Raw genomic sequence first — 72,089 nt, 5'->3', positions numbered from 1 at the left:
CACCACCCTTGGACGGCTCACACGATCTAACGACGTCGAACGTGGAATGGAATCACAGCCTTGGGAAAACACACACGATTGAACGACGTCAAGCATGGAATGACATCACCGCCTTTGAACCGCACACACAGTCGAATGTCGTCGGGCGTGACATGACATCACCGCCCTTGGACTACACGCACGGTCAGACGACATCGGGAGTGACATGACATTGACGCCCTAAGACAGCACACACGGTCGGCAACGTCGGCGTGGCATTACATCACCGCCATTGGACAACACACATGGCTGGCAACGTCAGTCGTGACATGACATCATCACCCTTGGACAGCACACACGGTCGGACGACGTCGAGCGTGGCATGCCATCATCGCCTTTGGGCAGCACACACGATCGAACGATGTCAGGTGTGGAATGACATTACCGCCTTTGGACAACACACACGATCGAACGACGTCGGGCGTGGAATGACATCACCGCCTTTGGACAGCACACACGGTCGAATGACGTCGGGCGTGGCATGCCATTATCGCCTTTGGAAAACACACAGGGTCAACAACGTCCGGCATGGCATGACATCACCGCCCTTGGACTTCAAGCACGGTACGAAGACGTCGAGCGTGGCATGACATCACCTTCCTTGGACAGCACACACGGTCGGCAACGTCGGGCGTGGCTTGACATCACCGCCCTTAGACAGCACACACGGTCGGCAACATCGGGTGTCGCATTGACATAACCGCCCTTGGGCAGCACACACGGTATGACTCCGTCAGGCGTGACATGCCATCACCGCCTTTGGACAGCACACACGATCGAACGACGTCGGGCGGGACATGCCATCATCACCTTTGGGCATCAGACATAGTTGAATGATGTCGGGCGTGGCATGCCATCATAGCCTTTGGGCAGCAAAAACGGTCGAACGACGTAGGGCGTGGCATGACATCACCGCCCTTAGACTACACGCACGGTTGGACTCGTAGAGCGTGGCATGACATCACCGCCCTTGGACAACACACACGGTCGGCGACGTCAGGTGTGGCTTGACATCACCGCCTTTGGACAGCACACACGGTTTGCAACGTCGGGCGTGGCATGACATAACCGCCCTTGGACAGCACACATGGTATGATGACATTGGGCGTGGCATTACATCACCACCCTTGGATAGCACACAAGGTCGGCAACGTCCGGTGTTGCTAGACATAACCGCCCTTGGACAGTACATACGGTTAGACTACGTCGGGCGTGGCATGACATCACCGCCCTTGGACAGCACACACGGTTGGACAATGTCGGGCTTGGCATAACATCATCGCCCTTGAAAAGGACACACGGTAGGACAACGTAGGGCGTGGCATGCCATCATCGCCTTTGGGCAGCACACACGATCGAACTACATCAGGCGTGACATGCTATCATCGCCTTTGGACAGCTCACACGGTCGAACCACGTCGGGCGTGGCATGCCAGCATCCTGTTTGAGCAGCACACACTGTCGAACGACGTTGGGCGTGGCATGCCATCATCACCTTTGGGAAGCACAAACGGTCGAATGATGTCGAGCGTTGCATGACATCACTGCCCTTGGACTACACGCACAGTAAGACAACATCGGGCGTGGCATGACATCACCACCCTTGGACAGCACACACGGTCGAACGATGTCGGGCGTGGCATGCCATCATCACCATTTGGTAGCACAAACGGTCGAACGATGTCGGGCGTGGCATGACATCACCGCCCTTAAACAGCACACACGGTCGGCAATGTCGGGTATGGCATGACATAACCGCCCTTGGACCGCACACATGGTCGGACGACGTCGGGCGTGGCATGACATCACTACCTTTGGACAGCACAAACGAACAAACTACGTCACGCGCTGCATGCCATCATAGCTATTGGGTAGCACATACGTTCGAATGACGTCGAGCATGGCTTGCCATCATAGGCCTTAGATGGCAAACACGATCGAACAACGTCAGGCCTAACATGCCATCACCACCTTTGGACATCACACATGGTCGAACGACGTCGGGTGTGGCATGCCATCATCACTTTTGGGCAGCACACATGATCGAACGCCGTCGGGCGTGGCATGTAATAATCACCTTTAGGCAACACAAACGGTCGAACAACGTCGGGCGTGGCATGACATCACCGCCCTTGGACTACATGCACAGTCAGACGACGTCGGGAGTGGCATGACATCACCGCCCTTGGACAACACACACGGTCGAACAACGTCGGGTGTGGCATTATATCACCGCACATGGACTACAGACATGGGCAGACGACGTCAGGCGTGGCATGACATTACCGCCCTTGGAAGCACACACGATCGGTAACATCGGCGTGGGATGACATCACCGCCCTTTGACAGCACGCACTGTCGGCAATGTTCGGCGTGGCATGCCATCACCGCCCTTGGACTAGATGACACAGTTGGACGGCCTCACGCGTGGTATGTCACCATCGCCCTTGGACGGCAAAAACGATCGAACAACGTCGGGCGTGAAAGTCCATCACTGCATTTGGACTTCACATTCGGTCGAACGACGTCGGGCGTGGAATGCCATCATCGCCTTAAGGCAGCACAAATAGTCGAACGACGTCGGGTGAGGCATGACCTCACCGCCCTTGGACGGCATGCACGGTCGGACGACGTCGGGCGTGGCATGACATCACAGACCTTGGACAACACACATGGTCGGCAACGTGGGGCGTGACATGACATCACCGCCCTTGGATAACACACATTGTCGGCATCGTCGGGCGTGGCATGCCATCACCACCCTTGGACAGCACACATGATCGGACGACGTCGGGCGTGGTATGACATCACCGCCCGTGGACTACACGCACGGTTGAACGCCGTCGGGCGTGGCATGTAGTCATCACCTTTAGGCAACACAAACGGTCGAACAACGTCGGGCGTGGCATGACATCACCGCCCTTGGACTACATGCACAGTCAGACGACGTCGGGAGTGGCATGACATCACCGCCCTTGGACAGCACACACGGTCGAACAACGTCGGGTGTGGCATTATATCACCGCACATGGACTACACGCATGGGCAGACGACGTCAGTCGTGGCATAACATCACCGCCCTTGGACTACACGCACGGTCGAATGACGTCGGGCGTGGCATGACATCACTGCCCTTGGACTACAATTATGGTCAGACATGGCATGACATCATCGCCCTTGTACAGCACACACGGTCGAACAACGTCAGGCGTGGCATGACATCCCCGCCCTTGGACTACACACATGATCGAACGACGTCGGGCGTGGCATGTCATCACTGCCTTTGGAAAGCACACACGGTTGAACGACGCGGGTATGGCATGCCATCATCACCTTTGGGCAGCACAAAGGGTTGAACGACATCGGGTATGGCATGACATCACCGCCCTTTGACAGCACACACGATCAAATAACGTCGGGCGGTGCATGACATCACCGCCCTTGGACTACACGCACGGTTGAACAATGTCGGGCGTGGCATGACAACACCGCCCTTGGACTACACTTACGGTCAGACGTGGCATGAAATCATCGCCCTTGGACAGCACACATGATCAAACGATGTCAGGCGTGGCATGACATCACCGCCCTTCGACTACACGCATGATCGGACGACGTCGGGTGTGGCATGTCATCACAGCCTTAGGAAAGCACACACGGTCGAACGACGTCGGGTGTGGCATGCAATCATTACCTTTGGGCAGCACAAAGGATCGAACGACGTTGGGCGTGTAATGACATCACTGCCCTTGGACTGCGCGCACGGTCGGACGACATCCAGCGTGACATGAAATCACCACCCTTGGACAGCACACACGGTCGGAAGACGTCTGGCATGGCATGACATCACGGCACTTGGACAGTACACGGTCGAACGACTTCAGAAGTGGCATGCAATCATCGCCTTTGGGCAGCACACATGATCGAATGACGTCGGCCGTGGCATGACGTCAACGCCCTTGGATAGCAAACATGATCGAACGACGTCGGGCGTTGCATGACATCGCCGCCCTTGGAAAGCTAACACGGTCGAATAACGTCCAGCTTGGCATTCCATCATCGCGTTTGGGCAGCACACGCGGTTGAACGACCTCGGGCGTGGCATGAAATCAATGCCTTCAGGCAGCACAAAAGGTCGAATGACGTCGGCCGTGGCATGACATCACCGCCCTTGGACTGCACGCACGGTCGAACGACGTCGGGCGTGGCATGACATCACCGACCTTGGACAACACACATGCTAGACAACGACAAGCGTCACATGACATCACTGCCCTTGGACAGCACACATGGTCGGCATCGTTGGACGTGGCATGCCATCACCGCCCTTGGACAGCACATATGATCGGATGACGTTGGGCGTGGCATGACATCTTTGCCCTTGAACAGCACACGGTCGGCATCGTCGGGCGTGGCATGCCATCACCGCCCTTGGATAGCACACATGATCGGACGACGTCGGGCGTGGCATGACATCACCGCCCTTGGACAGCACACACAGTTGAACGACATTGGGCATGGCATGACATTACCGCCCTTGGATTGCAAGCACGGTCAGACGACGTCGGGCATGGCATGACATCACCGCCCTTGGACTACACGCACAGTCAGACGACGTCGGGCGTGGCATGACATCACCGCTATTTTACTACACGCACTGTCAGACGTGGCATGACATCATCTCCCTTGGACACCACACACGGTCGAACGACGTCGGGCTTGGCATGACATCATCTCCCTTGGACAACACACACGGTCGAACGACGTCGGGCGTGGCATGACATCACCTCCCTTAGACTTCACGCACGGTCAGACGACGTCGGGCGTGGCATGTCATCGCTGCCTCTGGAAAGCACACACTATCGAATGACATAGGGTGTGACATGTCATCACCACCTTTGGACAGCATACACGGTCGAATCACGTCGGGCATGACATGTCATCATCGCGTTTGGGCAGCACACACGGCCGAATGACGTCAGTCGTGGCATGCAATCATCGCCTTTGGGCAGCACAAAAGCACGAATGACGTCGACCATTGCATGAAATCACCGCCCTTGGACTGCACACATGGTCGAATGACGTCAGGTGTGGCATGACATCACCGTCCTTGCACAGCACACACGGTCGGATGACATCGGGCGTGGCATGACATCACCATCTTTGGACTGCACGCACAGTCGAACGACGTCGGGCTTGGCATGCCATCATCACCATTTGGTAGCACAAACGGTCGAACGATGTCGGGCGTGGCATGACATCACCGCCCTTGGACAGCACACACGGTCGGCAATGTCGGGTATGGCATGACATAACCGCCCTTGGACCGCACACATGGTCGGACGAAGTCGGGCGTGGCATGACATCACTACCTTTGGATAGCACAAACGAACAAACTACGTCACGCGCTGCATGCCATCATAGCTATTGGGTAGCACATACGTTCGAATGACGTCGAGCGTGGCTTGCCATCATAGGCCTTAGATGGCAAACACGGTGGAACAACGTCAGGCCTAACATGCCATCACCACCTTTGGACATCACACATGGTCGAACGACGTCGGGTGTGGCATGCCATCATCACTTTTGGGCAGCACACATGATCGAACGCCGTCGGGCGTGGCATGTAATCATCACCTTTAGGCAACACAAACGGTCGAACAACGTCGGGCGTGGCATGACATCACTGCCCTTGGACTACATGCACAGTCAGACGACGTCGGGAGTGGCATGACATCACCGCCCTTGGACAGCACACACGGTCGAACAACGTCGGGTGTAGCATTATATCACCGCACATGGACTACACGCATGGGCAGACGACGTCAGGCGTGGCATGACATTACCGCCCTTGGAAGCACACACGATCGGTAACATCGGCGCGGGATGACATCACCGCCCTTTGACAGCACGCACTGTCGGCAATGTTCGGCGTGGCATGCCATCACCTCCCTTGGACTAGATGACACAGTTGGACGGCCTCACGCGTGGTATGTCACCATCGCCCTTGGACGGCAAAAACGATCGAACAACGTCGGGCGTGAAATGCCATCACCGCATTTGGACTTCACATTCGGTCGAACGATGTCGGGCGTGGAATGCCATCATCGCCTTAAGGCAGCACAAATAGTCGAACGACGTCGGGCGAGGCATGACCTCACCGCCCTTGGACGGCATGCACGGTCGGACGACGTCGGGCGTGGCATGACATCACAGACCTTGGACAGCACACATGGTCGGCAACGTGGGGCATGACATGACATCACCGCCCTTGGATAACACACATGGTCGGCATCGTCGGGCGTGGCATGCCATCACCACCCTTGGATAGCACACATGATCGGACGACGTCGGGCGTGGCATGACATCACCGCCCTTGGACAGCACACACAGTCGAACGACGTCGGACGTGGCATGACATCACCGCCCTTGGACTGCAAGCACGGTCAGACGACGTCGGGCGTGGCATGATACCACCGCCATTGGACAGCCCACACGGTCGAACGACATCGGGCGTGGCATAACATCACCGCCCTTGCACAGCACGCATGGTCGGACGACATTAGGCGTGGCATGACATCACCGCCTTTGGACTACACACACGATTGGACGACTTCGGGCATGGCATTACATCAATGCCCTTGGACAGCACACACAGTCGAACGACGTCGGGTGTGGCATGACATCACCTCTCTTGGACTGCACGCACGGTCGGACGACGTCGATCGTGGCATGACATCACCGCCCTTGGACTACACGCACCTTCAAACATGGCATGACATCATCGCCCTTTGACAGCACACATAGTCAAACAATGTCGGGCGTGGCAATAAACCACCTCCCTTGGACTACACGCACGGTCGAACGACATTGGGCGTGGCATGTCATCACCGCCTTTGGACAACACACATGGTCGAACGACATCAGGCAAGACATGCCATCACCGCCTTTGGACAGCGCACATGGTCGAACCACGTCAGGCATGGCATGCCATCATCGCGTTTGGGCAGCACAAACGGTCAAACTACGTCGGGCGTGGCATGAAATCACAGCCATTGGACTGCACAGACGGTCGGACGACGTTGGGTGTGGCATGACATCACCTCCCTTCGACAGACACACAGTTGAACGACTTCGGGCGTGGCATGACATCACTGCCCTTGGACAGCACACACGATCGAACGACGTCGGGTGTGGCATGACATCACCGCCCTTGCAAAGCACGCACAGTCGAATGACATCAGGTGTGGCATGACATCATGGCCCTTGCACAACAAGCACGGTCGGACGACATTGGGCGTGGCATGACATCACTGGCTTTGGATCGCACACACGGTCAAAATACATCGGGCATGGCATTCCATCATCGCCTTTGGACAGCAAACATGGTCGAATGACGTCGTGCGTGGCAAGCCATCATTGCCTTTGGGCAGCACAAACGGTCAAACGACGTCGGGCGTGGCATGCCATCATCGCCTTTGGGCAGCACAAATTGTTGAACAACATCAGGCGTGACATGACATCACCGCCTTTGGACAGCTCACACAATTAAACGACATCGGGCGTTGCATGCCATCATAGCCCTTGAACAGCAAACACGGTCGAACGACGTCAGGCGAGGCATGCCATCACAGCCTTGGATAGCACACACAGTCGAATGACATCGGGCATGACATGCCATCATCGCCTTTAGTCTGCACACACGGTCGAACGCTATCGGGCGTGGCATGCCGTAATCGCCTTTGGACTAGCTAACACAGTCAGATGGCGTCGGGCGTGGTATGCCATCATCGACCTTGGACGACAATCACGGTCGAACGATGTTGGGTGTGGCATGCGATCACCGCCTTTAAATGGCATACACGGTCGGACGACGTGGGGCGTGGTAGGGCATTATCGCGTTTGGGTAGTATAGACAATGGATGACGTCGGGCGTGGCGAGCCATCATCGCCCTTGGACAGTACACACGATCTGACGACGTCGGGCGTGGCATGCAATCACCGCCCTTGGACAGCACACATGGTCGAATGACATTAGGAGTGGAATGACATCACCGCCCTTGGAGAACACACATGGTCGAACAACGTCAGGCGTGGAATGATATCACCGCCCTTGGACTGCCCGCTCGGTCGGATCATGTCGGGCGTGGCATGACATAACTGCCCTTGGAAAGCACACACGGTCGGCAACGTCGGGCGTGGCATGCCATCACTGTCCTTGGACAGCACACACGGTCGGACGACGTCGGGCATGACATGCCATCACCGCCTTTGGACAGCACACACAATCGAATGGCGTCATGCGTGGCATGCCATCATCGCATTTGGGAAACACACACGATCGAACGACGTCTAGCGTGGCATGCGGTAAATGCCTTTGGGCAGCACGCACGATCAGACGACGTCGGGCGAGTCATGACATCACTGCCCTTGGTCTACATGCACGATCGGACGACGTCAGGCGTGGCATAACATCACCGCCCTTGGTCTGCACGCACGATCGGAAGACGTCGGGCGTGGCATGATGTCACCGCTCTTGGACAGCACACATGGTCGAACAACGTCGGGCGTGGCATGACATCACCGCCCTTGGACAGCACACATGGTAGAACGACGTCTGGCGTGGCATGATTTCACCGCCCTTGGACTTCACGCACGGTCGGACGACGTCAAGTGTGGCATGACATCATCGCCCTTGGAAAGCACACACGGTCGGCAACGTCGGGCGTGACATGCCATCACTGTCCTTGGACACTACACACGGTCGGAGGACGTTAGGCGTGACATGCCATCAATGCCTTTGGAAAGCAGACACAGTCGAACGACGTCGGGCGTGGCATGCCATCATCGCCTTTTGGTAGCACACACGGTCGAACGATAATGGGCGTGGCATGCTGTCATCGCCATTGGGAAACACGCACGGTCAGACGACGTCGGGCGCAGCATGACATCACCGCCCTTGGACATCACACACGGTCGAACGATGTGGGCATGGCATGACATCACCGCCCTTGGTCTACACGCACGGTAGGCAACTTCGGGCATGACATCAACGCCCTTGGACAACACACAAGGTAGGCAACGTCGGGCGTGGCATGGCATCACTTCCCTTGGATAGAACACACGGTCAGCAACGTCGTGCGTGGCATGCCATCACCACCCTTGGACAGCACACACGGTCGAAGAACGTCTGGCGTGGCATGCCACCGTCGCATGTGGGCAACACACATCATCGAACAACGTCAGGCGTGGAATGACATCATCGCCTTTGGACAGCACACACGTTCGAACGACGTCAGGCGTGAAAGGCCATCACCGCCTTTTGACGGCACACTCAGTCGAATGACGTCGGGCGTGGCATGTCATCATCGCCTTAGGGCAGCACACACGGTCAAACGACATCGGGCTTGGCATGCCATCATCGCCTTTGGGAGGCACAAACATTCGAACAATGTCAGGAGTGGCATGACATCACCGCCCTTGGACTGCACGCAAAGTCGGACGATGTCAGGCGTGGCATGCCATCATCGCGTTTTGGCAGCACTCACGATCGAACGACGTCAGATGTGGCATGAAATCATCGCCTTTGGGCAGCAGAAAAGCTCGAATGACGTCGGCCATGGCATGATATCACCGCCCTTGGACTGCACGGTCGGACGGACGACATCGGGCGTGGCATGACAACACCTCCCTTGGACTACACATGGTCGGCATCATCGGCTAGGCATGCCATTACCTCCCTTGGACAGCTCACACGATCCGATGACTTCAGCCATGGCATGACATCACCGCCATTGGACAGCACACAAAGTCAAACGACGTTCGGCGTGGCATGATATCACCTCCCTTGGACTGCACGCACGGTCGTACGACGTCGAGCGTGGCATGACATCACCGCCCTTGGACTACACGCACCTTCAGACATGGCATGACATCATCGCCCTTTGGCAGCACACACGGTCAAACAATGTCAGGCGTGGCATGAAACCATCTCTCTAGGACTACACGCACGACCGAACAACGTTGGACGTGGCATGTCATCACCGCCTTTGGACAACACACATGGTCGAATGACATCAGGCGAGACATGCCATCATCGCCTTTGGACAGCGCACACGGTCAAACCACGTCGGGCATGGAATGCCATTATCGCGTTTGTGCAGCACTCATGGTCCAACGACGTGGGGCGTGGCATGCCATCATCTCCTTTGGGCCGCACAAAGGGTTGAACGATGTCGGGTGTGGCATGACATTATCGCCCTTGGACTGCATGCACAGTCGGACGACGTCGGGCGTGGCATGACATTACCACCCTTGGACAGCACACACGGTCAGACAATGTCGGGCGTGGCATGCCATCATCGCGTTTGGGAAGCACACACGGTCGAACAACATCGGGCGTGGCATGCCATCATCAACTTTGGGCAGCACAAATGGTCAAACGACGTAAGGCGTAACATGAAATCAGCGCCCTTGGACTGCATAGACGGTCGGACAACGTCGGGTGTGGCATGACATCACCTCCTTTAGACAACACACACGGTCGAACGACGTCGGGCATAGCATGACATCACCGCCTTTGGACAGCACACACAGTCGAAGGACGTCTGGCATGGCATGCCATCATCACCTGTGGGCAGCACACACAATCGAACCAAGTCAGGTGTGGAATGACATCACCGCCTTTGGACAGCACATACGATCGAACGACGTCGGGCGTGAAAGGCCATCACCGCCTTTGGACGGCACACTCTGTCAAATTACGTCGGGCGTGGCATGTCATCATCGCCTTAGGGCAGCACACACGGTCAAACGACGTTGGGCTTGACATGCCATCATCTCCTTTGGGCAGCATAAACATTTGAACGATGTCGGTGTGGCATGACATCACCGCCCTTGGACTGCACGCACAGTCGAACGACATTAGGCGTTGAATGCCATCATCGCGTTTGGGCAGCACACACGGTTGAACTACGTCGGGCGTGGCATGCAGTCATCGCCTTTGGGCAGCACAAAAGGTTGAATGACGTCGGCCGTGGCATGAAATCACCACCCTTGGACTGCACGGTCGGTCAGACGACGGGGGGTGTGGCATGACATCACCGACCTTGGACAGCACACACGGTCAGCAACGTCGGGCGTGTCATGATGTCACCGCCCTTTGACAACACACATGGTCGACATCGTCGGTTGGGCATGCCATTACTGCCCTTGGACTGCACACACGATCGGACGACTTCAGGCGTGGCATGACATCATCGGCCTTGCACAGCACACACACTCGAATGACGTCGGGCGTGGCATGACATCACCTCTCTCGGACTGCACGCACGGTCGGACGATGTCGAGTGTGGCATGACATCACCGCCCTTGGACTACATGCACCATCAGACATGGCATGACATCATCGCCCTTTAACAGCACACAAGGTCAAACAATGTCAGGCGTGGCATGAAACCACCTCCCTTGGACTACACGCACGGTCGGACGACGTTGGGCGTGGCATGTCATCACTGCCTTTGGACAACACACATGGTCCGACGACATCAGGCGAGACATGCCATCATCGCCTTTGGACAACGCACACGGTCGAATCACGTCAGGCATGGCATGCCATCATCGCGTTTGGGAAGCACACACAGTCCAACAACGTCGGGCGTGGCATGCCATCATCACCTTTGGGCAGCACAAACGGTCGAACGACGTCGGGCATGGTATGACATGATCGCCCTTGGACTGCACGTTGAACGACGTCGGGCGTGGCATGCCGTCATCATCTTTGGGCAGCACAAACGGTTAAACGACGTTGGGCGTGGCATGAAATCACCGCCCTTGGACTGCACACACGGTCAGACGACGTCGGGCGTGGAATGCCATCATCACCTTTGGACAGCACAAACGATCGAACGACGTTGGGCGTGGCATGAAATAACCGCCCTTGGTCTGCATAGACGGTCGGACGACGTCGGGTGTGACATGACATCACCGCCCTTAGACAGCACACACGGTCAAACGACGTTGGGCGTGGCATGATATCACCGCCCTTAGACTGCACACACAGTCGAAGGACGTCTGGCGTGGCATGCCATCATCGCCTTTGGGCAGCACACACGATCGAACGATGTCAGACGGGGAATGACATCACCGCCTTTGGACAGCACATATGGTCGAACGATGTCGGGCGAGAAAGGCCATCACCGCCTTTGGACGGCACACTCGGTCGAATGACGTTGGGCATGGCATGTTGTCATCGCCTTAGGACAGAACACACGGTCAAACGACGTAGGGCTTGGCATGCCATCATCGCCTTTGGGCAGCACAAACATTCGAACGATGTCGGGTGTGGCATGACATCACCGCCCTTGGACTGCACGCACAGTCGGACGACGTCAGGCGTGGCATTCAATCATCGCGTTTGGGCAGCACACACGATCGAACGACGTCGGGCGTGGCATGAAATCATCACCTTTGGGTAGTACAAAAGGTCGAATGACGTCGGCCGTGGCATGAAATCACCGCTCTTGGACTGCACGCTCGGTCGGACGACGTTGGGCGTGGCATGACATCACTGACCTTGGACTGCACACACAGTCACCAACGTCGGGCGTGTCATGACATCACCGCCCTTGGACAGCACACATGGTCGACATCGTCGGTTGGGCTTGCCATTACCGCTCTTAGACTACACACACGATCGGACAACTTCCGGCGTGACATGACATCACCGCCCTTGGACAGCACACACGATCGGCAACGTCGAGCAAGACATGCCATCACCGTCCTTGGACAGCACTCAAAGTCGAACGACGTCGGGCGCGACATGCCATCATCGCCTTTGGGCAGCACACACGGCCGAACGACGTCGGGCGTGGCATGACATCACCACTTTAGACAGAATACATGGTCGAACGACGACAGGCGTGGCATGCCATCATCGCATTTGGGCAGCACACACGGTCGAGCGACGTTGGGCGTGGCATGCCATCATCAACTTTGGGCAGCACAAACGATCGAACGACGTCAGGCGTGGCATGAAATCAGCGCCCTTGGACTGCACAGACGGTCGGACGACGTCGGGTGTTGCATGACATCACTGCCCTTGGACAGCACACACGATCGAACGACGTCGGGTGGTTCATGACATCACTACTCTTTGACAGCACACACAGTCGAACGACGTCGTGCGTGGCATGACATCACCGTCCTTGCATAGCACGCACGGTCGGACGACATCGGGTGTGACATGACATCACCGCCTTTGGACTGCACACATGGTCGAATGACGTTGGGCTTGGCATGCCATCATCACCTTTTTGCAGCACAAACGGTTGAACGATGTCAGGCGTGGTATGACATCACCGCCCTTGGACAGCACACACAGTCGGCAACGTCAGGTGTGGCATGACATAATCGCCCTTGGACCGCACACATGGTCAAACGACGTCGGGCGTGGCATGACATCACTGCCTTTGGACACCACACACGGACGAACGACGTCAGGCGTGGAATTCCATCATAGCCATTGGGTAGCACATACGGTCGAACGACGTCGAGCGTGGCATGCCATCATAGCCCTTGGATGGCAAACATGGTCGAACAACGTCAGGCGTGACATGCCATCACCGCCTTTCGACAGCACACACGGTCGAACGACATCGGGCGTGGCATGCCATCATTACCTTTGGGAAGCACACATGATCGAACGACGCCGGGCGTGGCATGCCATCATCGCCTTTGGGCAGCACAAATGGTTGAACGACGTCGGGCGTGGAATGACCTCACCGCCCTTGGACTACATGCACGGTCAGACGAAATCGGGCGTGGCTTGACATCACCACCCTTGCACAGCACACACGGTCGAATGACGTCGGGTGTGGCATTACATCACCACACTTGGACTACACGCACGGGCATACGACATCGGGCGTGGCATGACATCACCTCCCTTGGACAACACACACGGTCGGCAACGTCGGGCGTGGCATGACATCACCGCTTTTTGACTGCACGCACGGTCGGCAATGTTGGGCGTGGCATGCCATCACCGCCCTTGGACTAGATGACACTGTCGGACGGGCTTACGCGTGGTATGCCATCATCGCCCTTGGACGGCAAAAATGGTCAAACAAGGTCGGGCGTGGCATCCCATCACCTCCTTTGGACAGCAAACACGGTCGAGCAACGTCAGGCGTGAAATGCCATCACCGCTTTTGGACTTCACATTCGGTCAAACAACGTCGGGTGTGGAATGCCATCATCGCTTTAAGGCAGCACAAACGGTCGAACGACGTCGGGCGAGGCATGACCTCACCGCCCTTGGACTGCACGCACGGTCGAACAACATTAGGCGTGGAATGATGTCACCGCCCTTTGAAAGCACACACGGTCGAACAACGTCGGGCGTGGCATGCCATCAACGCGTTTGGACAGCACACACGGTCGAACGATGTCGGGCGTGGCATGGAATCATGGCCTTTGGGCAGCACAAAAGGTCGAATGATGTCAGGCGTGGCATGAAATCACCACCCTTGGACTGCATGCACGGTCGGACAATGTCAGACATGGCATGACATGACCGACCTTTGACAGCTCCCACGATCAGCAACGTCAGGCGTGTCATGCCATCACCGCCCTTGGACAGCACACATGGTCGGCATCGTTGGTTGGGCATTCCATTACCGCCCTTGGACTACACACACGATCGGACGACTTCGGGCGTGGAATGACATCACAGACCTTAGACAGCACACACAGTCGAACGACGTCGGGCGTGGAATGACATCACCTCCCTTGGACTGCACGCACGGTCGGACGACTTCGAGCGTGGCATTACATCACCGCCCTTGGACTACACGCACCTTAAAACATGGCATGACATCATCGCCCTTTGACAGCACACATGGTCAAACAATGTCGGGCGTGGCATGAAGCCACCTCCCTTGGACTACATGCACGGTCGGACGACGTTGGGCGTGGAATGTCATCACCACCTTTGGACAACACACATGGTCGAACGACAACAGGCGAGACATTCCGTCACTGCCTTTGGACAGCGCAAACGGTCAAACCACGTCGGGCATGGCATGCCATCATCACATTTCGGCAGCTCACACGGTCCAACGACGTCTGGCGTAGCATGCCATCATCACCTTTGGGCAGCACAAACGGTTGAACGCCGTCGGGCGTGGCATGACATCATCGCCCTTGGACTGCACGCACGGTCGGAGGACGTTAGGCGTGCCATGACATCACCTCCCTTGCACAACACTCGAGGTCGGCAACGTTGGGCGTGGCATGACATCACTACCCTTGGACAGCACACACAGAAGGCAATGTCGTGCGAGACATTCCATCACCGCCCTTGGACATCACACACGATCGAACGACGTCGGGCTTGGCATGACATCACCATTATTGGACAGCACACATGGTCGAACAACGTCGAGCGTGGCATGCCATCATCGCGTTTGGCCAACACACACGGTCGAACGACGTCGGGCGTGGCATGCCATCATCACCTTTGGGCATCACAAGCGGTTGAACGACGTCAGGCGTGGCATGAAATCACCGCCCTTGGACTGCACAGATGGTCGGACGACGTCGGGTGTGGCATGACATCAGTGCCCTTGGAGAGCACACACGGTCAAACGACATTGGATGTGTCATGACATCACCGCCCTTGGACATCACACACGGTCGTACGACGTCGGCCATGGCATAACATCACCGCCCTTGCAGAGCACGCACGGTCGGACGACATCAGGTGTGGAATGACATCACCGCCTTTGGACTGCAAACACGAATGGACGACTTCGGCCGTGGCATGACATCACTGCCCTTGGACACCACACACAGTCGAACGACGTCGGGCGTGGCATAACATCACATCCCTTGGACTGCATGCACGGTCGGATGACGTCGAGCGTGGAATGACATCACCGCCCTTGGACTACACGCACCTTCAGACATGGCAGGACATCATCGCTCTTTGACAGCACACATGGTCAAACAATGTCGGGCGTGGCATGAAACCACCTCCCTTGGACTACACGCACGGTCGAACGACGTTGGGCGTGGCATGTCATTACCGCCTTTGGACACAACACATATGGTTGAACGACATCAGGCGAGACATGCCATCACCTTTGGACAGCGCACACGGTAGAACCACCTCGGGCATGGCATGCCATCATCGCGTTTGGGCAGCACAAACGATTAAATGGCATCGGGCAAGGCATGCGATCATCAGCTTTGGGCAGCACAAACAGTCGAACTACGTCGGGAATGGCATGAAATCACCGCCCTTGGACTGCACAGACGGTTTGACGACGTCGGGTGTGGCATGACATCACTGCCCTTCGATAGACACACGGTTGAACAACTTCGGGCGTGGCATGACATCATCGCGCTTGGACAGCACACACGATAGAACGTCATCGGGCGTGGCATGACATCACTGCCCTTGCACAACATGCACGGTCGGATGACATCATGTGTGGCATGACATCACCGCCCTTGCACAGCATGCACGGTCGGACGACATCGGGCGTGGCATGACATCACCGGCTTTGGACCGCACACACGGTAAAATGACGTCGGGCGTGGCATTCCATCATCGCCTTTGGCCAGAAAACATGGTAGAACGATGTCGTATGTGTCATGCCATCATTTCCTTTGGGCAACACAAACGGTCAAACGACGTTGGGCGTGACATGCCTTCATCGCCTTTAGGCAGCACAAATTGTCGAACAACGATGGGCGTGACATGACATCACCGCCTTTGGACAGCGCACACGGTCGAACGACGTCGGGCGTGGCATGCCATCATAGCCCTTGGACCGCAAACATGGTCGAACAACGTCGGGCGTGGCATGCCATCACAGCCTTTGGATAGCAAACATAGTCTAATGACGTTAGGCGTGACATGCCATCATCGCCTTTGGACTGCACACGCGGTTGAACGCTGTCGGGCTTGGCATGCCATAATAGCCTTTGGACTAGCAAAAACAGTCAGACGGCGTCGGGCGTGGTATGCCATCATCGCCCTTGGACGACAAACATGGACGAACGACGTTTGGCGTGGCATGCCATCACCGCCTTTAAATGGCACAATTGGTCGGACGACGTCGGGCGTGGCAGGCCATCATTGCATTTGGGCTGCATAGACATCGGACGACGTCGAGCGTGGCATTCCATCACCGCCCTTGGACAGTACACACGATCGGACGACGTAAGGCGTGGCATGCAATCACCGCCCTTGGACAGCACACACGGTCGGATGACATTGGGCGTGGAATGACATCACCGCCCTTGGACAGCACACATGGTCGAACAACGTCAGGCGTGGCATGATATCACCGCTCTTGGACTGCACGCATGATCGGATGATGTCGGGCGTGGCATGACATGACCGCCCTTGGAAAGCACACACGGTCGGCTACGTCAGGCGTGGCATGCCATCACTGTCCTTGGAAAGCACACACGGTCGAACGACATCGGGCATGACATGCCATCACCGCCTTTGGACAGCACACACAGTTGAACGATGTCGGGCGTGGCATGCCATCATCGCCTTTGGGAAGCACACACGGTTGAACGACGGCAGGCATGGCATGCGGTCAACGCCTTTAGGCATCATGCACAATCAAACGACGTCGGGCGCGGCATGACATCACAGCCCTTGGTCTGCACGCACGATCCGATGATGTCATGCGTGGCATGACATCACCTCCCTTGGTCTGCACGCACAATCGGACGACGTCAGGCGTGGCATGATGTCACCGCTCTTGGACAGCACACATGGTCGAACGACGTCGGGCGTGGCATGACATCACCGCCCTTGGACAGCACACATGGTCGCACGATGTCAGGCGTGGCATCATATCACCGCCCTTGGACTGCACGCACGGTGAGACGACGTCGGGCATGGCATGACATCACCGCCCTTGAAAATCACACACGGTCGACAATGTCGGGTGTGGCATGCCATCACTGTCCTTGGACAGCATACACGGTCGGACGATATCGGGCGTGACATGCCATCAATGCCTTTGGAAAGCACACACAATCAAACGACGTTGGGTGTGGCATGCCATCATCGCCTTTGGGTAGCACACACAGTCAAACGACGTCGGGTGTGGCATGCCGTCATCGCATTTGGGCAGCACGCACGGTCATATGACATCGGGCGCAGCATGACATCACCGCCCTTGGACAGCACACACGGTCGAACGACGTGGGAGTGGAATGACATCACCGCCCTTGGTCTGCACGCACGGTCGGACGACGATAGGCGTGGTTTGACGTCGCTGCTCTTTGACAACACACATGGTAAGACTACGTCGGGCGTGGGATAACATCACTATCTTTTGACATCACACACGGTCGAACAACATCGAGCGTGGCAAGCCTTCATCGCCTTTGGGTAGCACATACGGTCGAACGACGTTAGGCGTGGCATGCCATCATAGCCCTTGGACAGTAAACACGGTCGAACGATGTTAGGCGTGACATGCCATCACCATCTTTGGACAGCACACACGGTCAAACAACGTCATGCGTGGCATGACATCATCGCATTTGGGCAGCACACACGATCGATAACGTCAGACGTGGCATGACATCACCGCCCTTGGACTACATGCACGGTCGGACGAAATCGGGCATCGCATTACATCACCACCCTTGGACAGCACATACGGTCGAATGACGTTGGGCGTTGCATTACATCACTACACTTGGATTTCATGCACGAGCGAACGACGTCTAGCGTGGCATGACATCACCGCCCTTGGACAGCACACACAGTTGGCAACGTCGGGTGTGGCATGACAACACCGCCCTTGGACAGCACGCACTGTCGATAATGTCGGGCGTGGCATGACACAATTGCCCTTGGACAGCACACATGGTATGACGACGTCGGGCGTGGCATATAATACCCGCCCTTGGGCAGCATACACGGTAAACCTACGTTGAGCATGGCATTACATCATTGCTTTTGGACAGCACACACGGTCAAAAGACGTCAGGCGTGGCATGTTATCATCGCCTTTGGGCAGCATACCAGTCGAACGACATTGGGCGTGGCATGAAATCACCGCCCTTTGACAGCACGAACGGTCGCAATGTTGGCGTGGCATGCCATCACCGCCGTTAGAATAGCTGACACAGTCGGACGGCGTTAGGCGTGGTATGCCATCATCGCCCTTGGACGGCAAACACGGTCGAACGACGTCGGGCTTGGCAAGCCATCAACGCCTTTGGATAGAAAACACGATCGAACGACGTCGAGCTTGAAATGCCATCACCGCCTTTGGACTGCACACTCGGTCGAACGACGTCGGGCGCGGCATACCATCATCACCTTTGAGCAGCACAAACAGTCGAGCGACGTAAGGCGTGGCATGACATCACCACCCTTAGACAGCACGCTCGATTGGATGACGTCTAGCGTGGCATGACATCACCGCCCTTGGACAACACTCAAGGTCGGCAACGTCGGGCGTGGAATGACATCACTCCCCTTGGACAGCACACACAGAATGCAACGTCGTGCGTGGCATTCCATCACCGCCCTTCGACAGCACACACGGTCGGACGACGTGGAGCTTGGCATGACATCACGGCACTTGGATAGCACACACGGTCGAAAGACGTCAAACGTGGCATGACATCACCGCCTTTTGACCGCACACACGGTTGAACGACGTCGGGCTTGGCACTCCATTATCACCTTTTGGCAGCACAAACGAACGAACGATGTTGGGCGTGGCATGACTTCACCGCCCTTGGACAGCACACACGGCCGGCAACGTCGGGTGTGGCATGACATAACCGCCCTTGGACCGCACACATGGTCGAACGACGTCGGGCTTGGCATGCCATAATCGCCATTGGGCTGAACACGCAGCCGAAAGACGTCGGGTGTGGGATGACATCACCGCCCTTGGACTACACGCATGGTCAGACGACGTCGGGCGTGGCATGACATCACCGCCCTTGGACACCACACATGGTCGGCAATGTCGGACGTGGCATGACATCAACGCCCTTGGACAACACACACGGTAGGCAACGTCGGGCGTGGCACGACATCACTTCCCTTATACAGCACACACGGTCAGCAACGTCGTGCGTGGCATGCCATCACTGCCCTTGGACAGCACACATGGTCGACATCGTCGGTTGGGCTTGCCATTACCGCTCTTGGACTGCACACACGATCAGACGACTTCGGGCATGGCATGACATCACCGCCCTTTGACTACACGAACGGTCAGAGGACGTCAGGCATGGCATGACATCACCATCCTTGGACAGCACTCACGGTCGAACGACGTCGGGCGCGGCATGGCATCATCGCCTTTGGGAAATACACACGGTCGAATGACATCTGTCGTGGCATGCCATTGTCGCATGTGGGAAACACACGCGATCGAACGACATCAGGCGTGGAATGACATCACCGCCTTTGGACAGCACACACATTCGAACGACGTCGGGCGTGAAAGGCCATCACCGCCTTTTGACGGCACACTAGGACGAATGACGTCGGGCGTGGCATGCCATCATCCCCTTAGGGCAGCACAAATATTAGAACAATGTCGGGTGTGGCATGACATCACCGCCCTTGGATTTCACGCATAGTCGGACGATGTCAGGCGTGGCATGCCATCATTGCGTTTGGTCAACACACACGGTCGAACGACGTCGGGCGTGGCATGCAATCATAACCTTTGGGCAGTAGAAAAGCTCGAATGATGTCGGCCGTGGCATGAAATCACTGCCCTTGGATTGCACAGTCAGCAAGACGACGTCGGGCGTAGCATGACATCACCGCCCTTGGACTGCACATGTCCGGCATAGTAGGCAAGGCATGCCATTACCGCCCTTGGACTGCACACACGATCGGACGACTTCAGGCGTGGCATGACATCACCGCCATTGAACTGCACACACAGTCGAACGACGTCGGGCGTGGCATGACATCACCTCCCTTGGCCTGCATGCACATTCAGACGACGTCGAGCGTGGAATGACATCACCGCGTTTGGACTACACGCACCTTCAAACATGGCATGACATCATCTCCCTTTGATGGCACACACGGTCAAACAATGTCGGGCGTGGCATGAAACCACCTCCTTTGGACTACACGCACGATCGGACGACGTTGGGTGTGGCATGTCATCACCGCCTTTGGACAACACACATGGTCGAATGACATCAGGAGAGACATGCCATCATCACCTTTGGACAGCGCACAGGGTCGAACCACGTCGGGCATGCCACGCCATCATCGTGTTTGGGCAGCACACACGGTCCAACGACGTCGGGCGTGGCATGCCATCATCACTTTTGGGCAGCACAAACGGTCGAACGACGTCGGGCGTGGCATGACATCATCGCTCTTGGACTGCACGTACAGTCGGACGACGTCGGGCATGGCAAGACATCACCACCCTTAGACATCACACACGGTCGAACAACGTCGGGCGTGGCATGCCATCATCGCATTTGGGAAGCACACACGGTCGAACGACGTCGGGCGTGGCATGCCATCATCACCTTTAGGCAGCACAAACTGTCGAACGACGTTGGGCGTGGCATGAAATCACCGCCCTTGGAATGCATAGACGGTCGGACGACGTCGGGTATGGCATGACAACACCGCCCTTAGAAAGTACACACGGTCGAACGACGTCAGGCGTGGCATGACATCACCGCCCTTGGACAACACACACGGTCGAAGGACGTCTGACGTGGCATGCCATCATCGCCTGTGGGAAGCACACACGATCGAACGAGGTCAGGCGTGGAATGACATCACCGCCTTTGGACAGCACATACGGTCGAACGACGTCAGGCGTGAAAGGCCATCAACGCCATTGGACGGCACACTCGATTGAATAACGTCGAGCGTGGCATGTCATCATCGCCTTAGGGAAGCACACACGGTCAAACGACGTTGGGCTTGACATGCCATCATCGCCTTTGTGCAGCACAAACATTTGAACGATGTCGGGTGTGGAATGGCATCACCGCCCTTGGACTGCACGCACAGTCGAACGACATCAGGCGTTGAATGCCATCATCGCGTTTGGGTAGCACACATGGTCGAACGACGTCGGGCGTGGCATTCAATCATCGCCTTTGGGCAGCACAAAAGGTCGAATGACGTCGGCCGTGGCATGAAATCAACGCCGTTGGACTGCACGCTCGGTCAGACGACGTGGGACGTGGCATGACATCACCGACCTTGGACAGCACAGACGGTCAGCAACATCGGGTGTGGCATGACATCACCGCCCTTAAACAGCACACATGGTCGGCATCGTCAGTTGGGCATGCCATTACCGCCCTTGGACTCAACAAATGATCAGATGACTTCAGGCATGGCATGACATCATCGCCTTTGGACAGCACACACAGTCGAACGACATCGGGCGTGGCATGACATCACCTCCCTTGGACTGCATGCACGGTCGGACGACGTCGAGCGTGGCATGACATCAGCGCCCTTGGACTGTATGCACCTTCGGACATGGCATGACATCATAACGCTTTAACAGCACACACGGTCAAACAATGTCGGGCAATGCATGAAACCACCTCCCTTGGACAACACACATGGTCGAACGACATCAGGCATGGCATGCCATCATCACGTTTGGGCAGCACAAACAGTCCAACGACGTCGGGCGTGGCATGCCATCATTACCTTTGGGCAGCACAAATGGTCGAACGACGCCGGACGTGGTATGACATGATCGCCCTTGGACTGCACGCACGGTCGAACAACGTCGGGTGTTGCATGACATCACCACCCTTGGACAACACAAACGGTCGAACAACGTCGTGCGTGGAATACCATCATCGCATTTGGGCAGCACACACGATCGAATAACGTCAGGCGTGGCATGTTGTCATCACCTTTGGGCAGCACAAACGGTCGAACGACGTTGGGCGTGGCATGAAATCACCGCCCTTGGACAACACACACGCTCAGACGACGTCGGGCGTGGCATGACATCACCGCCCTTGGACAGCACACACGGTCGAAGGACGTCTGGCGTGGCATGCCATCATCGCCTGTGGGCAGCACACACATGATCGAACGACGTCAGGAGTGGAATGACATCACTGCCTTTGGACAGCACATACGGTCAAACGACGTCAGGAGTGAATGGCCATCACCGCCTTTTGATGGCACACTCGGGCGAATAACGTCGGGCTTGGCATGTCATCATCGCCTTAGGGCAGCACACACGGTCAAACGACGTTGGGCTTGACATGCCATCATCGCCTTTGGGCAGCACAAACAATTGAACGATGTTGGGTGTGGCATGACATCACCGCCCTTGGACTGCACGCACAGTCGAACGACATCAGTCGTTGAATGCCATCATCGCGTTTGGGCAACACACACGGTCGAACGACGTCGAGCGTGGCATGCAATCAACGCCTTTGGGCAGCACAAAAGGTCGAATGATGTCGGCCGTGGCATTCAATCACCGCCCTTGGACTGCACGCTCGGTCGGACGATGTGGGGTGTGGCATGACATCACCGACCTTGGACAACTCACACAGTCAGCAACGTCGGGCGTGTCATGACATCACCGCCCTTGGACAACACACATGGTCGACATCATCAGTTGGGCATGCCATCACCGCCCTTCGAAGCACACATGGTCGACACCGTTGGTTGGGCTTTCCATTACCGCTCTTGGACTGCACACACGATCGGACAACTTCGGGCATTGCATGAAATCACCGCCCTTGGACAGCACACACGGTAGGCAACGTCGGGCGTGGCATGCCATCACCGTCCTTGGAGAGCACTCACAGTCGAACGACATTGGGCGCGGCATGCCATCATCGCCTTTGGGCAGCACACACGGTCGAACGACGTCGGGCGTGGCATGACATCACCGCCCTTAGACAGAACACATGGTCGAACGACGTCGGGCGTGGCATGCCATCATCGCATTTGGGCAGCACACACGGTCGAACGACGTCTGGTGTGGCATGCCATGATCACCTTTGGGAAGCACAAACGGTTGAACGACGTCGGGCGTGGCATGAAATCACCACCCTTGGACTGCACCGAAGGTCGGATAACGTTGGGTGTGGCATGACATCACTGCCCTTGGACAACACACACAGTCGAACGTCGTCAGGTGTGGCATGACATCACCGCCCTTTAACAGCACACACGGTCGAACAACGTTAGGCGTGACATGCCATCACCGCCATTGGACAGCATACACGATCAAACGACGTCGGGCGTGACATGCCATCATCACCTTTGGCCTACACACATGATCGAACGATGCCGGTCGTGGGATGCCATCATCGCCTTTGGGCAGTACAAACGGTCAAACGGCGTCGCGCATGGCATGACCTCACCGCCCTTGGACTACATGCACGGTCTGACGAAGTCGGGCATGGCATGAGACCACCACCCTCGGACAGCACACACGGTCGAACGACGTCAGGTGTGGCATTACATCACCGCCCTTGGACAGCACACAAGGTGGGAAACTTCGGGTGTGGCTTGACATCACCGCCCTTGGACAGCACACACGGTCGGCAACGTCGGGTGGTGCATGACATCACCGCCCTTTGACTGCACGCACGGTCGGCAATGTTGGGCGTGGCATGCCATCACCGCCCTTGGACTAGCTGACATAGTAAGATGGTCTCACGCGTGGTATGCCATCATTACCCTTGGATGGCAAACACGGTCGAACAACGTCGGGCGTGGCATGCCATCACCTCCTTTGGACAGCAAACACGCTTGAGCAACATCGGGCGTGAAATGCCATCACCGCTTTTGGACTTCACATTCGGTCAAACAATGTCGGGCGTGGCATGCCATCATCGTTTTAAGGCAGCACAAACGGTCGAACGACGTCGGGCGAGGCATGACCTCACCGCCCTTGGACTGCACGCATGGTCAGACAATATAAGGCGTGGCATGACGTCACCGCCCTAGGACAGCACACACGGTCGGCAACATCGGGCGTGGCATGACATCAACGCCCTTGGACAGCACACACGGTATGACGACGTCAGGCATGTCATGATATAACCATCCTTGGGCAGCACACACGACAACCTACGTCGGGCATGGCATGACATTATTGCCTTTGGACAACACATAGAGTCGAAATACGTCGGGCGTGGAATGCCATCACCGCCTTTGGACAGCACACACGGTCGGATAACGTCGGGCGTGCTATGCCATCATCGCCTTTGGGCAGCACACACGATTGAACGACGTCAGGCATGGCATGCCATCATCGCCTTTGGGAAGCACAAACAGTCGAAGGATGTCGCGCGGCAGCACAAATGGTCGAACAACATCACGTGTTGCATGACATCATCGCCCTTGGACTACACGTACGGTCGGACGACGTCAGGTGTGGAATGACATCACTTCCCTTGGACAGCACACACGGTCGGCAACGTCGGGCATGGCATGACATCACCGCCCTTAGACAGCATACAAGGTCGGCAACATCGGGCGTGGCATGACATAACCGCCCTTGGACAGCACACACGGTATGATGATGTCGGGCGTGGCATGACATCACCGCCCTTGGACAGCACACACAGAGTGCAACGTCGGGTGTGGCATGATATCACCGCCCTTAGACAGCACACATAGTCGGCAACGTCAAGCGTGGCATGATAGAACCTCCCATTGACAACACACAGGATATGAAAACATTGGGCGTGGCATGACATAACCGCCCTTGATAAGCACACATGGTCAGACTACGTCGGGCATGGCATGCCATCATCGTCTTTGGGGAAGAACACACGGACGAACAATGTCGGGCGTGGCATGCCATCATAGCCCTTCGATGGAAAACATGGTCGAACGACATCAGGCGTGACATGAAATAACTGCCTTTGGAGAGCACACACGGTCGAACGACGTCGCGCATGGAATTCTATCACCGCCTTAGAAGAGCACACATAGTCGAACGACGTCCGACGTGGCATGCCATCATAGCCCTTTGACAGCAAACACGATGAACGACGTCAGGCATGGCATGCCATCAACGCCTTTGGATAGCACACACGGTCGAACGACGTCGGGCTTGACATGCCATCATCGCCTTTGGACTGCACACACGGTCTAACGACGTCGGGCATGCCATGCCATCATTGCCTTTGGGCAACGTAGACGGTTGATCAATTCATCATGAACAGGAAGAAAGACATCTAGCTCAGAAAAAAGGGAAATAGGACGACATCTGGCGTGGCATGCCATCACCGCCCTTGGAGTAGCTGACATAGTCAGACGGCGTCGGGCGTCGTATGCCATCATCGCCCATTGATGACAAACACGGTCGAACGATGTTGGGCGTGGCATGCCATCACCGCCTTTGGACAGCACACACGGTCGGACGACGTCGGGCGTGGCATGCCATCATCGCCTTTGGGCAGCATAGACAGTTGGACGACGTTGGGCGTGGCATGCCATTACCTCCCTTGGACAGCACACACGGTCGGATGACATCAGGCGTGGCATGACATAACCGCGCCTGGAAAGCACACACGGTCAAACGATGTCGAGCCTGACATGATATCACCGCCCTTGGGCAGCACAAAAGGTCGAATGACGTCGGCCATGGCACGAAATCACCGCCCTTGGACTGCACGCTCGGTTGGACGACGTTGGGCATGGCATGCCATCATCGCGTTTGGGCAGCACAAACGGTTAAATGACATCGGGCAAGGCATGCCATTATCAGCTTTGGGCAGCACAAACAGTCGAACTACGACGGGCATGGCATGAAATCACCGCCCTTGGACTGCACAGACGGTTTGACGACGTCGGGTGTGCCATGACATCACTGCCCTTCGACAGACACACGGTTGAACAACTTCGGGCGTGGCATGACATCACCGCCCTTGGACAGCACACACGATAGAACGACGTCGGGCGTGGCATGACATCACTGCCCTTGCAAAACATGCACGGTCAGAAGACATCAGGTGTGGCATGGCATCACCGCCCTTGCAAAGCACGCACGGTCGGACGACATCGGGCGTGGCATGACATCACCGGCTTTGGACCGAACACACGGTCAAATGACGTCGGGCGTGGCATTCCATCATCGCCTTTGGCAAGAAAACATGGTCGAACGATATCGTATGTGTCATGCCATCATTGCCTTTGGGCAACACAAACGGTCAAACGGCGTTGGGCGTGGCATGCCATCATCGCCTTTAGGTAGCACAAATTGTCAAACAACATCGGGCGTGACATGACATCACCGCCTTTGGACAGCGCACACCGTCGAACGACGTCGGGCGTGGCATGCCATCATAGCCCTTGGACCACAAACACGGTCGAACAACGTCGGGCGTGGCATGCCATCACAGCCTTTGGATAGCAAACATAGTCGAATGACGTTGGGCGTGACATGCCATCATCGCCTTTGGACTGCACACACGGTCGAACGCTGTCGGGCTTGGCATGCCATAATCGCCTTTGGACTAGCAAACACAGTCGGACGGCGTCGGGCGTGGTATGCCATCATCGCCCTTGGACGACAAACATTGACGAACGACGTTTGGCATGGCATGCCATCACCGCCTTTAAAAGGCACAAACGGTCGGACGACGTCGGGCGTGGCAGGCCATCATTGCATTTGGGCTGCATAGACATCGGACGACATCAAGCGTTGCATTCCATCACCGCCCTTGGACAGTACACACGATCGGACGACGTCAGGCGTGGCATGCAATCACCGCCCTTGAACAGCTCACACGGTCGGATGACATTGGGCGTGGAATGACATCACCGCCCTTGGACAACACACATTGTCGAACAACGTCGGGCGTGGCATGATATCACCGCCCTTGGACTGTACGCACGATCAGATGATGTTGGGCGTGGCTTGACATCACCGCCCTTGGAAAGCTCACACGGTCGGCTACGTCGGGCGTTGCATGCCATCACTGTCCTTGGAAAGCACACTCGGTCGGATGACGTCGAGCATGACATGCCATCACCGCCTTTGGATAGCACACACAGTCGAACGACGTCGGGCGGGGCATGCCATCATCGCCTTTGGGAAGCACACACGGTCGAACGACGGCAGGCGTGGCATGCGGTCAACGCCTTTGGGCATCATGCACAATCAAACGACGCCGGGCGCGGCATGACATCACAGCCCTTGGTCTGCACGCACGATCAGACGATGTCATGCGTGGCATGACATCACCTCCCTTGGTCTGCACGCACGATCGGACGACGTCAGGCGTGGCATGATGTCACCGCTCTTGGACAGCACACATGGTCGAACGACGTCGGGCGTGGCATGACATCACCGCCCTTAGACAGCACACATGGTCGCACGATGTCAGGCGTGGCATGATATCACTGCCCTTGGACATCACGCACGGTCAGACGACGTCGGGCATGGCATGACATCACTGCCCTTGAAAATCACACACGGTCGACAATGTCGGGCGTGGCATGCCATCACTGTCCTTGGACAGCATACACAGTCGGACGACATCGGGCGTGACATGCCATCAATGCCTTTGGAAAGCACACACAATCAAACGACGTTGGGCATGGCATGCCATCATCGCCTTTGGGTAGCACACACAGTCAAACGACGTCGGGCGTGGCATGCCGTCATCGCCTTTGGGCAGCACGCACGGTCATACGACATCGGGCGTAGCATGACATCACTGCCCTTGGACAACACACACGGTCGAACGACGTGGGAGTGGCATGTCATCACCGCCCTTGGTCTGCACGCACGATCGGACAACGTTAGGCGTGGCATGACGTCACTGCTCTTCGACAACACACATGGTAAGACTACGTCAGGCGTGGGATAACATCACTGCCTTTTGACATCACACACGGTCGAACAACGTCGAGCGTGGCATGCCTTCATCGCCTTTGGGTAGCACATACGGTCGAACGACGTCAGGCGTGGCATGCCATCATAACCCTTGGACAGTAAACACGGTCGAACGACGTTAGGCGTGACATACCATCTTTGGACAGCACACACGGTCGAACAACGTCAGGTGTGGCATGACATCATCGCATTTGGGCAGCACACACGATCGACAACGTCAGGCGTGGCATGACATCACCGCCCTTGGACAACATGCACGGTCAGACAAAATCGGGCGTGGCATGACATTACCACCCTTGGACAACACATACGGTCGAATGACGTTGGGCGTTGCATTACATCACTACACTTGGATTTCATGCACGGCGAACGACGTCTAGCGTGGCATGACATCACTGCCCTTTGACAGCACACTCAGTTGGCAACGTCGGGTGTGACATGACAACATCGCCCTTGGACAGCACGCACGGTCGGTAATGTCGGGCGTGGCATGACATAATCGCCCTTGGACAGCACACACGGTATGACGACGTCGGGCGTGGCATGTAATACCCGCCCTTGGGCAGCACACACGGTCAACCTACGTCGGGCATGGCATTACATCATTGCTTTTGGAAAGCACACACGGTCAAAAGACGTCAGGCGTGGCATGTTATCATTGCCTTTGGGCAGCATACCAGTCGAACGACATCGGGCGTGGAATGAAATCACCGCCCTTAGACAGCACGAACGGTCGGGAATGTCGGGCGTGGCATGCCATCACCGCCGTTAGAATAGCTTACACAGTCGGACGGCGTTAGGCGTGGTATGCCATCATCGCCCTTGGATGGCAAACACGGTCGAACGACGTCGGGCTTGGCATGCCATCACCGCCTTTGGATAGCAAACACGATCGAACGACATCGGGCTTGAAATGCCATCACCGCCTTTGGACTGCACACTCGGTCGAACGACGTCGGGCGCGACATACCATCATCGCCTTTGAGCAGCACAAACGGTCGAGCGACGTTAGGCGTGGCATGACATCACCACCCTTAGACTGCACGCTCGATTGGACGACGTCTAGCGTGGCATGACGTCACCGCCCTTGGACAACACTCAAGGTCGGCAACGTCGGGCGTGGAATGACATCACTGCCCTTGGACAGTACACACAGAGTGCAACGTCGTGCGTGGCATTCCATCACCGCCCTTCGACAGCACACACGTTCGGACGACGTCGAGCTTGGCATGACATCACGGCACTTGGATAGCACACACAGTCGAACGACGTCAAACGTGGCATGCCATCACCGTCCTTGCACAACACGCACAGTCAGACGACATCGGGCGTGGCATGACATCACCGCATTTTGACCGCACACACGGTTGAACGACGTCGGGCTTGGCATGCCATTATCACCTTTTGGCAGCACAAACGGTCGAACAATGTTGGGCGTGGCATGACTTCACCGCCCTTGGACAGCACACACGGTCGGCAACGTCGGGTGTGGCAAGACATAACCGCCCTTGGACCGCACACATGGTCGAACGACGTCGGGCTTGGCATGCCATAATCGCCATTGGGCAGAACACGCAGTCGAAAGAGGTCGGGTGTGGCATGACATCACCGCCCTTGGACTACACGCACGGTAAGACGACGTCGGGCGTGGCATGACATCACCGCCCTTGGACACCACACATGGTCGGCAATGTCGGACGTGGAATGACATCAACGCCCTTGGACAACACACACGGTAGGCAACGTCGGGCGTGGCACGACATCATTGCCCTTATACAGCACACACGGTCAGCGACGTCGTGCGTGGCATGCCATCACTGCCCTTGGACAGCACACATGGTCGACATCGTCGGTTGGGCTTGCCATTACCGCTCTTGGACTGCACACACGATCAGATGACTTCGGGCATGGCATGACATCACCGCCCTTTGACTACACGCACGGTCGGAGGACGTCAGGCGTGGCATGACATAACAATCCTTGGACAGAACTCACGGTCGAACGACGTCGGGCGCGGCATGCCATCATCGCCTTTGGGAAATACACACGGTCGAATGACGTCTGGCGTGGCATGCCATTATCGCATGTGGGCAACACACACGATCGAACGACGTCAGGCGTGGAATGACATCACCGCCTTTGGACAGCACACACATTCGAACGACGTCGAGCATGAAAGGCCATCACCGCCTTTTGACGGCACACTAGGACGAATGACGTAGGGCGTGGCACGCCATCATCCCCTTAGGGCAGCACAAATATTCGAACAATGTCGGGTGTGGCATGACATCACCGCCCTTGGATTGCACGCATAGTCGGACGACGTCAGGCGTGGCATGTTATCATTGCGTTTGGTCAGCACACACGATCGAACGACGTCGGGCGTGGCATGCAATCATCACCTTTGGGCAGTAGAAAAGCTTGAAAGACGTCGGCCGTGGCATGAAATCACTGCCCTTGGATTGCACGGTCGGTCGGACGACGTCGAGCGTGGCATGACATCACCGCCCTTGGATTGCACATGTCCGGCGTAGTAGGCAAGGCATGCCATTACCGCCCTTGGACTGCACACATGATCGGACGACTTCAGGCGTTGCATGACATCACCTCCATTAGACAGCACACACAGTCGAACGACGTCGGGCGTGGCATGACATCACCTCCCTTGGACTGCATGCACATTCGGACGACGTCGAGCGTGGCATGTCATCACCGCCTTTGGACTACACGCACCTTCAGACATGGCATGACATCATCTCCCTTTGACGGCACACACGGTCAAACAATGTCAGGCGTGGCATGAAACCACCTCACTTGGACTACACGCACGATCGGACGACGTTGGGTGTGGCATGTCATCACCGCCTTTAGACAACACACATGGTCGAATGACATCAGGAGAGACATCCCATCATCGCCTTTGGACAGCGCACACGGTCGAACCACGTCGGGCATGCCATGCCATCATCGCGTTTGGGCAGCACACACGGTCCAACGACATCGGGCGTGGCATGCCATCATCACCTTTGGGAAGCACAAACTGTCGAACGACATCGCGCGTGGCATGACATCATCGCCCTTGGACTGCACGTACAGTCGGACGACGTCGGGCGTGGCAAGACATCACCACCCTTAGACAGCACACACGGTCGAACAACGTTGGGTGTGGCATGCCATCATCGCGTTTGGGAAGCACACACGGTCGAACGACGTCGGGCGTTGCATGCCATCATCACCTTTGGGTAGCACAAACGGTCAAACGACGTTGGGCATGGCATGAAATCACCGCCCTTGGAATGCATAGACGGTCGGACGACGTCGAGTATGGCATGACAACACCGCCCTTGGACAGCACACACGGTCGAACGACGTCGGGCGTGGCATGACATCACCGCCCTTGGACAACACACACGGTCGAAGGACGTCTGACATGGCATGCCATCATCGCCTGTGGGAAGCACACACGATCGAAAGACGTCAGGCATGGAATGACATCACCGCCTTTGGACAGCACATATGGCCGAACGACGTCAGGCGTGAAAGGCCATCAACACCATTGGACGGCACACTCGATCGAATAACGTCGGGCGTGGCATGTCATCATCGCCTTAGGGCAGCACACACGACCAAACGACGTTGGGCTTTACATGCCATCATCGCCTTTGTGCAGCACAAACATTTGAACGATGTCGGGTGTGGCATGACATCACCGCCCTCGGACTGCACGCAAAGTCGAACGACATCAGGCATTGAATGCCATCATCGCATTTGAGCAGCACACATGGTCGAACGACGTCGGGCGTGGCATTCAATCATCTCCTTTGGGCAGCGCAAAAGGTCGAATGACGTCGGCCGTGGCATGAAATCAACGCCCTTGGACTGCACGCTCGGTCAGACGACGTGGGGCGTGGCATGACATCACCGACCTTGGACAGCACAGACGGTCAACAACGTCGGGCGTGGCATGACATCACCGCCCTTGGACAGCACACATGGTCGGCATCGTTAGTTGGGCATGCCATTACCGCCCTTTCACTCAACACATGATCAGATGACTTCAGGCGTGACATGACATCATCGCCTTTGGACAGCACACACAGTCGAACAACATCGGGCGTGGGATGACATCACCTCCCTTGGACTGCATGCACGGTCGGACGACATCGAGCGTGGCATGACATCACTGCCCTTGGACTACATGCACCTTCGGACATGGCATAACATCATCGCGCTTTAACAGCACACACGGTCAAACAATGTCGGGCATGGCATGAAACCACCTCCCTTGGACTAAACGCACGGTCGGACGACGTTGGGCGTGGCATGTCATCACCGCCTTTAGACAACACACATGGTCGAACGACATCAGGCATGGCATGCCATCATCACGTTTGGGCAGCACACACAGTTCAACGACGTCGGGCGTGGCATTCCATCATAACCTTTGGGCAACACAAACGGTCGAACGACGCCGGACGTGGTATGACATGATCGCCCTTGGACTGCACGCACGGTCGAACAACGTCGGGTGTTGCATGACATCACCACCCTTGGACAGCACAAACGATCGAACAACGTCGTGCGTGAAATACCATCATCGCATTTGGGCAGCACACACGGTCGAACGATGCCGGGCGTGGCATGTTGTCATCACCTTTGGGCAGCACAAACGGTCGAACGACGTTGGGCGTGGCATGAAATCACCGCCCTTGGACTGCACACACGCTCGGACGACGTCGGGCATGGCATGACATCACCGCCCTTGGACAGCACACACGGTCGAAGGACGTCTGGCGTGGCATGCCATCATCGCCTGTGGGCAGCACACACGATCGAACGACGTCAAGCGTGGAATGACATCACTACCTTTGGACAGCACATACGGTCGAACGACGTCAGGAGTGAATGGCCATCACCACCTTTGGATGGCACACTCAGTCGAATAACATCGGGCATGGCATGTCATCATCGCCTTAGGGCAGCACACACGGTCAAACGACGTTGAGCTTGACATGCCATCATCGCCTTTGGGCAGCACAAACAATTGAACGATGTCGGGTGTGGCATGACATCACCGCCCTTGGACTGCACGCACAGTCGAACGACATCAGTCGTTGAATGCCATCATCGCGTTTGGGCAGCACACACGGTCGAACGACGTCGGGCGAGGCATGCAATCATCGCCTTTGGGCAGCACAAACGGTCGAATGACGTCGGCCGTGGCATTAAATCACCGCCCTTGGACTGCACGCTCGGTCGGACGACGTGGGTGTGGCATGACATCACCGACCTTGGACAGCACACACAGTCAGCAACATCGGGCGTGTCATGACATCACCGCCCTTGGACAGCACACATGGTCGACATCATCGGTTGGGCATGCCATTACCGCCCTTGGACTGCACACACGATCGGATGACTTCAGGTGTGGCGTGACACCACCGCCCTTGGACAGCCCACACAGTCGAACGACATCGGGCGTGGCATGACATCACCTCCCTTGGACTGCATGCACGATCAGACGACGTCGAGCATGGCATGACATCACCGCCCTTGGGCTACATGCACCTTCAGACATGGCATGACATCATCTCCCTTTAACAGCACACACGGTAAAACAATGTCAGGCGTGGCATGAAACCACCTCCCTTGGACTACACGCACGGTCGGACGACGTTGGGCATGGCATGTCATCACCGCCTTTGGAAAACACACATGGTCGAATGACATAAGGCATGGCATGTCATCATTGCGTTTGGGCAACACACACAGTCCAACGACTTCGGGCGTGGAATGCCATAATCACCTTTGGGCAGCACAAAATGTCGAACGACGTCGGACGTGGCATGACATGCTCGCCCTTGGTAAGCACACACGGTCGAACAACGTCGGACGTGGCATGCCATCATCGCATTTGGGCAGCACATACGGTCGAACGACGTCGGGCGTGGCATGCTGTCATCATATTTGGGCAGCACAAATGGTCGAACGACGTTGGGCGTGGCATGAAATCACCGCCCTTGGACTGCACACACGCTCGGACGACGTCGGGCATGGCATGCCATCATCACCTTTGGGCTGCACAAACGGTCAAACAACGATGGGCGTGGCATGAAATCACTGCCCTTGGACTGCACAGACGGTCAGACGACGTCGGGTGTGGCATGACATCACCGCCCTTGGACAGCACACACGGTCGAACGACGTCGAGCGTGGCATGACATCACCGCCCTTGGACTGCACACAAAGTCGAAGGGCGTCTGGCATTGCATGCCATCATTTCCTGTGGGCAGCACACTCGATCGAACGACGTCAAGCATGGAATGACATCACCGCCTTTGGACAGCACATACGGTCGAACAACGTCTGGCGTGAAAGGCCATCACCGCCTTTGGACGGCACACTCGGTCGAATGACGTCGGGCGTGGCATGTCGTCTTCGCCTTAGGGCAGTACACACAGTCAAACGACGTGGGGCATGGCATGTCGTTATCGCCTTTGGGCAACACACACGGTCGAACAACGTCGGGTGTGGCATGACATCACTGCCTTTGGGAAGCACAAACATTCGAACGATGTCGCGTGTGTCATGAAATCACCGCCCTTGGAATGCATGCACAGTCGGACGACGTTAGGTGTTGCATTCCATCATCGCGTTGGGGCAGCACACACGGTCGAACGACATCGGGCGTGGCATGCAATCATCGCCTTTGGGCAGCACAAAAGGTTGAATGACGTTGGGCGTGGCATGCCATTACCGACCTTGGACTGCACGCTCGGTCAGCAACGTCAGGCGTGTCATGACATCACCGCCCTTGGAAGCACACATGGTCGACATCGTCGGTTGGGCTTGCCATTACCGCTCTTGGACTGCACACGCGATCGGACGACTTCGGGCATGGCATGACATTACCGCCCTTGGACACCAAACACGATCGTCAACGTCGGGCGTGGCATGCCATAACCGTCCTTGGACAGCACTCACGGTCGAACGACCTTGGGCGCGGCATGCCATCATCGCCTTTGGGCAGCACACACAGTCGAAGGACGTCGGGCGTGGCATAACATCACCGCCCTTAGACAGAATACATTGTCGAACGACGTCGTGAGTGGCATGCCATCATCGCATATGGGCAGCACACACAGTGGAACGACGTCGGGCATAGCATGCCATCATCACCTTTGGGCAGCACAAACGGTTGAACGACGTCGTGCGTGGCATGAAATCACCGCCCTTGTACTGCACAGAAGGTCGGATGACGTCGGGTGTGGCATGACATCACTACCCTTGGACAGCACACACAGTCGAATGATGTTGGGTGTTGCATGACATCACCGCCCTTTGACAGCACACACGGTTGAACGACGTCGGGGGTGGCATGACATCGCCGTCCTTGCATAGCACGCACGGCCGGACGGTCTCACGTGTGGTATGCCATCATCACCCGTTGACGACAAACACAGTCGAACAACGTCGGGCGTGGCATGCCATCACCTCCTTTGGACAGCAAACACGCTCGAGCAACATCGGGCATGAAATGCCATCCCCGGTTTTGGACTTCACATTCGGTCAAACAACGTCGGGCGTGGCATGCCATCATCGCTTTAAGGCAGCACAAACACTCGAACGACGTCGGGCAAGGCATTACATCACCGCCCTTGGACTGCACGCACGGTTGGACAACGTCACGCGTGGCATGACGTCACCGCCCTAGGACAGCACACACGGTCGGCAACATCGGGCGTGGCATGACATAAATGCCCTTGGACAGCACACACGGTATGACGACGTCGGGCGTGGCATGACATAGCCGTCCTTGGGCAGCACACACGGCAACCTACGTCGGGCATGGCATGACATTATTCCCTTTGGACAGCACACAGAGTCGAAATACGTCAGGCGTGGAATGCCATTACCGCCTTTAAATGGCACACACGGTCGGACGACATCGGGCGTGGCAGGCAATCATCGCATTTGGGCAGTATAGACATCGGACGACGTCGGGCGTGGCATGCCATCACCGCCCTTGGACAGCACACACGGTCGGATGACATTGGGTGTGAAATGACATCACCGCCCTTGGACAGCACACATGGTCGAACAATGTCGGGCGTGGCATGATATCACCGCCCTTTGACTGCTCACACGATCAGACGATGTCGGGCGTGGCATGACATCACCGCCCTTGGAAAGCACACACGGTCGGCAACGTCGGGCGTGGCATGCGATCATTGTCCTTGGAAAGCACAAACGGTCGGATGACGTCAGGCGTGACTTGCCATCACCGCCTTTGGACAGCACACACAGTCGAACGACGTCGGGCGTGGCATGTCATCATCGCCTTTGGGAAGCACACACGGTCGAAAAACGACAGGCGTGGCAAGCGGTCAACGCCTTTGGGCAGCATGCACAATCAAACGACGTCGGGCGCGGCATGAAATCACAGCCCTTGGTCTGCACGCACGATCGGATGATGTCAAGCGTGGCATGACATCACCTCCCTTGGTCTGCACGCACGATCGGACGATGTCGGGCGTGGCATGATGTCACCGCTCTTGGACAGCACACATGGTCGAACGACGTCGGGCGTGGCATGACATCACCGCTTTTGGACAGCACACATGGTTGCACGATGTCGGGCGTGGCATGATATCACCGCCCTTGGACTGCACGCACAGTCGGACGACGTTGGGCGTGGCATGACATCACCGCCCTTGAGCTACAAGTACCTTCAGACATTGCATGACATCATCTCCCTTTAACAGCACACACGGTCAAACAATGTCATGAAACCACCTCCCTTGGATTACACACACAGTCGGACGGCGTTGGGCGTGGCATGTAATCACCGCCTTTAGAAAACACACATGGTCGAACGACATCAGGCATGGCATGCCATCATCGCGTTTGGGCAGCACACATAGTCCAACGACGTCGGGCGTGGCATGCCATCATCACCTTTGGGCAGCTCAAAATGTAGAACGACGTCGGACGTGGCATGTCATGATTGCCCTTATACAGCACACACGGTCGAACAACATCGGGCGTGGCATGCCATCATCGCATTTGGGCAGCACATATGGTATAACGACGTCGGGCGTGGCATGCCGTCATCACCTTTGGGCAGCACAAACGGTCGAACGACGTTAAGCGTGGCATGAAATCACCGCCCTTGGACTGCACACACGCTCGGATGACATCGGGCGTGGCATGAAATCACCGCCCTTGGCATGCAACAACGGTCAGACGACGTCGGGAGTGGCATGACATCACCGCCCTTGGACAGCACACATGGTCGAACGACGTCGGGCGTGGCATGAAATCACCGCCCTTGGACAGCACACATGGTTGCACGATGTCGGGCATGGCATGATATCACCGCCCTTAAACTGCACGCACGGTCGGACGACGTCGGGCGTGGGAATGACATCACCGCCCTTGGGCTACATGCACCTTCAGACATGGCATGACATCATCTCCCTTTAACAGCACACACGGTCGAACTACGTCAAACGTGGCATGCCATCACCGTTCTTGCACAACACGCACAGTCGGACGACATCGGGCGTGGCATGACATCACCGCCTTTTGACCGCACACACGGTTGAACGACTTCGGGCTTGGCATGCCATTATCACCTTTTGGTAGCACAAACGGTCGAACGATGTTGGGCGTGGCATGACTTCACCGCCCTTGGACAGCACACATGGTAGGCAACGTCGGGTGTGGCATGACATAACCGCCCTTGGACCGCACACATGGTCGAACGACGTCGGGCTTGGCATGCCATAATCGCCATTGGGCAGAACTCGCAGTCGAAAGACGTCGGGTGTGGCATGACATCACCACCCTTGGACTACACGCACGGTCAGACGACATCGGGCGTGGCATGACATCACCGCCCTTGGACACCACACATGGTCGGCAATGTCGGACGTGGCATGACATCAATGCCCTTGGACAACACACACGGTAGGCAACGTCGGGCGTCGCACGACATCACTGCCCTTATACAGCACACACGGTCAGGAACGTCGTGCGCGGCATGCCATCACTGCCCTTGGACAGCACACATGGTCGACATCGTCGGTTGGGCTTGCCATTACCGCTCTTGGACTGCACACACGATCAGACGACTTCGGGCATGGCATGACATCACCGCCCTTTGACTACACGCACGGTTGGAGGACGTCAGGCGTGGCATGACATCACCATCCTTGGACAGCACTCACGGTCGAACGACATCGGGCGCGGCATGCCATCATCGCCTTTGGAAAATACACACTGTCGAATGACGTCTGGCGTGGCATGCCATTGTCGCATGTGGGCAACACACACGATCGAACGACGTTAGGCGTGGAATGACATCACCGCCTTTGGACAGCACACACATTCGAAAGACGTCGGGCGTGAAAGGCCATCACCGACTTTTGACGGCACACTAGGACGAATGACGTCGGGCGTGGCATGCCATCATCCCCTTAGGGCAGTACAAATATTCAAACAATGTCGGGTGTGGCATGACATCACCGCCCTTGGATTGCACGCATAGTCGGACGACGTCAGGCGTGGCATGCCATCATTGCGTTTGGTCAGCACACACGGTTGAACGACATTGGGCGTGGCATGCAATCATCACCTTTGGGCAGTAGAAAAGCTCGAATGACGTCGGCTGTGGCATGAAATCACTGCCCTTGGATTGCACGGTCGGTCGGACGACGTCGGGCGTGGCATGACATCACCGCCCTTGGACTGCACATGTCCGGCATAGTAGGCAAGGCATGCCTTTACCGCCCTTGGACTGCACACACGATCGGACGACTTCAGGCATGGCACGACATCACCGCCATTGGACAGCACACACAGTCGAACGACGTCGGGCGTGGCATGACATCACCTCTCTTGGACTGCATGCACAGTCGGACGACGTCGAGCGTGGCATGACTATCACCGCCTTTGAACTACACGCACCTTCAGACATAGCATGCCATCATCTCCCTTTAACGGCACACACGGTCAAACAATGTCAGGCGTGGCATGAAACCACCTCCCTTGGACTACACGCACGATCGGACGACGTTGGGTGTGGCATGTCATCACCGCCTTTGGACAACACACATGGTCGAATGACATCAGGAGAGACATGCCATCATCGCCTTTGGACAGCGCACACGGTCGAACCACGTCGGGCATGCCATGCCATAATCGCGTTTAGGCAGCACACACGGTCCAACGACGTCGAGCGTGGCATGCCATCATCACCTTTGGGCAGCACAAATGGTCGAACGACATCGGGTGTGGCATGACATCATCGCCCTTGGACTGAACGTACAGTCGGACGACGTCGGGCGTGGCAAGACATCACCACCCTTAGACAGCACACACGGTCGAACAACGTCGGGCGTGGCATGCCATCATCGCATTTGGGAAGCATACACGGTCGAACGACGTCGGGCGTGGCATGCCATCATCACCTTTGGGCAGCACAAACGGTCGAACAACGTTGGGCGTGGCATGAAATCACCGCCCTTGGAATGCATAGACGGTCGGACGACGTCGGGTATGGCATGACAACACCGCCCTTGGATAGCACACACAGTCGAACGACGTCGGGCGTGGCATGACATCACTGCCCTTGGACAACACACACGGTCGAAGGACGTCTGACGTGGCAAGCCATCATCGCCTGTGAGAAGCACACACGATTGAACGACGTCAGGCGTGGAGTGACATCACCGCCATTGCACAATACATACGGTTGAACGATGACAGGCGTGAAAGGCCATCAACGCCATTGGACGACACACTCGATCGAATAACGTTGGGCGTGGCATGTCATCATCACCTTAGGGAAGCACACACGGTCAAACGACGTTGGGCTTGACATGCCATCATCGCCTTTATGCAGCACAAACATTTGAACGATGTCGGGTGTGGCATGACATCACCGCCCTTGGACTGCACGCACAGTCGAACGACATCAGGCGTTGAATGGCATCATCGCGTTAGGGCAACACACATGGTCGAACGACGTCGGGCGTCGCATTCAATCACCGCCTTTGGGCAGCACAAAAGGTCGAATGACGTCGGCCGTGGCATGAAATCAACGCCCTTGGACTGCACGCTCGGTCAGACGACGTGGGGCGTGGCATGACATCACTGACCTTGGACAGCACAGACGGTCAGCAATGTCGGGCGTGGCATGACATCACTGCCCTTGGACAGCACCCATGGTCGGCATCGTCTGTTGGGCATGCCATTACCGCCCTTGGACTCAACACATGATCATATGACTTCAGGCGTGGCATGACATCATCGCCTTTGGACAGCACACACAGTCACACAACATCGGGCGTGGCATGACATCACCTCCCTTGGACTGCATGCACGGTCGGATGATGTCGAGCGTGGCATGACATCATCGCCCTTGGACTACATGCGCCTTCGGACATGGCATGACATCATCGCGCTTTAATAGCACACACGGTCAAACAATGTCGGGCATGGCACAAAACCACCTCCCTTGGACTACACGCACGGTCGGACGTCGTTGGGCGTGGCATGTCATCACCGCCTTTGGACAACACACATGGTTGAACGACATAAGGCATGGCATGCCGTCATCACGTTTGGGCAGCACACACAGTCCAACGACGTCGGGCGTGGCATGCCATCATAACCTTTGGGCAGCACAAACGGTCGAACGACGCCGGACGTGGTAAGACATGATCGCCCTTGGACTGCACGCACGATCGAACAACATCAGGCGTTGCATGACATCACCACCCTTGGACAGCACAAACGGTCGAATAACGTCGTGCGTGGAATACCATCATCGTATTTGGGCAGCACACACGGTCGAATGACGTCGGGCGTGGCATGTTGTCATCACCTTTGGGCAGCACAAACGGTCAAACGACGTTGGGCGTGGCATGAAATCACCGCCCTTGGACTGCACACACGCTCGGACGACGTCGGGCGTGGCATGACATCACCGCCCTTGGACAGCACACACGGTCGAAGGACGTCTGGCGTGGCATGCCATCATCGCTTGTTGGCAGCACACACGATCGAACGACGTCAGGTGTGGAATGACATCACTGCCTTTGGACAGCACATACGGTCAAACGACGTCAGGAGTGAATGGCCATCACCGCCTTTGGATAGCACACTCGGTCGAATAACATCGGGCGTGGCATGTCATCATCGCCTTAGGGCAGCACACACGGTCAAACGACGGTTGTCTTGACATGCCATCATCGCCTTTGGGCAGTACAAACAATTGAACGATGTCGGGTGTGACATGACATCACCTCCCTTGGACTGCACGCACAGTCGAACGACATCAATCGTTGAATGCCATCATCGCGTTTGGGCAGCACACACGGTCGAACGACGTCAGGCGTGGCATGCAATCATCGCCTTTGGGCAGCACAAAAGGTCAAATGACGTCGGCCGTTGCATGAAATCACCGCCCTTGGACTGCACGCTCGGTCGGACGACGTGGGGTGTGGCATGACATCACCAACCTTGGACAGCACACACAGTCAGCAACGTCGGGCGTGTCATGACATCACCGCACTTGGAAAGCACACATGGTCGACATCATCGGTTGGGCATGCCATTACCGCCCTTGGACTGCACACACGATCGGATGACTTCAGGTGTGGCGTGACATCACCGCCCTTGGACAGCACACACAGTCGAACGACATCGGGCGTGGCATGACATCACCTCCCTTGGACTGCATGCACGATCGGACGACGTCGAGCGTGGCATGACATCACCGCCCTTGGGCTACATGCACCTTGAGACATGGCATGACATCATCTCCCTTTAACAGCACACACGGTAAAACAATGTCGGGCGTGGCATGAAACCACCTCCCTTGGACTACACGCATGGTCCGACGACGTTGGGCGTGGCATGTCATCACCGCCTTTGGAAAACACACATGGTCGAATGACATAAGGCATGGCATGCCATCATCGCGTTTGGGCAACACACACAGTCCAACGACTTCGGGCATGGCATGCCATAATCACCTTTGGGCAGCACAAAATGTCGAACGACGTCAGACGTGGCATGACATGATCACCCTTGATCAGCACACACGGTCGAACAACGTCGGACGTGGCATGCCCTCATCGCATTTGGGCAGCACATACGGTCGAACGACGTCGGGCGTGGCATGCCGTCATCACCTTTGGGCAGCACAAACGGTCGAACGACGTTGGGCGTGGCATGAAATCACCGCCCTTGGACTGCACACACGCTCGGACGACGTCGGGCATGGCATGCAATCATCACCTTTGGGCTGCACAAACGGTCGAACACCGATGGGCGTGGCATGAAATCACTGCCCTTGGACTGCACAGATGGTCAGACGACGTCGGGTGTGGCATGACATCACCGCCCTTGGACAGCGCACACGGTCGAACGACGTCGAGCGTGGCATGACATCACCGCCCTTGGACTGCACACATAGTCGAAGGACGTCTGGCGTGGCATGCCATCATTGCCTGTGGGCAGCACACTCGATCGAACGACGTCAGGCATGGAATGACATCACCGCCTTTGGACAGCACATACGGTCGAACGACGTCGGGCGTGAAAGGCCATCATCGCCTTTGGACGGCACACTAGGTCGAATGACGTTGGGCGTGGCATGTCGTCATCGCTTTAGGGCAGTACACACAGTCAAACGACGTGGGGCTTGGCATGTCGTCATCGCTTTAGGGCAGCACACACGGTCGAACGACGTCGGGCGTGGCATGACATCACCGCCTTTGGGCAGCACAAACATTCGAACGATGTCGGGTGTGTCATGACATCATTGCCCTTGGACTGCATGCACAGTCGGACGACATCAGGTGTGGCATTCCATCATCACGTTGGGGCAGCACACACGGTCGAATGACATCGGGCGTGGCATGCAATCATCGCCTTTGGGTAGCACAAAAGGTCGAATGACGTCGGCCGTGGCATGAAATCACCGCCCTTAGACTGCACGCTCGGTCAGACGACGTTGGGCGTGGCATGACATTACCGACCTTGGAAAGCACACACGGTCAACAACGTCGGGCGTGTCATGACATCACCGCCCTTGGAAGCACACATGGTCGTTATCGTCGGTTAGGCTTGCCATTACCGCTCTTGGACTGCACACACGATCGGACGACTTCGGGCATGGCATGATATCACCGCCCTTGGACAGCACACACGGTCGGCAACGTCAGGCGTTGCATGCCATCACCGTCCTTGGACAGCACTCACGGTCGAACGACGTTGGGCGCGGCATGCCATCATCGCCTTTGGGCAGCACACACAGTCGAACGACATCGGGCGTGGCATGACATCACTGCACTTAGATAGAACACATTGTCGAACGACGTCGGGAGTGGCATGCCATCATCGCATATGGGCAACACACAGTGGAACAACGTTGGGCATAGCATGCCATCATCACCTTTGGGCAGTACAAACAGTTGAACGACGTCGGACGTGGCATGAAATCACCGCCCTTGGACTGCACAGAAGGTTGGATGACGTCGGGTGTGGCATGACATCACTGCCCTTGGACAGCACACACGGTCGAATGATGTTGGGTGTTGCATGATATCACTGCCCTTTCACATCACACACGGTTGAACGACGTCGGGGGTGGCATGACATCGCCGTGCTTGCATAGCACGCACGGTCGGACGACATCGGGCGTGGCATGACATTACCGCCTTTAGACTGCACACGGTTGAACGACGTCGGGCGTGGCATGGCATCACCACCCTTAGACAGAACACATTGTCGAACGACATCGGGCGTGGCCTGCCATCATCGCATTTGGGCAGCAAACACGGTCAAACGATGTCAGGCGTGGCATGCAATCATCGCCTTTGGGCAGCACAAAAGGTCGAATGACATCGGCCGTGGCATGAAATCACCGCCCTTTGACTGCACGCTCGGTCGGACAACATTGGGCGTGGCATGACATCACCGACCTTGGACAGCACACACGGTCAGCAACGTGGGGCGTGTCATGACATCACCGCCCTTGGACAGCACACATGGTCGACATCGTCGGTTGGGCTTTCCATTACCTCACTTGGACTGTACACACGATCGGACAAAATCGGGCATGGCATGACATCACTGCCCTTGGACAGCACACAGTGTCGGCAACGTCAGGCGTGGAATGCCATCACCGTCTTTGGACAGCACTCATGGTCGAACGACATTGGGCGCGGCATGCCATCATCGCCTTCGGGAAGCACACACGGTCGAACGACGTCGGGCATGGCATGACATCACCGCCCTTAGACAGAACACATTGTCGAACGACGTCGAGCGTGGCATGCCATCATTGCATTTGGGCAGCACATACGGTCGAACGACGTCGGGCGTGGCATGCCATCATAACCTTTGGGCAGCACAAACGGTTGAACGACGTCGGGTGTGGCATAAAATCAGCGCCCTTGGACTGCACAGAAGGTTGGATGACGTCGGGAGTGGCATGACATCACTGCCCTTGGACAGCACCCACGGTCGAACGATGTCGGTTGTTGCATGACATCACCGCCCTTTGACAGCACACACGGTCGAGTGATGTCGATCGTGGCATGACATCGCCGTCCTTGCACAGCACGCACGGTCAGACGATATCGGGCGTGGCATGACATCACCGCCTTTGGACTGCACACACGGTCGAACAAAGTCGGGCTTGGCATGCCATCTTCACCTTTTGGCAATACAAACGGTCGAACGATGTCGGGCGTGGTATGACATCACCGCCCTTGGACAGCACACACGGTTGGCAACGTCGGGTGTGGCATGACATAACCGCCCTTGGACCGCATACATGGTCGGACAACGTCGGGCGTGGCATGACATCACTGCCTTCGGACACCACACACGGACGAACGACGTCAGGCGTGGAATGCCATCATAGCCATTGGGTAGCACATACGGTCAAACGACGTCAAGCGTGGCATGCCATCATAGCCCTTTGACGGCAAACACGGTCGAACGTCAGTCGTTACATGCCATCACCGCCTTTGGAAAGCATACACGATTGAACAACGTCGTGCATGGCATGCCATCATCACCTTTGGGCAGCACACATGATCGAACGACGCCGGGTGCGGCATGCCATCATCACCTTTAGGCAGCACAAACGGTCGAATGACGTCGTGCGTGGCATGACCTCACCGCCCTTGGACTACATGCATGGTCAGACGACGTCGGGCATGGCATGACATCACCACCCTAGGACAGCACACACAGTCGAACGACGTCGGGTGTGGCATTGCATCATCGCCCTTGGACAACACAGACGGTGGGCAACGTCGGGTGTGGCATGACATCACTGCCCTTGGACAGCACACACAGTCGGCAACGTCGGGCGGTGCATGACATCACCGCCCTTTGACTGCACGCACGGTCGGCAATGTTGGGCGTGGCATGCCATCACCGCCCTTGGACTAGCTTACACAGTCGGACAGTCTCACGCGTGGTATGCCATCATCACCCTTGGACGACAAACACGGTCGAACAAAGTCGGGCGTGAAATGCCATCCCCGCTTTTGGACTTCACATTCGGTCAAACAACGTCGGGCGTGGCATGCCATCATCGCTTTAAGGCAGCACAAATGCTCGAACGACGTCGGGCAAGGCACGACATCACTGCCCTTGGACTGCACGCACGGTCGGACAACGTCAGGCGTGGCATGACATCACCGCCCTGGGACAACACACACGGTCGGCAACATCGGGCGTGGCATGACATAAATGCCTTTGGACAACACACACGGTATGACGACATCGGGCGTGGCATGACATAGCCGTCCTTGGGCAGCACACACGACAACCTACGTCGGGCATGGCATGACATTATTGCCTTTGGACAGCACACACAGTCGAAATACGTCGGGCGTGGAATGCCATCACCGCCTTTAAATGGCACACACGGTCGGACGACATCAGGCGTGGCAGGCAATCATCGCATTTGGACAGTATAGACATCGGACGACGTCGGGCGTGGCATACCATCACCACCCTTGGACAGCACACACGGTCGGATGACATTGGGCGTGGAATGACATCACCGCCCTTGGACAGCACACATGGTCGAACAACGTCGGGCGTGGCATGATATCACCGCCCTTGGACTGCTCACACGATCGGACAATGTCGGGCGTGGCATGACATCACCGCCTTTGGAAAGCACACACGGTCGGCAACGTCGGGCCTGGCATGCCATCACTGTCCTTGGAAAGCACACACGGTCGGACGACGTCGGGCATGACATGCCATCACCGCCTTTGGACAGCACACACACTGTCGAACGACGTCGGGCGTGGCATGTGATCATCGCCTTTGGGAAGCACACACGGTCGAAAAACGGCAGGCGTGGCATGCGGTCAACGCCTTTGGGCAGCATGCACAATAAAACGACGTCGGGCGCGGCATGACATCACAGCCCTTGGTCTGCACGCACGATCGGACGATGTCAAGCATGGCATGACATCACCTCCCTTGGTCTGCACGCACGATCGGACGATGTCGGGCGTGGCATGATGTCACCGCTCTTGGACAGCACACATGGACGAACGACGTCAGGCGTGGCATGACATCACCGCCCTTGGACAGCACACATGGTTGCACGATGTCGGGCGTGGCATGATATCACCGCCCTTGGACTGCACGGACGGTCGGACGACGTTAGGCGTGGCATGACATCACCGCCCTTGGGCTACAAGCACCTTCAGACATGGCATGACATCATCTCCCTTTAACAACACACACGGTCAAACAATGTCGGGAGTGGCATGAAACCACCTCCCTTGCATTACACGCACGGTCGGACGACGTTGGGCGTGGCATGTAATCACCGCCTTTGGAAAACACACATGGTCGAACGACATCAAGCATGGCATGCCATCATCGCGTTTGGGCAGCACACATAGTCCAACGACGTCGGGCGTGGCATGCCATCATCACCTTTGGGCAGCACAAAATGTCGAACGACGTTGGACGTGGCATTACATGATCGCCCTTAGACAGCACACATGGTCAAACAACATCGGGCGTGGCATGCCATCATCGCATTTCGGCAGCACATGGTAGAACGACGTCGGGTGTGGCATGCCGTCATCACCTTTGGGCAGCACTAAAAGTCGAACGACGTTAAGCGTGGCATCAAAATCACCGCCCTTGGACTGAACACACGCTCGAATGACGTCGGGCGTGGCATGCCATCATCACCTTTGGGCAGCACAAATGGTCGAACGACGTTGGGCGTGGCATGTAATCACCACCCTTGGCATGCAACGACGGTCAGACGACGTCGGGTGTGGCATGACATCACAGCCCTGGACAGCACACATGGTCGATTGACGTCGGGCGTGGCATGACATCAACGCCCTTGGACAGCACACATGGTTGCACGATGTCGGGCGTGGCATGATATCACCGCCCTTAAACTGCACGCACGGTCGGACGACGTCGGGCGTGGCATGACATCACCGCCCTTGTGCTACATGCACCTTCAGTCATGGCATGACATCATCTCCCTTTAACAGGACACACGGTCAAACAACGTCGGACGTGGCATGACATGATCGCCCTTGGACAGCACACACGGTCGAACAACGTCGGGCATGGCATGCCATCATCGCATTTGGGCAGCACATACGGTCGAACGACGTCGGGCGTGGCATGCCGTCATCACCTTTGGGCAGCACAAACGGTCGAACGACGTTAAGCGTGCCATGAAATCACCGCCCTTGGACTGCACACACGTTTGGACGACGTCGGGCGTGGCATGCCATCATCACCTTTGGAAAGCACAAACGGTCGAACGACGTTGGGCGTGCCATGAAATCACCGTCCTTGGCATGCACAGACGGTCAGACGACGTCGGGTGTGGCATGACATCACCGGCCTTTGACAGCACACACGGTCGAACAATGTCGGGCGTGGCATGACATCACCGCCCTTGGACTGCACAAACAGTCGAAGGACGTCTGGCGTGGCATGCCATCATTGCCTGTGGGCAGCACACACGATCGAACGACGTCAGGCATGGAATGACATCACCGCCTTTGGATAGCACATACGGTAGAACGACGTCGAGTGTGAAAGGCCATCACCGCCTTTGGACGGCACACTCGATCGAATGACGTCGGGCGTGGCATGTCGTCATCGCCTTAGGGCAGTACACACGGTCAAACGACGTGGGGCTTGGCATGTTGTCATCGCCTTTGGGCAGCACACACGGTCGAACGACGTCGGGCGTGGCATGACCTCACCGCCTTTGGGCAGCACAAACATTCGAATGATGTCGGGTGTGGTATGACATCACCGCCCTTGGACTGCATGCACAGTCGGATGACGTCAGGCGTGGCATTCCATCATCGTGTTGGGGCAGCACACACGATCGAACGACGTCGGGCAAAGGCATGCAGTTATCGCCTTTGGGCAGCACAAAAGGTCAAATGACGTCGGCCGTGGCATGAAATCACCGCCCTTGGACTGCACGCTCGGTCGGATGACGTTGGGCGTGGCATGACATCACCGACCTTGGATAGCACACATGGTCAGCAACGTCGGGCGTGTCATGACATCACCGCCCTTCGAAGCACACATGGTCGACATCGTCGGTTGGGCTTGCCATTACCGCTCTTGGACTGCACACACGATCGGACGACTTCGGGCATGGCATGACATCACCGCCCTTGGACAGCACACACGGTAGGCAACGTCGGGCGTGGCATGCCATCACCGTCCTTGGAGAGCACTCACAGTCGAACGACGTTGGGCGCGGCATGCCATCATCGCCTTTGAGCAGCACACACAGTCGAACGACGTCGGGCGTGGCATGCCATCATCGCCTTTGGGCAGCACATACGGTCGAACGACGTCGGGCGTGGCATGACATCACCGCCCTTAGACAAAACACATGGTCGAACGACGTCGGGCGTGGCATAAAATCACCGCCCTTGGACTGCACAGAAGGTCGGATAACGTCGGGTGTGGCATGACATCACTGCCCTTGGACAACACACACGGTCGAACGACGTCAGGTGTGTCATGACATCACCGCCCTTTGACAGCACACACGGTCGAACAACGTCAGGCGTGACATGCCATCACTGCCTTTGGACAGCACACACGATCAAACGACGTCAAGCGTGGCATGCCATCATCAGGTTTGGCCTGCACACATGATCGAAGAATGCCGGGCGTGGAATGCCATCACCGTCCTTGGACTGCACACACGGTCGAACGACATCGGGCGTGGCATGACATCACTGCCCTTAGACAGAACACATTGTCGATCGACATCGGGCGTGGCATGCCATCATCGCATTTGGGCAGCACACACGGTCGAACGACGTCGGGCGTGGCATGCAATCATCGCCTTTGGGCAGCACAAAAGGTCGAATGACGTCGGCCAGGGCATGAAATCACCGCCCTTGGACTGCACGCTCCGTCGGACGACGTTGGGCGTGGCATGACATCACCGACCTTGGACAGCACACACGGTCAGCAACGTCGGGCGTGTCTTGACATCACCGCCGTTGGACAGCACACATGGTCGACATCGTCAGTTGGGCTTGCCATTACTGCTTTTAGACTGCACACACGATCGGACGACTACGGGCATGGCATGACATAACCGCCCTTGGACAGCACACACTGTCGGCAACGTCGGGCGTGGAATGCCATCACCGTACTTAGACAGCACTCACGGTCGAACGACGTTGGGCGCGGCATGCCATCATCGCCTTTGGGCAGGACACACGGATGAACGACGTCAGGCATGGCATGACATCACCGCCCTTAGACAGAACACATTGTCGAACGACGTCAGACGTGGCATGCCATCATCGCATTTGGGCAGCACACACGATCGAACGACGTCGGGCGTGGCATGCCATCATCACCTTTGGGCATCACAAACGGTTGAACGACGTTGGGTGTGGCATGAAATCACCGCCCTAGGACTGCATAGAAGGTCGGATGACGTCGGGTGTGGCATGACATCACTGCCAATGGACAACATACACGGTCGAACGACGTCGGGAGTGGCATGACATCGCCATCCTTGCACAGCACGCACGGTCGGACGACATCGGGTGTGGCATGACATCACCGCCTTTGAACCGCACACACGGTCGAACGACATCGGGCTTGGCATGCCATCTTTAACTTTTTTGCAACACAAACGGTCGAACGATGTCGGGGGTGGTATGACATCACCGCCCTTGGACAGCACACACGGTCGGCAACGTCGGGTGTGGCATGACATAACCGCCCTTGGACCGCATACATGGTCGGACGACGTTGGGCGTGGCATGAAATCACTGCCTTCGGACACCACACACGGACAAACGACGTCAGGCGTGGAATGTCATCATAGCCATTAGGTAGCACATACGGTTGAACGACGTCGAGCACATCATGCCATCATAGCTCTTGGACGGCAAACACGATCGAACAACGTCAGCCGTGGCATGCCATCACCGCCTTTGGAAAACATACACGATCGAACGACGTTGGGCATGAGATGCCATAATCACCGTTGGGTAGCACACATGATCTAACAATGCCAGGTGCGGCACTCCATCATTGCCTTTAGGCAGCACAAACGGTCGAACGACGTCGGGCTAGGCATGACCTCACCGCCCTTGGACTACATGCATGGTCAGACGACGTCGGGCATGGAATAACATTACCACCCTCGGACAGCCCACACGGTCAAACGACGTCGGGTGTGGCATTGCATCAGCGCCCTTGGACATCACAGACGGTGGGCAACGTCGGGTGTGGCATGACATCACCGCCCTTAGACAAAACACATTGTCGAACGTTGTCGAGTGTGGCATGCCATCATCGCATTTGGGCAGCACACACGGTCGAACGACGTCGGGTGTGGCATGCCATCATCACCTTTGGGCTGCACAAACCGTTGAACGACGTCGGATGTGGTATGAAATCACCGCCCTTGGACTGCACAGAAGGTCGGATGACGTCGGGTGTAGCATGACATCACTGCACTTGGACAGCACACACGGTCGAACGACGTCGGGTGTTGCATGACATCACCGCACTTTGACAGCACACACGGTCGAATGACGTCGGGCGTGGCATGACATCACCGCCCTTAGACAGAACACATTGTCGAACGACATCGGGCATGGCATGCCATCATCGCATTTGGGCAGCACACACGGTCGAAGGACGTCGGGAGTGGCATGACATCACCGCCCTTAGACAAAACACATTGTCGAACGACATCGGGCATGGCATGCCATCATCGCATTTGGGCAGCACACACGGTCGAACGACGTCAGGCGTGGCATGCCATCATCACCTTTGGGCTGCACAAACCGTTGAACGATGTCGGATGTGGCATGAAATCACCGCCCTTGGACTGCACAAAAGGTCGGATGACGTCGGGTGTAGCATGACATCACTGCACTTGGGCAGCACATACGGTCGAACGACGTCGGGTGTTGCATGATATCACCGCACTTTGATAGCACACACGGTCGAATGACGTCGGGCGTGGTATGACATCACCGTCCTTGCACAGCACGCACGGTCGGACGACATCGGACGTGGAATGACATCACCGCCTTTGGACCGCACACACGGTCGAACGACGTCGGGCTTGGCATGCCATCTTCACCTTTTGGCAGCACAAACGGTCGAACGATGTCGGGCAAGGTATGACATCACCGCCCTTGGACAGGACACACGGTCGGCAACGTCGGGTGTAGCATGACCTCACTGCCCTTGGAGTACATGCACGGTCAGACGACATCGGGCGTGGCATGACATCACCGCCTTTGGACCGCACACACGGTCGAACGACGTCGGGCGTGGCATGACATCACCGCCCTTAGACAGAACACATTGTCGAATGACATCGGGCATGGCATGCCATCATCGCATTTGGGCAGCACACACGGTCGAACGACATCGGGCGTGGCATGCAACTATCGCCTTTGGGCAGCACAAAAGGTCGAATGACGTCGGTCGTGGCATGAAATCACCGCCTTTGGACTACACACTCGGTCGGACGACGTTGGGAACCTTGGATAGCACAGACGGTCAGCAACGTCGGGCGTGTCATGACATCACCGCCCTTGGAGGCACACATGGTCGACATCGTCGGTTGGGCTTGCCATTACCACTCTTGGACTGCACACACGATCGGACGACTTCGGGCATGGCATGACATCACCACCCTTGGACAGCACACACGGTCGGCAACGTCGGGCGTGGCATGCCATCACCGTCCTTGGACAGTACTCACGGTCGAACGACGTTGGGCGCGGCTAGCCATCATAGCCTTTGGGCAGCACACACAGTCGAACGACGTCGGGCGTGGCATGACATCACCGCCCTTAGACAGAACACATTGTCGAACGACGTCGGGAGTGGCATGCCATCATCGCATTTGGGCAGCACACATGGTGGAACGACGTCGGGCATAACATGCCATCATCACCTTTGGGCAGCACAAACGGTTGAACAACGTCGGGCGTGGCATGAAATCACCGCCCTTGGACTGCACAGATGGTCGGATGACGTCGGGTGTGGCATGACATCACTGCCCTTCGACAGCACACATGGTCGAACGATGTTGGGTGTTGCATAACATCACCGCCCTTTGACAGCACACACGGTCGAACGACGTCGGGCGTGGCATGACATCGCTGTCCTTGCATAGCACGCACGGTCGGACGATATCGGGTGTGGCATGACATCACCGCCTTTGGACCGCACACACGGTCGAACGACGTCGGGCGTGGCATGACATCACCGCCCTTAGATAGAACACGTTGTCGAACGACATCGGGTGTGGCATGCCATCATCGCATTTGGGTAGCACACACGGTTAAACGACGTCAGGCGTGGCATGCAATCATCGCCTTTTGGGCAGCACAAAAGGTCGAATGACGTCGACCGTGGCATGAAATCACTGCCCTTGGACTGCACACTCGGTCAGACAATGTTGGGCGTGACATGACATCACCGACCTTGGACAGCACACACGGTTAGCAACGTGGAGCGTGTCATGACATCACCGCCCTTGGACAGCACACATGGTCGACATCGTCAGTTGGGCTTGCCATTACCTCTCTTGGACTTCACACAGGATCGGACGACTTCAGGCATGGCATGACATCACCGCCCTTGGACAGCACACACTGTCGGCAATGTCAGGCGTGGAATGCCATCACCGTCCTTAGACACCACTCACGGTCGAACGACGTTAGGCGTGGCATGCCATCATCGCCTTTAGGCAACACACATGGTCGAACGACGTCGGGCGTGGCATGACATCACCGCCCTTAGAAAAAACACATTGTCGAACGACGTCGGGCGTGGCATGCCATCATCGCATTAAGGAAGCACACACGGTCGAACGACGTCGGGCGTGGCATGCCATCATCACCTTTGGGCAGCACAAACGGTTAAACGACGTCGGGCGTGGCATGAAATCACCGCCCTTGGACTGCACAGATGGTCGGATGACGTCGGGTGTGGCATGACATCACTGCCCTTCGACAGCACACATGGTCGAACGATGTTGGGTGTTGCATAACATCACCGCCCTTTGACAGCACACACGGTCGAACGACGTCGGGCGTGGCATGACATCGCTGTCCTTGCATAGCACGCACGGTCGGACGATATCGGGTGTGGCATGACATCATCGCCTTTGGACCGCACACACGGTCGAACGACGTCGGGCGTGGCATGACATCACCGCCCTTAGATAGAACACGTTGTCGAACGACATCGGGTGTGGCATGCCATCATCGCATTTGGGTAGCACACACGGTTAAACGACGTCAGGCGTGGCATGCAATCATCGCCTTTTGGGCAGCACAAAAGGTCGAATGACGTCGACCGTGGCATGAAATCACTGCCCTTGGACTGCACACTCGGTCAGACAATGTTGGGCGTGACATGACATCACCGACCTTGGACAGCACACACGGTTAGCAACGTGGAGCGTGTCATGACATCACCGCCCTTGGACAGCACACATGGTCGACATCGTCAGTTGGGCTTGCCATTACCTCTCTTGGACTTCACACAGGATCGGACGACTTCAGGCATGGCATGACATCACCGCCCTTGGACAGCACACACTGTCGGCAATGTCAGGCGTGGAATGCCATCACCGTCCTTAGACACCACTCACGGTCGAACGACGTTAGGCGTGGCATGCCATCATCGCCTTTAGGCAACACACATGGTCGAACGACGTCGGGCGTGGCATGACATCACCGCCCTTAGACAAAACACATTGTCGAACGACGTCGGGCGTGGCATGCCATCATCGCATTAAGGAAGCACACACGGTCGAACGACGTCGGGCGTGGCATGCCATCATCACCTTTGGGCAGCACAAACGGTTAAACGACGTCGGGTGTGGCATGAAATCAGCGCCCTTGGACTGCACAGAAGGTCGGATGACATCGGGTGTGGCATGACATCACTGCCCTTGGACAGCACACACGGTCGAACAATGTCGGGTGTTGCATGACATCACCGCCCTTTGACAGCACACACGGTTGAACGACGTCTGGTGTGGCTTGACATCGCCGTCCTTGCACAGCACGCACGGTCGGACGACATTGGGCGTTGCATGACATCACCGCCTTTAGACTGCACTAACGGTCGGACGACATTGGGCGTGGCATGCCATCATAGCCCTTGGACGGCAAACACAGTCGAACAACGCCAGGCGTGACATGCCATCACCGCCTTTGGACAGCATACATGATCGAACGACGTCGGGCATGACATGCCATCATCACCTTTGGGCAGCACACATGATCGAACGACGCCGGGTGCGGCATGCCGTCATCACCTTTAGGCAGCACAAACGGTCAAACGACGTCGGGCGTGGCATGACCTCACCGCCCTTGGACTATATGCATGGTCAGACGACGTCGGGCATGGCATGACATCACCACCCTCGGACAGCACACACGGTCGAACGACGTCGGGTGTGGCATTACATCACCGCCCTTAGACAACACAGACGGTGGGCAACGTCGGGTGTGGCATGACATCACCGCCCTTGCAAAGCACACACGGTGGGCAACGTCGGGCGTGGCATGCCATCACTGTCCTTGGAAAGCACACACGGTCGGACGACGTCGGGCATGACATGCCATCACCGCCTTTGGACAACACACACAGTCGAACGACGTCGGGCGTGGCATGTCATCATCGCGTTTGGGAAGCACACACGGTCAAAAAACGGCAGGCGTGGTATGCGGTCAACGCCTTTGGGCAGCATGCACAATCAAACGACGTCGGGTGTGGCATGACATCACAGCCCTTGGTCTGCACGCAAGATCGGACGATGTCAAGCGTGGCATGACATCACCTCCCTTGGTCTGCACGCACGATCGGACGACGTCGGGCGTGGCATGATGTCACCGCTCTTGGACAACACACATGGTCGAATGACGTCGGGCATGGCATGACATCACCGCCCTTGGACAGCACACACGGTAGGCAACATCGGGCGTGGCATGCCATCACCGTCCTTGGGCAGCACTCACGGTCGAACAACGTTGGGCGCAGCATGCCATCATCGCCTTTGGGCAGCACACACAGTCGAACGATGTCAAGCGTGGCATGAAATCACCGCCCTTAGAAAGCACACATTGTCGAACGACGTCGGGAGTGGCATGACATCACCGCCCTTAGACAGCACACATTGTCGAACGACGTCGGGAGTGGCATGCCATCATCGCATTTGGGCAGCGCACACAGTCGAACGACGTCGGACGTGGCATGCCATCATCACCTGTGGGCAGCACAAACGGTTGAACGACGTTGGGCGTGGCATGAAATCACCGCCCTTGGACTACAAAGAAGGTCGGATGACGTTGGGTGTGGCATGACATCACTGCCCTTGGACATCACACACGGTCGAACGATGTTGGGTGTTGCATGACATCACCGCCCTTTGACAACACACATGGTCGAACGACGTCGGGCGTGGCATGACATCACCGCCCTTGGACTGCACACACGGTCGAACGACATCGGGCGTGGCATGACATCACCGCCCTTAGACAGAACACATTGTCGATCGACATCGGGCGTTGCATGCCATCATCGCAATTGGGCAGCACACACGGTCGAACGACGTCGAGCGTGGCATGCAATCATCGCCTTTGACCAGCACAAAAGGTCGAATGACGTCGGCCGTGGCATGAAATCACCGCCCTTGGACTGCATGCTCGGTCGGACGACATTGGGCGTGGCATAACATCACCGACCTTGGACAGCACACACGGTCAACAACGTCGGGCGTGTCTTGACATCACTGCCCTTGGACAACACACATGGTCGAAATCGTCGGTTGGGCTTGCCATTACCGCTCTTAGACTGCACACACGATCGGACGACTTCGGGCATGGCATGACATCACCGCCCTTGGACAGCATACACTGTCGGCAACGTCGGGCGTGGCATGCCATCACCGTCCTTTGACAGCACTCACGGTCGAACGACGTTGGGCGCGGCATGCCATCATTGCCTTTGGGCAGCACACACGGTCGAACGACGTCGGGCGTGGCATGACATCACCGCCCTTGGACAGAACACATTGTCGAACGACGTCGAGCGTGGCATGCCATTATCGCATTTGGGCAGCACACACGATCGAACGACGTCGGGCGTGGCATGCCATCATCACCTTTGGGCATCACAAACGGTTGAACGACCTCGGGTGTGGCATGAAATCACCGCCCTTGGACTGCACAGAAGGTCGGATGACGTCGGGTGTGGCATGACATCACTGCCCTTGGACAGCACACACGGTCGAACGATGTCGGGTGTTGCATGACATCACTGCCCTTTGACAGCACACACGGTCGAACGACGTTGGGCGTGGCATGACATCTCCGTCCTTGCACAGCACGCACGGTCAGACGACATCGGGCGTGGCATGACATCACCGCCTTTGGACCGCACACACGGTCGAACGACATCGGGCTTGGCATGCCATCTTCACCTTTTGGCAACACAAACGGTCGAACGATGTCGGGGGTGGTATGACATCACCGCCCTTGGACAGCACACACGGTCGGCAACATCGGGTGTGGCATGACATAACCGCCCTTGGATCGCATACATGGTCGGACGACGTCGGGCGTGGCATGAAATCACTGCCTTCGGACACCACACACGGACGAACGACGTCAGGCGTGGAATGCCATCATAGCCATTGGGTAGCACATACGGTCCAACGACGTCGAGCGTGGCATGCCATCATAGCCCTTGGACGGCAAACACGGTCGAACAACGCCAGGTGCGGCACGCCATCATTGCCTTTAGGCAGCACAAACGGTCGAACGACGTCGGGCATGGCATGACCTCACCGCCCTTGGACTACATGCATGGTCAGACGACGTCGGGCATGGCATAACATCACCACCCTCGGACAGCACACACGGTCGAACGACGTCGAGTGTGGCATTACATCACCGCCCTTGGACATCACAGACATTGGGCAACGTCGGGTATGGCATGACATCACCGCCCTTAGACAGAACACATTGTCGAACGACGTCGAGCGTGGCATGCCATCATCGCATTGGGGCAGCACATACGGTCGAACGACGTCGGGCGTGGCATGCCATCATCACCTTTGGGCTGCACAAACCGTTGAACGACGTCGGGCGTGGCATGACATCACCGCCTTTGGACCGCACACACGGTCGAACGACGTCGGGCTTGGCATGCCATCTTCACCTTTTGGCAGCACAAACTGTCGAACGATGTCGGGCGTGGTATGTTATCACCGCCCTTGGACAGCACATATGGTCGGCAACGTCGGGTGTAGCATGACCTCACCGTCGTTGGAGTATATGCACGGTCAGACGACGTCGGGCATGGCATGAAATCACCACTTTCGGACAGCACACACAGTCGAACGATGTCGGGTGTGGCATTACATCACCGCCCTTAGACAGCACACAAGGTGGGAAACATCGGGCGTGGCTTGACATCACCACCCTTGGACAACACACACGGTCGGCAACGTCGGGCGGTGCATGACATCACCGCCCTTAGACTGCACACACGATCGGCAATGTTGGGCGTGGCATGCCATCACCGCCCTTGGACTAGCTGACACAGTCAGACGGTCTCACGCGTGGTATTCCATCATCGCCCTTGGACGACAAACACGGTCGAACAACGCCGGGCGTGCCATGCCATCACCTGCTTTTGACAGCAAACACGCTCGAACAACATCGGGCGTGAAATGCCATCCCTGCTTTTGGACTTCACATTCGGTCAAACAACATCTGGGGTGGCATGCCATCATCGCTTTAAGGTAGCACAAACGCTCGAACGACGTCGGGCGAGTCATGACATCACCGCCCTTGGACTGCACGCACGGTTAGACAACGTCAGGCGTGGCATGACGCCAACGCCCTGGGACAGCACACATGGTCGGCAACGTCGGGCGTGGCATGACATAAATGCCCTTGGACAGCACACACGGTATGACGACGTCGGGCATAGCATGACATAACCGTCCTTGGGCAGCACACACGACAACCTACGTCGGGCATGGCATGACTTTATTTCCTTTGGACAGTACACACAGTCGAAATACGTCGGGCGTGGAATGCCATCACCGCCTTTGGACAGCACACACGGTCGGACGACGTTGGGCGTGCCATGCCATCATCGCCTTTGGGCAGCACAAACGATTGAACGACATCAGGCATGGCATGCCATCATCGCCTTTGGGAAGCACAAACGGTCAAAGGACATCGGGCTCGGCATGCAATCATCGCCTTTGGGCAGCACAAAAGGTCGAATGACGTCGGCCGTGGCATGAAATCACCGCCCTTGGACTGCAAGCTCGGTCGGACGACATTGGGCGTGGCATGACATCACCGACCTTGGACAGCACACACGGTTAGCAACTTCGGGCGTGTCATGACATCACCGCCCTTGGTCAGCACACATGGTCGAAATCGTCGGTTGGGCTCACGATTTCCGCTCTTAGACTGCACACACGATCGGACGACTTCGGGCATGGCATGACATCACCGCCCTTGGACAGCACGCAGGGTCGGCAACATCGGGCGTGGCATGCCATCACCGTCCTTAGACAGCACTCACGGTCGAACGACGTCGGGCGCGGCATGCCATCATCGCCTTTCGGCAGCACACATGGTCGAATGACGTCGAGCGTGGCATGACATCACCGCCCTTAGACAGAACACATGGTCGAACTACGTCGGGCGTGGCATGCCATCATCGCATTTGGGCAGCACACATGGTCGAACGACGTCAGGTGTGGCATGCTATCATCACCTTTGGGCAGCACAAACGGGTTGAACGACGTCGGGCGTGGCATGAAATCACTGCCCTTGGACTACATAGAAGGTCGGATGACATCGGGTGTGGCATGACATCACTGCCCTTGGACAGCACACACGAACGAACGACGTCGGATGTGGCATGACATCACCGCCCTTTGACAGCACACACAGTCGAACAACGTTAAGCGTGACATGCCATCACCGCCTTTGGACAGCACACACGATCGAACTACGTCGGGCGTGGCATGCCATCATCACCTTTGGGCAGCACACATGATCGAACGACGCCGGGCGTGGCATGCCATCATCGCCTTTGGGCAGCACAAACGGTCGAACAACGTCGCGCGTGGCATGATCTCACCGCCCTTGGACTAGATACACGGTCAGACGATGTCGGGCATGGCATGACATCACCACCCACGGACAGCACACACGGTCGAACGACGTCGGGTGTGGCATTACATCACCACCCTTGGACAGCACACAAGGTGGGAAACGTCAGGTGTGGCTTGACATCACCGCCCTTTGACAGCACACACGATCGGTAACGTCGGGCGGTTCATGACATCACCACCCTTTGACTGCACGCACGGTCGGCAATGTTGGGCGTGGCATGCCATCACCGCCCTTGGACTAGCTGACACAGTCGGATGGTCTCACGCGTGGTATGCCATCATCACCCTTGGACGGCAAACACGGTCGAACAACGTCGGCGTGGCATGCCATCACCTCCTTTGGACAGCAAACACGCTCGAGCAACATCGGGCGTGAAATGCCATCACCGCATTTGGACTTCACATTTGGTCAAACAATGTCGGGCGTTGCATGCCATCATCGCATTAAGGCAGCACAAACGCTCGAACGACATCGGGCGAGGCATGACCTCAGCGCCCTTGGACTGCACGCACGGTCGGACAACATTAGGCGTGGCATGACGTCACCGCCCTGGGACAGCACACATGGTCGGCAACGTCGGGCGTGGCATGACATAAACGCCCTTGGACAGCACACACGGTATGACGATGTCAGGCGTGGCATGATATAACCGTCCTTGGGAAGCACACATGACAACCTACGTCGGGCATGGCATGACATTATTGCCTTTGGACAGCACAAACAGTCGAAATACATCAGGCGTGGAATGCCATCACCGCCTTTGGATAGCACATACGGTCGGATGACGTCGGGCGTGCCATGCCATCATCGCCTCTGGGCAGCACACACGATTGAACGACGTCAGGCATGGCATGCCATCATCGCCTTTGGGAAGCACAAACGGCAAAAGGACGTCGCGCGTGGCGTGCCATAATCACCTTTGGGCAGCACAAATGGTCGAACAACATCAGGTGTTGCATGACATCATCGCCCTTGGACTGCACGTAGGGTCGGACGACGTCAGGTGTGGAATGACATCACTGCCCTTGGATAGCACACACGGTCGGCAACGTCGGGCGTGGCATGACATCACCGCCCTTTGACAGCATACACGGTCGGCAATGTCAGGCGTGGCATGACATAACCACCCTTGGACAGCACACACGGTATGATGATGTCAGGCGTGGCATGACATCACCTCCCTTGGACAACACACACGGTGGGCAACATCGGGTGTGGCATGACATCACCGCCCTTGGACAACACACACGGTCGGCAACGTCAAGCGTGGCATGACAGAACCTGCCATGGACAACACACACGATATGAAAATGTTGGGCGTGGCATGACATAACCGCCCTTGATAAGCACATATGGTCAGACTACGTCGGTCGTGGCATTACAACACCGCCTTTTGACTACACACATGATCGAACGACGTCGGGCGTGGCATGCAATCATCGCCTTTGGGAAGAACACACGGACGAATGACATCGGGCGTGGCATGCCATCATAGCCCTTGGATGGAAAACATGGTCGAACGACGTCAGGCGTGACATGAAATAACAGCCTTTGGAGAGCACACACGGTCGAACACGTCGCGCGTGGCATGCCATCATCGCCTTAGAAGAGCACACATGGTCGAACGACGTCCGGCAAGGCATGCCATCATAGCCCTTTGACCGCAAACATGATGAACGACGTCGGGCATGGCATGCCATCAACGCCTTTGGATAGCACACACGGTCGAACGACGTCGGGCTTGACATGCCATCATCGCCTTCTGACTGCACACACGGTCAAACGACGTCGGGCATGGAATGCCATCATTGCCTTTGGGCAACGTAGACGGTCGATCAATTCATCAGGAACTGGAAGGAAGACATCTCTCTCAGAAAAAAGGGAAATAGGACGACATCTGGCGTGGCATGCCATCACCGCCCTTGGAGTAGCTGACACAGTTGGACGGCGCCGGGCGTCGTATGCCATCATCGCCCTTTGATGGCAAATACGGTCGAACGACGTTGGGCGTGGCATGCCATCACCGCCTTTGGACAGCACACACGGTCGGACGACGTCGGGCGTGGCATGCCATCATCGCCTTTGGGCAGCATAGACAGTTGGACGACGTCAAGCGTGGCATGCCATCACCTCCCTTGGACAGCACACACGGTCGGATGACATCGGGCGTGGCATGACATAACCGCGCATGGAAAGCACACACGGTCAAACGATGTCGAGCGTGACATGATATCACCGCCCTTGGATTGTACGCATGGTCGGACGACGTCGGGCTTGGCATGCCATCATCGCCTTTGGGCATCACGCATGGTAGGACGACGTCGGACGTGGCATGAAAACACCGCCCTTTGACTGCACAGACGGTCGGACGACGTCGATTGTGGCATGACATAACCGCCCTTGGACAGCACATACGGTCGAACGACGCCGGGAATGGCATGACATCACCGCCCTTGGACTGCACACACAGTTGAAGAACGTCTGGCGTGGCATGCCATCATCGCCTGTGGGCAGCACACACTGTCGGTAATGTCGGGCGTGGCATGAAATCACCGGCCTTGGACTGCACAGACGGTCGAACGACGTCGGGTGTGACATGACATCACCACCCTTGGATAGCACACATGATTGAACGACGTCGGGCGTGGCATGACATCACCGCCCTTGGACTGCACACACAGTCGAAGGACGTCTGGCGTGGCATGCCAACATTGGCTGTGGGTAGCACACATGATCAAACAACGTCAGGCATGGAATGACATCACTGCCTTTGGACAGCACATACGGTCGATTGACGTCGGGCGTGAAAGGCCATCACCGCCTTTAGATGACACACTCGGTCGAATGACGTCGGGCGTGGCATGTCGTCATCTCCTAGGGTAGTACACACGGTCAAACGACGTGGGGCTTGGCATGCCATCATCGCCTTTGGGCAGCACAAACATTCGAACGATGTCGAGTGTGGCATGCCATCACCGCCCTTGGACTACACGCACAGTCGGACTACGTCAGGCGTGGCATTCAATCATCGCATTTGGGCAGCACACACGGTCAAACGACGTCGGGCGTGGGATACAATCATCGCCTTTGGGCAGCACACAAGGTCGAATGACGTCAGCCGTGGCATGAAATCACCGCCCTTGGACTGCATGCTCGTTCGGACGACGTTGGGCGTCGCATGATATCCTCGACCTTGGACCGCATAGACGGTTAGCAACGTTGGGTGTGTCATGACATCACCGCCCTTGGACAGCACACATGGTCGACATCGTCGGTTGGGCTTGCCAATACCACTCTTGGACTGCACACACGATCGAACGACTTTGGGCATGGCATGACATCACCGCCTTTGGACAGAACACTTGGTCGACAACGACGGGCGTGGCATGCCATTACCGTCGTTGGACAACACTCATGGTCGAACGACGTCGGGCGCGGCATGACATCATTGCCTTTGGGCAGCACACACGGTCAAACGACGTCGGGCGTGGCATGCAATCATCGCCTTTGGGCAGCACAAAAGGTCGAATGACGTCGGTCGTGGCATGAAATCACCGCCCTTGGACTGCACGCTCGGTTGGACGACGTGGGGTGTGGCATGACATCACCGACCTCGGACAACACACACGGTCAGCATTGCCGGGCGTGTCATGACATCACCGCCCTTGGACAGCACACATGGTCGGCATCGTCGGCTGGGTATGCCATTACCGCCCTTGGACTGCACACACGATCGGATGACTTCAGGCGTGGCATGACGTCACCGCCCTTGGACAGCACACACAGTCGAACTACATCGGGCGTTGCATGACATCACCTCCCTTAGACTGCATGCACGGTTGGACGACGTCGAGCGTGGCATGACATCACCGCCCTTGGACTACATGAACCTTTAGACATGGCATGACATCATCGCCCTTTAACAGCACACACGGTCAAACCATGTCGGGCGTGGCATGAAACCACCCTCTTGGACTACACGCACGGTCGGACGACGTTGGCGTGGCTTTCATCACCGCCTTTGGACAACACACATGGTCGGACGACATCAGGCCTTGCATGCCATCATCGCGTTTGGGCAACACACAGATTCCAACGACGTCGGGCATGGCAAGCCATCATCACCTTTGGGCAGTACAACTGGTCGAACAATGTCGGACGTGGCATGACATGATCGCCCTTGGACTGCACGCACGGTCGAACAACGTCGGGCGTGAAATGACATCACAACCCTAGGATAGCACACACGGTCGAACAACGTCGGGCCTGGCATGCCATCATCGCATTTGGGCAGCTTACAAGGTCGAACGACGTCGGGCGTGGCATGCCGTCATCACCTTTGGGCTGCACAGACAGTCGAACGACGTTAGGCGTGTCATGAAATCACACCGCCCTTGGACTGCACAGACGCTCGGACGACGTCGGGCGTGGCATGCCATCATCACCTTTGGGCAACACAAATGGTCGAACGACGTTGGGCGTGACATTAAATCACCGCCCTTGGACTGCACAGACGGTCAGGCGACGTCGGGTGTGGCATGACATCACCGCCCTTGGACAGCACACACGGTCGAAAGACGTCGGGCGTGGCATGACATCACCGCCCTTGGACTGCACACACAGTCGAAGGACGTCTGGCGTGGCATGCCATCATCGCCTGTGGGCAGCACACACGATCGAACGACGTTAGGCGTAGAATGACATCACCGCCTTTGGACAGCACATACAGCCGATCGATTTCGGGCGTGAAAGGCCATCACCGCCTTTGGATGGCACACTCGGTCGAATGACATCGGGTGTGGCATGTCGTCATCGCCTTAGGGCAGTACACACGGTCAAACGACGTGGGGATTGGCATGACATCATCGCCTTTGGGCAGCACAAACATTCGAATGATGTCGGGTGTGGCATGACATCACCGCCCTTGGACTGCACGCACAATCGGACGACGTCAGGCGTGGCATTCCATCATCTCGTTTGGGCAGCACACATGGTCAAACGACGTCGGGCGTGGCATGCAATTATCGCCTTTGGGCAGCAAAAAAGGTCGAATGACATCGACTGTGGCATGAAATTACCGCCCTTGGACTGCACGCTTGGTTGGACGATGTTGGGCGTGGCATGACATCACCGATTTTGGACAGCACACACGATCAGCAACGTCGGGCGTGTCATAACATCACCGCCCTTTGACAGCACACATGGTCGACATCATCGGTTGGGCTTGCCATTACCGCTCTAGGACTACACACACGATCAGCGACTTCGGGCGTGGCATGACATCAGCGCCCTTGGATAGCACACACAGTCGGCAACGTCTGGCGTGGCATGCCATCACCGTCCTTGGACAGCACTCACGGTCGAACGACGTCGGGCGCGGCATGCCATCATCGCCTTTGGGCAGCACACACGGTCGAACGATGTCGGGCGTGGCATGACATCACCGCCCTTGGACAGCACACACGGTCGGCAACATCTTGTGTGGTATGGCATAACCGCCCTTGGACCGCACACATGGTCTGACGACGTCGGGCGTGGCTTGACATCACTTCCTTTGGACGTCACACACGCACGAACGATGTAAGGCGTGGAATGCCATCATAGCCATTGGGTAGCACATACGGTCGAACAACGTCGAGCGTGGCATGCCATCATAGCCCTTGGACGGAAAACACGGTCGAACAACGTCAGGCGTGACATGCCATCACCGCCTTTGGACAGCACACACGGTTGAACGACGTCGGGCGTGGCATGCCATCATCACCTTTGGGCAGCACACGTGATCGTACTACGCCGGTCGTGGCATGCCATCATCACCTTTGGGTAGCACACACGGTCGAACGATGTCGGGCGTGGCATGACCTCACCGCCCTTGGAGTACATGCACTGTCAGACAACGTCGGGTGTGGCAAGACATCACCACCCTTTGACAACACAAACGGTCGAACAACGTTGGGTGTTGCATTACATCGCCGCACTTGGACTACATGCACGGGCAGACGACGTCGACCGTGGTATGACATCACCGCCCTTGGACAGCACACACGGTCGGCAACATATGGCGTGGCATGACATCACCGCCCTTTGACTGCACGCACGATAGGCAATGTTGGGCGTGGCATGTTATCACCGCCCTTGGACTATCTGACATAGTCGGACTGTCTCACGCGTGGTATGCCATCATCAGCCTTGGACGACAAACACGATCGGACAACGTCGGGCGTGGCATGCCATCACCTCTTTTGGACAGCAAACACGGTCGAGCAACGTCGAGCGTGAAATACCATCACCGCTTTTGGACTTCACATTCGGTCAAACAACATCGGGCGTGGCATGCCGTCATCGCTTTAAGGCAGCACAAATGGTCAAACGACGTCGGGCGAGGCATGACCTTACCGCCATTGGACTGCACGCATGGTCGAACAATGTCAGGCGTGGCATGACATCACCGCCCTAGGACAGCACACACGGTCGGCAACATCGGGCGTGGCATGACATAAACGCCCTTGGACAGCACACACGGTATGACGACGTCACGCGTGGCATAACATAACCGTCTGGCAGCACACACAGTCAACCTACGTCGGGCATGGCATGACCTTATTGCCTTTGGACAGCATACACGGTCGAAATACGTCGGGCGTGGAATGCCATCACCGCCTTTGGATAGCACGCACGATCGGACGACGTCGGGCGTGCCATGCCATCATTGCCTTTGGGCAGCACACACGATCGAATGACGTCAGGCATAGCATGCCATCATCGCCTTTGGGAAGCACAAACGGTCGAAGGACGTCGCGCGTGGCATGCCATAATCTCCTTTGGGCAGCACAAACGTACGAAGAACATCACACGTTGCATGACATCATCGCCCTTGGACTGCACGTACGGTCGTACGACGTCAGGTGTGGCATGACATCACCGCCCTTGGACAGCACACACGGTCGGCAACGTCGGGCGTGGCATGACATCACTGCCCTTGGACAGCATACACGGTTGGCAACGTCGGGCCTGGCATGACATAATCGCCCTAGCATAGCACACACGATATGATGACGTCGGGCATGGCATGACATCACCGCCCTTGGACAACACACACGGTGGGCAATGTCGGATGTGGCATGACATCACCGCCCTTGGACAGCACACATGGTTGGCAACATCGGGCGTGGCATGACATCATCACTCTTTGACAGCACGCACGGTCGCCAATGTTGGGCGTGACAAGCCATCACCGCCCTTGGACGGCAAACACAGTCGAACAACGTCCGGCATGGCATGCCATCACCTCCTTTGGACAGCAAACACGGTCGAGCAACGTCGGGCGTGAAATTCCATCACCGCTTTTGGACTTCACATTCGGTCAAACAACGTCTAGCGTGGCATGCCATCATCGCTTTAAGGCTGCACAAACGGTCGAATGACGTCGGGCGAGGCATGACCTCACCGCCCTTTGACTGCACGCACGGTCGGACAACGTCAGGTGTGGCATGACATCACCGCCCTGGAATAGCACACACGGTCGGCAACGTCGGGCGTGGCATGACATAAACGCCCTTGGACAGCACACACGGTATGACGACGTCGGGCGTGGCATGACATAACCTTCGGGTAGCACACACAGTCAACCTACGTCGGGCATGGCATGACATTATTGCCATTGGACAGCACACACGATCGATATACGTTGGGGATGGAATGCCATCACCACCTTTGGACAACACACATGGTCGGACGACGTCGGGCGTGTCATGCCATCATCGCCTTTGGGCAGCACACACGATTGAACGACGTCAGGCATGGCATGCCATCATCACCTTTGGGAAGCACAAACGGTCGAAGGACATCGTGCATGGCGTGCCACAATCGCCTTTGGGCAGCACAAATGGTCGAACAACATCACGTGTTGCATGACATCATCGCCCTTGGACTGCACGTACGGTCGGACGACGTCAGGTGTGGAATGACATCACCGCCCTTGGACAGCACACTCGGTCGGCAACGTCGGGCGTGGCATGACATCACCGCCCTTGGACAGCATACACAGTCAGCAATGTCGGGCGTGGCATGACATAACCGCCCTAGCACAGCACACAAGATATGATGACGTTGGACGTGACATGACATCACCGCCCTTGGAAAACACAAACAGTGGGCAACATCGGGTGTGGCATGACATCACCTCCCTTGGACAGCACACACGATCGGCAACGTCAAGCGTGGCATTACAGAACCGCCCATGGATAGAACACACGATATGACAACGTTGGGCGTGGCATTTCATAACTGCCCTTGATAAGCACACACGGGAAGATTACGTCGGTCGTGGCATGACATCACCACCTTTTGATTACACACATGATTGAATGACGTCGGGCATGGCATGCCATCATCGCCTTTGGCAGAACACATGGCCGAACGACGTCGGGCGTGGCATTCCATCATAGCCCATAGATGGCAAACACGGTCGAACGACGTCAAGCGTGACATGAAATAACTGCCTTTGGAGAGCACACACGGTCGAACGACGTCGCGTGTGGCATTCCATCACCGCCTTAAGAGAGCACTCAAGGTCGAACGAAGTCCGGCGTGGCATGCCATCATAGCCCTTTGAACGCAAACACGATGCACGATGTCGGGCATTGCATGCCATGAACGCGTATGGATAGCACACACGGTCGAACGACATCGGGCTTGACATGCCATCATCGCCATTGGACTGCACACACGGTTGAACGACGTCGGGCGTGGCATGCCATCATTGCCTTTGTGCAACGTAGACGGTTGGACGACATCTGGCGTGGCATGCCATCACCGCCCTTGAAGTAGCTGACAAAGTCAGACGACGTCAGGCGTCGTATGCCATCATCGCCCTTTGATGGCAAACACGGTCGAACGACGTTGGGCGTGGCATGCCATCACCGCCTTTGGAAAGCACACACAATCGGACGACGTCGGGCGTGGCATGCCATCATCGCCATTGGACAGCATAGACACTCGGACAACGTCGGACGTGGCATGCCATCATCGCCTTTGGACAGTACACACGGTCAGACGACGTCGGGCGTGGCATGCCATTACCTGCCGTGGAGAGCACAAATGGTCGGATGACATCGGGCGTGGCATGACATCACCGCCCATGGAAAGCACACACGGTCAAATGATGTCGAGTGTGACATAATATCACCGCCCTTGGACTGTACACATGGTCGGACAACGTCGGGCTTGGCATGACATCACCGCCCTAGGACAGCACACACGGTCGGCAACGTCGGGCGTGGCATGCCATCACCGGTCTTGGACAGCACACACAGTCGGACAACGTCGGGTGAGACATGCCATCACCGCCTTTGGACAATACACACGGTCAGACGACGTCGGGCATGGCATGCCATTACCTCCCATGGAGAGCACACATGGTCGGATGACATCGGGCGTGGTATGACATCACCACCCATGGAAAGCACACACGGTCGAACGACGTTGGGCGTGGCATGACATCGCCGCCCTTGGACTGTACACACAGTCGAAGGACGTCTAGCGTGGCATGCCATCATCTCTTGTGGTAGCACACACGATTGAACGACATCAAGCGTGGAATGACATCACCGCCTTTGGACAGCACATACGGTCGGACGACGTCAGGCGTGAAAGGCCATCACTGCTTTTGGACGACACACTCGGTTGAATAACGTCGAGCGTGGCATGTTGTCATCGCTTTAGGGCAGTACACATGGTCAAACGACGTGGAGCTTGGCATGCCATCATCGCCTTTGGGCAACACAAACATTCGAACGATGTCGGGTGTTGCATGATATCACCGCCCTTGGACTGCATGCACAGTCGGACGACGTCAGGCGTGGCATTCCATCATCGCGTTTGGGCAGCACACATGGTCGAACAACGTCGAGCGGGTCATTCAATCATCGCCTTTGGACAGCACAAAAGGTCGAATGACGTTCGCCCTTGGACTGCATGCTCGGTCGGATGACATTGGGCGTGGCATGACATCACCGACCTTGGACAACACACACGGTCAGCACCGTCGGGAGTGTCATGACATCACCGCCCTTGGAAAGCACACATGGTCGACATAGTCGGTTGGGCTTGCCATTACCGCTCTTGGACTTCACACACGATCGGATGACTTCGGGCGTGGCATGACATCACCTTCCTTGGATAGCACACACGGTCGGCAACGTCGGGCGTGGCATGCCATCACCGTCCTTGGACAGCACTCACGGTCGAACGACGTCAGGCGCAGCATGCCATCATCGCCTTTGGGCAGCACACACGGTCGAACAACGTCGGGCGTGGCATGACATCACCGCCCCTAGACAGAACACATGGTCGAACGACGTCGGGCGTGGCATGCCATCATCACCTTTGGATGGCACAAACGGTCGAACGACGTCGGGCGTGGCATGAAATCACCGCCCTTGGACTGCACAGATGGTCAGACGACGTCGAGTGTGGCATGACATCACCGCCCTTGGACCGCACACACGATCGAACGATGTCGGGTGTGGCATGACATCACCGCCCTTTGATAGCACACACTGTCGAATGACGTCGGGCGTGGCATGACATCACCGTCCTTGCACAGCACGCACGGTCGGACGACATCGGGCGTGGCATGACATCATTGCCTTTGGACACCACACACGGACAAACGGCGTCAGGCATGGAATGCCATCATAGCCATTGGGTAGCACATACGGTCGAACGACGTCGAGCGTGGCATGCCATCATAGCGCTTGGACGGCAAACACGGCCGAACAACGTCGGGCGTGACATGCCATCACCACCTTTGGACAACACACATGGTCGAACGACGTCGAGCGTGGCATTCCATCATCACCTTTGGGCAGCACACATGATCGAACGACGCCGGGCGTGGCATGCGATCATCGCCTTTGGGTAGCACAAACGGTCGAACACATCGTGCGTGGCATGACATCACCACCCTTGGACTACATGCACGGTCAGACGACGTCGGGCGTGGCATGACATCACCACCCTTGGACAGCACACACGGTCAAACGACATCGGGTGTGGCATTAAATCACCGCACTTGGACTACACGCACAGGCAGACGACGTCGGGCATGGTATGACATCACTGCCCTTGGACATCACACACGGTCGGCAACGTCGGGCGTGGCATGACATCACCACCCTGCAGCACGGTCAGCAATGATGGGCGTGGCATGCCATCACCGCCCTAGGACTAGCTGACACAGTCGGACGGTCTCACGCGTGGTATGCCAGCATCGCCCTTGGACGGCAAACATGGTCGAACAACGTCGGGCGTGGCATGCCATCACCTCCTTTGGACAGCAAACACGGTCGAGCAACGT

The sequence above is a fragment of the Solanum lycopersicum genome, chromosome 6 (genome assembly GCF_036512215.1).
Source record: "Solanum lycopersicum chromosome 6, SLM_r2.1".
NCBI classification, from domain to species: domain Eukaryota; kingdom Viridiplantae; phylum Streptophyta; class Magnoliopsida; order Solanales; family Solanaceae; genus Solanum; species Solanum lycopersicum.
Note: the sequence above shows the minus strand (reverse complement) of the source record.